Below are 72,089 nucleotides of genomic sequence, written 5' to 3'. Positions count from 1 at the left end.
AGATGCAGAAAGAGAAAGACAAATAGACTGTCCAGCACTGCAGGGTGCAGACAGAGACGGAGAGATCCAAGGAAGATGGACAGAACGAGAATACCAGGCGGGATATGCAGAAAAGCCCACGGGATAGATAGAAGGACGGCTACAGAGAGAGAGGGAGAAATCCCATTACGAACAAGGAAAAAAGGGCAGAGAGATAGCTGAGGGGAAATAAACCAGGGAGACAGACAGAGAATGACGGTGAGAGAGCCAGAACAAGAGAAATCCCAGGGATGCAAGAACAGACAGAGACATGCCATCGAAATCGGGTGGTAGAGAGACGGAGGTGGATGCTGATGTAATAAAGCTCAGGTAGAAACAGCACGATCCGACAGAAAAGAGACAGAAAGAATGATGTGGAGAGAAGTGAACGGGGCAGTACAGACATCGAGAAGTCTGATCGATGGAACAGTTCCACTGAAACCCTGGGAGGAGACACAGAGACAAGGGAGGGATCCGAGAGGTGGAGAGAGACGGAGAAGGGGAAGCGATGTGAAGGATTTCGGAATGTCGGGGAAAATCGTAAGCTTTGGGAGGCGGGACATCCGGGAGTAGTTAAGCAGAGAGAGATAGGGAGATTGTGAAATCTGTGGGATCATACTGCACAATAGGACTTTTTCTTCCCTTCGTGTACCCCATCCACTAAGCCAAGAGTATACCACTTTGTGGCATAAATCCCAGAGAACTCCTGATTCGCACAATTCTTTGTCGATCTGAGTTTGGAATTGTTTAATTAAACTTCAAGGAGACGGTATAGCTTATTATAATTATCGAGGTCTCTCTTTGTCTGTCTTTCATTTCAGCTCTTGCCATAGGATTCCTCACTATAGAACGATTTGTTCTTTCTGTCTCTGCGTCATTCTGAGATTCAGCTTGCCAAACAAACATCCTCGGTAGTGGTACTGGGACGACTGAGGAAGATTTAGAAATTGATTAAAGTAAAAATAGTACCAAAAGCACAACAAGATTCCCTTGCGCCTTACTGCCAAAATCTGACTCATTTCTCCCTCAGCCACTGGTGGGCTTGAAACTTCATAATCCGAAACCTTATTACCCCAACACAGCCAATGTTACTAAATCCAGAGACATTAGGTGCGGGAGGTGTCTTAAACTGTCTCAGGATTGGGACAGCGTTTCTGTTGCAGGAAAGCAGAACTACAGATACCTACTGTGGAGGCCGTGATTCAGTTCCTCCATCCCCACTTCCAACGGCTGTGTCTTTCCCTCCCCCTCAGAACCCTCTATCCCCACTTCCAGAATCTGGGTGTCTCCATGTGCGTCTGTCGAAGCTTCAGTCTCTGAGTTATCACCCGAGTGTGTGTGAGAGACAGTGCGACAGTAATTGATCAAATCATATTTAAGAAGTTTGTATTCAAAAACAAAAAAAACAAACACGATATCTTCACTGAATGATTTCCCAAGTCTCCCCACTTTTCAGCATTTTCCCTTGACTTGAACCTCTGAGAACAGGAACACGTTATTTCATCTGGAACTGGGCGCAAATGCTGCCCTTGATTTATTTTTGTTATGAGAGAGTGTACATCAACTTAGTGATGAGGCAGCCGCTTCTCAAAACCCGTGACTCTCCCTCCATCTCTCTATCTCACTCTGCCTCACTCATTTCGTCTTCAATTTACCATCTCCAACTGGTTCTCTGACACGCCAGGGGATAAACCAGAAAAAAAAGGACATCAATGCCCTTTCTCCGTCCGTCTCCATAAATCACCCACAAAACTCGTACCTGCTCCATTCGGGATTGGTACTAATTCGATATGGAATAGAGCTAAGGAAAAAGAAAACTAAAGCACATGAACAGGCCCTGCAAAACTCCTAGTCTGCGTAGATCCAATTCTTCAATCAAAGCATGTCACCTGTTCTCCAGTGATATGTATTCCTTTGTCGCCTGCCATTCATGTGCCTGTCGACACAAGTCATAAACGACGCTATTGTGCGCGTCTCTACCACCTTCACTGGCAAGTCTTTCGAGGCACACACCACCCTCTGTGAAAAGAACTTCGCACGCATATCTCCATGAAACAATTCCCCTCTCAGCTTGACCTCGTCAGCCCTAGTAATTGAGTCCACACACTTACAAAAGGCTTCGTGTATCTGCCCTGTTTATACCTCTCATGATTTTTAGGCCTCAATCAGGCTCCCTATCACGCCGCCCCCACCCCCGCCACACTCCATCCCCGAAACCTTCGTCATTCTAATGAAAATAATCCTTACCTCATCAACTTCTCTTCTTGGCTATCGCCCTCCATATCCGGCAGCATCCTGTTGAAACTCCTCTGCACCCTCTCCAAAGCTTCCACACCTTTTCCAAATGTGTTGACCAGAACTGAACACCATATTCCAAATGTAGTTCCACCAATGTTTAATGAAATTCTCCCATGTCCTTGTACTGAGTGCCCCTTCTGATGAAAGAACGCATGCCGTTTGCTTTCTTGACCACTCTATCAACCTACATTTCTACCTTCAGTGTGTAATGGACTTGTACTCCAGATTTCTCTGTACATCAATGTTGCCCAGTGCTTTTTCGTTTACCATTTAATTATCTCTAAAACTAGTTCTTCCAAAATGCACCATCTCACAGTTGTGTGGATTGAAATTCATCTGCCATTTCTATGCAAAATTTTCCAATCTCTCTGTGTTCTTATACATTCTCTGACACCACCCCCCCCCCCCCACCCCCACTGCATGCAACTCCACCAATCTTAGTGTCATCTGTAAACTTGCTAATCAGAACACATACACCTTCCTGCAGCTCATTTATGTATATCAAACGAAAGACAGTGGTCCCGGCACAGATTCTTGTGGAACACCACTGGTCGTAGTTCTTCATTTTAAGAAACACCGGTCTACTACTCCTTTCCATCTCCTATTGACTAGATAGCTCTCTATCCGTCTATTTTGTACACTCTGGGCGCCAGGCGACATCAATTTCTCCATTGGCGTCACATGGTGAGCCTGACCAAACGCCTAATTGAAATCATGAACATGACATCTACAGCCCTTTCCTCAATAATCAACTTTATCACTTCTGCAAAGAATTCTATTCAGTCATCAAGACTTGACCTTTCATCCAAAAAAACACCACTGACAAATCAATATTCTTCCATATGTAAATAGATCCTATCAATAAATATCTTCCCCAGCAACTTGCCTAAAACTGACGCGACGCTCACCAGTTTATAATTATGTGAGTTATCCTTCTACCCTTCTTAAACGAGAGGACAAACCTAGTAATTATCCGCTCCTCTAGAATGCTGCAGAGGAAGTCATGGAGAATGATACAATTGCAGCATTTGAAAGGAATCAGGGTGGGGATAAGAATAGAAAATCATTTCGAGATGCCAGTTTTGGACTGCGGTGAACAAAGCTAAAAATCACACAACAGCAGGTTATTGTCCAACAGGTCGAGAGGAATATGGAACGAGTGCTGGCAAACGGGAAGAGATCATGTTGAACATATGCTCGATATGGACAAATTGGCAAAAAAGGTCTGTGACTCAATAACACTATGACTCCACACTCTCACCCGTGTTAAAGGATTCTGCAATGTTGTCTGTTAAGGCATCAGCAATTTCCTCTATCACTCCCCTCAGTATCCCTGGATAGATCCGCTCGGACCTGTGAACTTGTGCACTTAATACCTTTTAGAATACCCAACATTTCCTCCCTTCCAAATGCCGACTTGACCTGGAATAATCAAAATCGATTCCTAACCTCGACGTCCGTCACGTCCCTCGCCTCTGTGAATACCGATGCAAAGTCCTCATTAAGAATCTCACCCATTATCTCAAAATCACCTCATAACTTTCGTCCGTTTTCTTTCAGTGGCCACACCTTTAAACCACCCTCCTCCTCCAACCAAAAAAAGGTTCTGTGCAGCAGATTGGTAAAGTATCCAGTGTCACTGCTGACTACAACTGCGGGAAGTGTACCCAACTCCAGCTCCTTCAAAACCGCGTTAAGGAACTGGAGCTGGAGCTGGATGAACGTCGGATTATTTCGGAGGCAGAGAGGATTATTGAGAGGAGTTACAGGGATGTAGTCACTCCTCAGATACAAGAAAAAGGCAAATGGGTTACAGTCAGGGAACGGAATGGGAACCGGCAGTCAGTGCAGGAATCCCCTTTGGCCATTCCCCTCAACAATAACTATACCGTTTTGGATATTGTTGTGGGGGATTTACTAGGGGAAAGCAATGGGGCACAGGGCTCTGGCACAGAGTCTGTCCCTGCTGCACAGAAGGGAAGGGGAAGAGGAGCAGAGCAGTAGTCATTGGGGACTCCATAGTTAGGGGGACAGATAGGCGGTTTTGTGGGGACGAGAGCGACTCACTGTTGGTGTGTTACCTCCCAGGTGCCAGGGTTCGTGATGCTCTGATCGTGTTTTTGGGATCCTTAACGGGGAAGGGAGCAGCCTCGATTCGTGGCCTACGTAGACACCAACGACATAGGGAGGAAGAGAGAGGGGGATTTAAGGCAGAAATTGAAGCTAGGATTGATGCTGAGAGCGAGGACGAACAGAGTTGTTGTCTCTAGTTTGTTGCCCGTGCCACGTGCGAGTGAGGTGAGGAATAGGGAGAGAGAGGAGTTGAATACGTGGCTACAGGGAAGGTGCAGGAGGGAGGGTTTTGGATTGTTGGATAATCGGGACTCTTTTGGGGGTAGGTGGGACCTCCACAAGCAGGAAGGTCTTCATCTGAACCAGAGGAGTACCAATATCCTGGAGGGGTGGAGGTAATTTCGCTAAGGCTATTGGGGTGGATTTAAACTAATCCAGTAGGAGATGGGAACCAAAATTGTAGATCGAGTAGAGAAAAGTTTGAGAGTCGGGAGGTCCGAATTCAAATTTCAGGGACGCACGATGGCAGCGGCAAGCAAGAGGTTTGTTTGAAGCGTGTCTACTTCAACGTCAAGAGCATCCGAAACAATGTGGGTGAACATGCAGCATGGGCTGGTACCTGGGACTTCGATGTTGTTGCCATTTAGGAGACATGGATAGAGCAGGGACAGGAATGGTTGTTGCAAGTTCCCGGATTTAGATGTTTCAGTAAGAACAGAGAAGATGGTAAAAGAGGGGGACGTATGGCATTGTTGGTCAAGGACATTATCACAGTTGCAGAAAGGATGTTTGGGGACTCGTCAACTGAGGTAGTATGGGATGAGGCTAGAAACAGGAAAGGAGAGGTCAGCCTATTGGGAGTTTTCGATAGGCTCGGAATAGTTCCAGAGATGTCGTGGAAAGGATAGCAAAGATGGTTCTCGATAGGAATGAGAGAGACAGGGCAGTTGTCATGGGGGAGATCAACTTTCCAAATATTGACGGAGAACAGTATAGTACAAGAACTATAGATGGGTTAGTGTTTGTCCAGTGTGTGCAGGAGGGCTTCCTGACACAGTATGTAGACAGCCCTACAAGGGACGAAGCCACATTAGATTTAGTACTGGGTAATGAGCACAGCCAGGTGTTAGATTTGGAAGGAGGTGAGCAATTTGGTGAAAGTGATCACAATTATGTTATGTTTACTTCGTGATAGAAAGGGATAGGGGTGTACCACTTGATAAGATTTGTACCTGGGGGAAAGGCAATTACGATGCGATTAGGCAAGATGTCGGAAGCACAGGATGGGGAAGGAAACTGCAAGGGATGGGCACATTAGAAATGTGGAGCTTATTCAAGGAAAAGCTCCTGTGTGTCCTGTATAAGTATGCAAATGTCAAGCAGCATGAAGCTGTAAAGCGTGGGAGCTGTGGTTTTTGAAGGAAGTGGAATCTTTGGTCAAGAGGAAGAAGAAGGCATATGCAAGCATGAAATATGAAGGCTGGGTTCGGCCGCTTGAGGGTTACAAGATGGTCAGGAAAGACCTAAACAGAGAGCTCAGAAGAGCCAGGAGGAGACATGAGAAGTTGTTGGCGGATAGGATCAGCATAACCCCTAATTGCTTTCTAAAGATATTTCAGGAATAAAAGAATGATGATAGTAAGATTAGGTCCAATCAAGGATAGTAGTGGAAGTTGTGTGTGGAGTCAGAGGAGATAGGAGAAGCTCTAAATGAATATTTTTCGACAGCATTCACTCTAGCAAACGACAATATTGTCGAGGAGAATATTGAGATAAAGTCTATTGGACTAAGTCGGATAGAGATTCACATGGAAGAGGTGTTAGAAATCTTGCGGGGTATGAAAATGAATAGGTCCCCTCGGCCGGATGGGTTTATCCTAGGATCGTCTGGGAAGCCAGCGAGGAGATTGCCGAGCCTTTGGCACCGATTATTCGTGCCAGAAGACTGGAAGATAGCAAATGTGGTTCCCCTGTTCAAGAAAGGGAGTAGAGACAACTCTGGTAATTATAGACCAATGAGCCTTACATAGAACACAGAACGTAGAACATTACAGCGCAGCGCAGGCCTTTTGGCCCTCGATTTTGTGCCGACCAGTCATACCAATCTGAAGCACTTCTAACTTACACTATTCCATGTTCGTCCATAGGATTGTCCAATGACGACTTAAATACACTTAAATTTGGCGAATCTACGACCGTTGCAGGCAAAGCATTCCATACCCTTACTATTCTCAGAGTAAAGAAACTACATCTGACATCTGTCCTCTATCAACCCTCAATTTAAAGCTATGCCCTCTCGATCTCGATGTCACCATACTTGGAAAATGACTCTTCCTGTCCACCCTATCTAACCCTCCTCAGCCTTACTTCAGTTGTTGGTAAAATGTTGGAAAAGGTTATAAGAGATAGGACTTATAATCATCTGGAAAATGATAATTTGTTTATGGATAGTCAGCACGATTTTCTGACGTGTAGGTCATGCCTCACAAAACGTATTGAGGTCTTTGAGAAGATGACCAAACAGGTAGATAAGAGTAAACCGGTTGATGTAGAGTATATGTATTTCAGCAAGGCATTCGATAAGGTTCCCCACAGTAGGCTATTGTACAAAATGCAGAGGGACGGGATTGGGGGAAATATAACAGTTTGGATCAGTAATTGGCTTGCTGAAAGAAGACAGAGCGTGGTGGCTGATGGGAAAAATTCATCATGGAGTCCAGTTACTGGTGGTTTACAGCAAGGGACGGTGTTTGGTCCACTGCTGTTCGTCATTTTTATAAACCACCTGGATGATGACGTAGAAGATTGGGTTAATACATTTGCAGACGACACTAAGGCCGGTGGAGTTGTAGATAGTGACGAAGGATGTTGTAGGTTACAGAGAGACACTGATAAGCTGCAGAGCTGGGCTGAGTGGTGGGAAATGGAGTTTAATGTGGACAAGTATGAGGTGATTCACTTTGTTCGGAGTAACCGGAATGCAAAGTACTGGGCTAATGGTAAGAATCTTCGTAGTGTAGATGAGAAGAGAGCTCGGTGTCCATGTACACTGATCCTTCAAAGTTGCCATCTGGCTTGTCAGGGTTGTAAAGAAGGCATGTAACGTTTTACTTTTTTTAATAGAGAGATCGAGTTCATGAACCATGAGGTTATGCTGCAACTGTACAAAACTCTGGTGCGGCCACACTTGGAGTCTTGTGTACAGTTCTGGTCACCACATTATAAGAAGGATGTGGAAGCTTTGGAAAGGGTGCAGAGGTGATTTACTAGGACCTGGTATGGAGGGAAGGTCTTACGAGGAAAGGCTGAGGGACATGAGGCTGTTTTCGTTAGAGAAAAGAAGGTGTAGAGGTGACTTAAAAGAGACATATATGAAAATCAGAGGGAGAGCATTTTTCCAAGTCTGGTGACGGCGAGCACGAGGGGGCATAGCTTTAAATTGACGATTGATAGATATAGGACAGATGTCAGAGGTAGTTTCTTTACTCAGAGAGGTGCACGTGTATTGAATTCTTTGCCTGCAACAATAGCATATTCGCCAACTTTAAGTGCATTTAAGGCGTCATTGGGCAAACATAGGGACGTACACGGAATACTGTATGTTAGATAGGCTTCAGATTGGTATGACAGGTCGGCGCAGTATCGAGGGCCGAAGGGCCTGTACTGCGCTGTAATGTTCTATGATCTATGTTCTAGATACCCTCTTGCTCTTCATTAACGAATGAAAGGCTTTTGGATTTGCCTTAACCTTGTTTGCAAAACATATCTAATGATAACGTTTAGCCCTCTCCATCGCTCATTCCAGATTGATTTACTTTCCCGATATTTTTCCAAAGCCTCATCCGTCACCAAGACATACGTATGCTTCCTTTTTTCTCTTTGCCAGATTCACAGCTCAACTGTTATCCATGGCTCTCTCATTTTGTCCTTTCCATCCCTCAATTTCGCACGGCACCTCTGTCCTGCACTCACATCAAGCTCTTCCACTTATCAAATGTGGATTTAAATACAAACAGCTACTTCCAGTCATATTCTCCAGTTTCTGTTGAATTTTGCTATTGTTGGTCAGCCCCAATAAAGCAGTCGTACTTTTGGACTACTCTCTTCACTGGCCATGAGTATTCTAAAAGAGGAAATTTTAATGCTCTATTTGTACTTCAACGAGCTGGTCATGATAATTCGCCAACACCAGGTCCAGTGCAACCCGCTCCTGAAACGGACAATTTTCAGCTTTCTCTATAAAACGCATCTCGAGTATAACTTCTGCTACATGCAAAACTCTAACAATGAGTAAATGACAGCCCATTAAAACCTCCCGTCACCACCACCCTGTTGTTCCTGCATGTTTCAATAATCTGTCAACATACTTGTACCTCCACCTCACGTTCGCTGTTGGGAGGCCTGCAGTACAGCACCAACATTGTTACAGCATCCCTCCTGTTTCTGAAATCAGCTCATATTGCTACATTGGTCGAGTATCCATCGTGTCCTCCTTCAGCATAGCTGTGATATATCTCTGGCCTCATACAACTCCTCTACTCCTTTCACCACCCTCTGTATTCCTCAATAGCCTCATTTTCTGCAACTGTGATGCATTCTCTAATTCCCTCCTATTCTACATCCCACTCTCTTCTTTTTAAAAGATTCAAAACCTGTAACATCCAGCAACCATTCCTGCCGCTGTGAAATACATACCTCCGCTCTGACCATAACATCGTATTTCCAAGTAATGATCTATGCTCGAAGTTCATCACTCTTATTTCTGATACTTCTTGCATTGAAACAGACACACTTTCAAACATCGCTTTTCTGACAAACTGTGTGTCTTTCGTGACAGATTCTCTGTATCCTATTTCTGCCCGTTCAACAATTATTCGCTCAGCTCGTTAGTAGGTCTAAAGTAATAGAGTCATGGAGTCAGAGAGACGTACAGCATGGAAAATAGCCCTTCGGTCCAACTCGTCCTGTCGACCAGCTATCCCAACGCAATCTAGTCCCACCTGCCAGCATGTACCCCATATCTCTCCTAACCCTTCCTATACATATACCCATCCAAACGCCTCTCAAATGTTGCAATTGTACCAGCCTGCACTACTTCCACTGGCAGTTCATTCCATACATGTACCACCCTCTGCGTGAAAAAGTTGCCGCTTAGATCTCTTTCATATCAGTTCCCAACTCCCTGCCAAACTAGGTTGAAGCCAGCCGAAGTGCTCCAGCAAATCTCCCGCCCAATATATTCGTGCCCCTCCAGTTCAAGAACATCCCATCCTTCAAGCACACATCCCACCTTTCCCTGAATCTAACCCAATGATCTACGTATCTGAAGCCCTCCCTCCAACACCAAACAGTTAATCACGCATACAGGTGCACTCGCTCCCTGTTCCCTGTCTCAATAGCACTTCGCATCGTAGTAGTCCTGAAATTACTACTGTGTTTGTGCAGGTGTGCTGACCAGGAGGTTACGGTGTAAATTGCGGAGGACTAAGCAGAAATGTTCGGTTCATGAATAAACATAGGTTCAGTTCTGAAAACTGGAGTTTGATTAATGTTGTACCACTATTTAGCAAAGGCTATAGAGAAATGCTTAGAAACTAGAAAACAGTGAGCGTAACCTCTGTGATAGGTGAGTTGTTTGAGGGGATATTGGGAGAAAACATTGACAGGCATTTCAAGAGGCAAGAACTCATTTTGCGATAGTCGGCATGGCTCAGTGAATAGGAAATTATGCTTTGCGAATTTCAGTCCATTTTGTTAAGCAGTGAACAAGAAAGTAGATTATGACAATGCGGTAGATATCGTCTACATGGAACTTATTAAAGTCTTTGACAAGGTATCATATGGTAATGTGATTCATAGAACATGGACCAATACAGCGCAGAACAGGCCCTTTGGCCCTCGATGTTGCGCCGACCTGTGGACTATTCTCAGCTCGCCCCCCTACACTATCCTAAAATAACCCATGATCTTATCCAAGGATTTTTAAAATCTCCGAATGTGGCTGAGTTGACTATGTTAGCAGGTCGGGCAATTCACGCCCTTACCACTCTCTGCCTAAAGAACTTGCCTCTGCCATCTGTCTTAAATCTATAGACCCTCAATTTGTAGTTATGCGCTCTCGTACAAGCTGACATCATCATCCTAGGAAGAAAACATTTCTCTTTATACCCTATCTAATCCTCTGATCATCTTGTATGTCTCGATGAAATCCCCCCTTAGCCTTCTTCTTTCCAATAAGAAACAAAATCAAGGTCCCTCTGCCTTTCCTCATACGACCTTCCCTCCAGACCAGGTAATATTCTGGTAAATCTCCTCTACACCTTTTCCAATGCTTCGACATCCTTTCTGTAATGGGACAATCAGAACTGTACACAATGTTCCAAGTGTGGCTGCACCAGTGTTTTGTATAGATGCAGCATGCTATTGCGGTTCTGGAGCTCAATCCCTCTACCAATGAAATTTAACACACCGTATGCCTTCTTAATAGCACTATCCATCTGGCTGGCAACTTTCAGAGATCTATGCACATGGACTCCAAGATCGCTCTGCACATGCACACTACAAAGAGTCTTTCCATTGAACAAGTACACTGCCATCCTGTTATTCTTCCCAAAGTGCATCGCATCACATTTAGCTGCATTGAATTCCATTTGCCACCTCTTAGTCCAATTCTACAGTTTATCCAAATCCCCCTGCAACCTGTAACATTCTTCAAAACTGTCCACTATCCCACCGACTTCAGTGTCGTCTGCAAATTCACTAATCCATCCACCTATCCTTGCGTCTAAGTCATTTATAAAAATGACAAACAGCAGTTGTTCCAAAACAGATCCTTGTGGCACACCACTCGTAACAAGACTCCATGCTGAATATTTTTCATCAACCACCACTCACTGCCTTCTTCCAGGAAGCCAAACTTCTATATCACCCTCAATGCCATGCCTCCGCATTTTCTCCATCAACCAACCATGTGGAACCTTACCAAAGGCTTTACTGAAGTCAAAGTATACCACGTCAACTGCCCTACCCTCATTTCCATGCTAGGTCACCTTCTCAAAAAAACTCAGTGAGGTTTGTGAGACACAACCTGCTCTTGAAAAAACCATGTTGACTATCTGAAGTCAAATTGTTGCTTGCTAGATGATTATAAATCTTATCTCTTATAATCCTTTTCAAAACCTTTCCTCCAACAGAAGTAAGGCTCACGGGAACCAAGGATGCAGGGAGAGCTAGCCAATTGGAAACACAATTAGTTAGACAATAGAAGACAGAATGTGGTAGTAGATAGTTTGTTTTCAGACTGGAAGCCTAACGCTAGCTGACTATGATAGCGTCCGTTGCTGTGTACACTGCTATTTATATAAATGATCTGGATGAAAATTTAGGAGTCATGAGGTTGGTTTTCCGATGGAAACAAAATTGATAGTATCGTCGACTGTAAGGAAACGTATCTGGGGATGCAGCAGAGTATTGCTAAACTGCGCCAGTGAGCTGAGGCATGACAGATAAAATTAATTTACATAAAAAGAAGCTTTTCATGTTGGTGCGTTGAAGTAAAATGGGATTACACAATCAATGGTAAGGGACTATGCGGTGTTAGAGAACAAAGTCATCAAAGGGTACATGTTCACAGCTCCTTCGAAGTGGAATAACGAGTCGGCATAGCGTTGAAGTAGGCTTTTAGCATAGTTGCTTTCATTGTTCAGAATATTGAAAATAGGTATTGTGACGTCTTGTTGCAGCTATACAAAACGTTGGTGAGGCGACATTTGGAGTGATATGTGCACATCTGATCCCCTGCTATGGAAAGAATATTATCAAACTGGAAAGAGCGCAGCTGAAAAGTGCTAGGATGCTACCAGGACTCGAAGGTTTGAGGTATATGGAAAAATCATATGGGCTGTCACATTTTGTTCCCGTGGAGCATAGGAGACTGAAAGATGACCTTACAGAGATACTATAAAATCATGAGAGACATAGATAAAGTAGACAGCCAATAGCTTTCCTTAATGGAATTGGAGTCGAATTCCAGAGAGCATATGGTTAATTTGAGAGGGAGAGATATGAAAAGTTTCATGTAAGCATTTTTGTTTCTTTTCTGGAGCTGCCTAAGAGAAGTAGTGAAATAGGTGAATACAACATCGTCATTTAAGACACATTTAGACAGTTTCGTGAATTGAACAGACATCACCCAAATGCAGGCAAAGAGGAGTAGCTTACATGTGAAAACTGGTCAGCATGTACACGTTGGGGCAAAGTGCCTGTTTTCATTATGTAGGTCGATAAGACTCGACGAATTTATGATTTGAATGTGAAAACGGGGGGACAGTAGGTAGGTTTTCAGATTACTCAAACATTGTTAATGTAATGGTCGGTGCAGAATGTTATCTCAATGGATGATTGTTCAGATGGACCGATGGAGTGAGCAATGGCTGGTTGAGTTTTTTAGATAAGAATGAAATGTTGAAGTTTGCCGAAACAAATCAGCAGGGCATATATAAAAAATAGTACTTTTTCGCGCAGTGTTGCCGTGGGAAGAGACCTTGGTGACAGGTTCATATTTACTTGAAGGTAAAGTCACAGATATACAAGATACTGAAGACGGCATTTGGTGTGCTTACCTTTATTGATCAGTGCATTGAGTACTGGAGGTGGAATGTCGTGTTGCGAAGATACAGCACATTGATCACGCCACATTTGGAATGCTGAGTTTCGTTTGGTCTCCCTGCAATAAGTAAGATGTTGTTAAACTTAAAGGGGAGCAGACAGGATTTACAAGGAAGTTGCTAGGGTTGGAAGATTTGAGATTTCGGGAGAAGCTGAATAGGCTGGGTATATTTTCCCTGGAGCATCGAAGGCAGAAAGCTGTCTTTAAAATCATGAATGGGTAGTGATAGATTGAATAACCAAGCTCTTTTATTTCCCAATGTAGGGGAGTCGACAACCATTGGCCATAGGTGGAGTATGTGAGTGACAAATTTTTAAAAGGACCGAGGCGGCTTCTTTCTCTCGCAGAGCGAAGAAGAAATGACATAGACTGGTACAATTACTATGTTTAAAATTAATCTGGAAGTCTATATGAATAGGAAGGGTTCAAGTGATTTGGGAACAATGAAAATGAGGCGAGGTTAATTTATGATATCTCGTCAGCATGGATGAGTTTATACGATCTCAGCCCACTTGCACATTGCCCCTTGTACACACCAAAATGCTACACAATATGCTTCGCATTCTGTCCTGTTTCTTTCAGATGAAACAAGAGCGCACTGGTGAGCACAGAGAGAGGCGTATCTTAGACCATAATCAATATAGAGCATCAGACCCGACAGTTTCTGCACCTTTCTAATTACGGAACCCCGTCCCTGCCCTGAATCTCCAGAGACAAGAACCAGGCCTTTGTGTCAATTTGAACTCATCACTCACGTTTCCCTCGCTGCAACTTGACTCTTCATTGATCTTTCCCTCGTTTACACGTTCCCACTCTCTGTTGCTCTTGCCTCTGTACCTCTGATCTGTTCCTTCTTTGCGTTCCTGTGCTTTCTCCGATTCTCTGTCTTTGTCTCTCACCCTCTCTCTGTCTCTACCTCTCGTTGTCTCCTTCAATCTCTTTGTTTGTTTTTCTCACATTGTCTGTCTTTTCACCTTTCTCTCTGTCTTTCTGTTTCACACAAACACAAACACACACACATATACACACACAAACGCATAAACAAACACTCGACCCCCTTCCCCCTCCCTTCTGAGTGTCGTCTTCGCTGAGGGAAACGTCTCTTTCCCCCTCTCTCTCTGACCTGAATGGGATTTTCAAAATAAATGTTGTGGACAGAAATCGTTGGGAGTGATGCCCATGCCGAAGAGGCAATTGGCCATTTTCTGAAAAATGGGACTTTGATATTTGTGTACCTCTTCCGCACCTTTTGTCAATGTTGTAATTCTTGCATATTTTCAAAATATTGTGTTTGGTGGTTAGAGTGGATAAGAGAAATTGTTTTGCATTTTAAGGGAGCAAAAACGGGAGGATGTAGATTTGAACAGATGATCATAAATGCAAATATGAAGCGATGATTTTTTCAAATAGCATTGAATTAGGGTATTGAATGCATTTCCTGCCATTGTAATTGATGAAGATTGAATTATAGCATTCGAGAGCACACTGGGCACAAACCACTAGACGTTTGTAAACTGAAAACAACCTATTTGCTTCAAACTTTGAAGTGATATGTCACAACTCCAACACGCCAAACATCTTAAGCCTGAGTGCCTGCGGCACTACATGAGCATTCCAAACCCACTTTGAAAGTGACCTTAATTCGGTTACGTTTAGTTTAGCGATGGAAATGGATAAGTACATCCCACAGAGCAAGAAATATCAATGTGCAAAGGGCAATTATAAAACGATTCGGCAAGACTGAGGATGCATAAAATGGGGCAGCAAAATAAAGGGGAAGGAGACAATCATGTGGATTTGATATAAGGAACAGATATTGCGTGTCTCTGATAGGTACGTCCCTGTAAGCAGGAAGTGATAAGGTAATGAAACCATAGTTTACTGCAGACATTGCAGCTATTGTGAAGCAGAAGAAGGAGGTTTACGTGACGATGAGACAAGATGGTGCAGATGAGGCAATAGAGAGTTACAGATTGGATAGGAACGATAAGAAGAACGAAGAGAGGACGTGAACTGTCTTTAGCAGATACAATAAAGGTGAATCCTAAAGCTTTCTCCACACATGTGAGCAATACAAGAATGGGTAGCGTAGGATAGTGCCAGTTAAAAAAAGCTGGGAAGTTGAGTGTTGACCCTGTGAAGATTGGAGAGGTGCTGAACGAATATTTCTTATCGGTATTCGCTTTGGCAAAAAAGATTATAGTAGATGCGACGAATGAGATACAAGATATTAGACTAGGAAGAATTGAGGTTATTAAAAAGAGGTTTTATCAATTGTAGAATGAGTGACGATACACAAGTCAACTGGCGGAATGGGATTTATCTGATGATTCTGTGGGAAGCTAGTGAGGTAGCGTTGGAGCATTTGGCTTTGATCTTTCAGTCGTCGTTGTGGGCATGTTTAGCACTACAGGACTGGAGGATGGCAAATGTTATGCCCTTGTTCAAGAAGGTGGTAGAGATTACCAAGGTAATTATAGAGCAAGTGAGCCTTATGTCTTTTGAAGTATAATGTTTCAAAATGATTATCAGACATGTAATTTATAATCATCTGTCAATGAACAATTTGATTGCAGATAGGCAACATAGTTTCATCAAGGGCAGGTCATGTCTCACAGACCTCACTGAGCTTTTTCAGAAGGTGAGCAAGCATGAGGTTGAGGGTAGGGCAGTTGACGTGGTTTACATGGACTTCAGTGAAGCATTTTATAAGGTTCCACATGGTAGGCTGCAGGAGAAAATGCTGAGCCATGGGATTTAGAAGTTTGGACCAGAATCTGCCTTCTGTAAGAATGTTCCGAGTGGCAGTTGATGGAACATATTCAGTCTTGGTCTCCGATTGCTCGTGGTGTGCCACAAGGATCTGTTTTGGGACCACTGCTGTTGACTTTTGTATAAATGACTTAGACATAAGAGAGGTGGACGGATTAGTACTGTTGTGGACTAATACAAGTGAACGTATGTGGAGTAGTGAACAGTGTGGAGGAATGTTGCAGGTTGCAGGGGGTCTCGGATAAACTGCAGAACTGGCTGGGAGGTGGCAAATGGAGGTCAATGCAGGAAAACGTGAGATTATTCACGTTGGGAAGAATAACAGAAAGGCAGAATTATGGGCCAATGGAAAGATTCTTACTAGTTTAGATGTGCAGAGGGATCTTGGTGTCCATATACATGGATCCCAGAAAGTTGCTACCCAGGTTTATCACGCTGTTAAGAAGGCATGCGGTTTATTAGATATTATTGGTAGAGGGATTGAGGTATGGAGCCACAATGTCATGCTACATCTTTACAAAATGCTCGTGCGGCCGCAGTTGGACTATTAACTTCAGTTATTGTACAAAAATTACACGAAGGATATGGAAGTATTAGAAATATGTAGACGATATTTTCCAGGATGTCGCATGATCTGGAGGTAAGGTGCTATTACGAATGACTGAGAGACTTGGCTCTGTTCTAATTGGAAAGAATGAGGCTGAGAGGGAATTTGATAGAAACATGCAAGATAATCAGGGGATTAGATAGAGTACACAGTGAAAGTCTTATTCTTCGGCTGATGACTTCAGCTTGTACGAGGGACCAAAGCTACAAATTGAGGCGTGATATACTTAAGGCAGATGTCACAGGCAGGTTATTTTCTCAAGAGTGGTAAGGGCGTGGAATGCCCTGTCTGGTAATGTAGTTAACTCAGCCACTTTAGGCAATTTTACCCAAACCTTAGATAAGTAAATGGATGATAATGGGCTTATATAGGAGGATGGCCTTAGCTTCATTCACAGATTGGCGCAACATTGATGGCCGAAGGACCTGTTCTTCACTGTATTTTTTCATGTTCTCTACTCTCGCGTATGTATATTACTTCAGACTTTCAGATCTGAAAGTTTTTTTCGTCTTTGGCTCTACTTCTTTTCACTTCTTCCTGTTGTATTTATTTTAAATGTTGGCTTTGCAACAAAGAATGTTACAGAGAATGGCGACGTTTGTAGCTTTTTACTGAAGTCATGTATCCCTGGGCTTGAGTGCACGTGACAATTTTCTTCTGTTCTGATCTTTCCTTTCATACGCCAGGACACTTCTATCTCGTACATTTTGCCCGAAGTTTCTTGTACTGTAAGGAGTTTCTGATCTTGCTGTCCTATTCCTGAAAAGGAAACTCTCTGACAGGCGGAAACAAAATTCATTGGATTGTGATTTGAATTCCAAAATTCAAAAAAAGTACCTCTCTCACCCACTACTTGAAATCAAGGGACGTCTCTGGTCGCAATACTCTTGCCACACTAGAATCCAGGGGGCAGATGGAAATATAACATATTGTTTCAGCGGTACCTTCCCAGAACTTACTTCCTCGGGTGTTCAGAACACAGGGAAAACTGGAGATGATTCAAAGCTTATCTCCAAGCGAAATAACCTGAATTGCTTCGAAAAGGACAAGGAAGCAATGTAAGAATGAAGAAGGTGTGGAAGTATTTTGTGACAGAGAGGGGAAGCGCTAGGAAAAGAGAGGGAGGGGGATAGATAGGTAGGTAGGTAGATAGATAGATAGATAGATAGATAGATAGATAGATAGTTAGATAGATAGATAGATAGATAGATAGACAGACAGACAGACAGACAGACAGACAGACAGACAGACAGACAGACAGACAGACAGACAGACAGACAGACGGAGGGAGGTCTGAAATACAAACTTCGAGGTTAGTGCAAGAGAAAAGGTGAAGAATAGATGAACTCAGAAGAAACCAAACAATAACTGAGGAAGGCGGAATGAGATAATCAGTTAGTGTCCTGAGAGTGAATGATCAGCCACTGAAGCATTCTTATTTCTTTGCCATGAACTGAACACAAATATCATGGAATACAATGCTGGTCAGGCAGCATGCGTGGAGACAGGTCAATCTAATGCCTCAGGTCGAGTGGAATGTTCCTTCCGAGCCATGATGGAAAGTGATCAAGTCTCGGAATGTTAGCTTGCTCTTTCTCCACGGATGCCTCATGATCTGCTCTGATTTCCAGCATTTTGGGTTTTCAGGACTTATTCAGGGCTGTAATTCGATCCTCTTAACCATTTCTTACACCTGTCTCCATCATACTTTTAGGTAGTGCAGTATGAGCCCTAATTGCTCACTGGGTACAGAGCTCGTTTTCTTCACATCTCTTTTGCTTATTTTTCAGGTAAATTTTAATTAATTCCCGTGCGTTCTTCTTCCTTTTACGAGCGGGAACAGCTTTTCACTATCTGCTCTGTCCAAACTGTTAGTGATTTTGGAAACTTCTATCAGATCTCCGCCTCAGCTTTCTTGTATTCACGGCAAACACTCCCAATTTCCTCAGTCGAAACTCAGAAGTATAATTTCTCATTCCAAAAACCGTTTTTTGTAAATCCCTTTTGCATTCTTTACAGTACAGTCACATCTTTCTGATAATGCAGCGCCGGCACATGCACACAATATTCGTGCTGAAATCGAACAAGTATTCTGACGAGAAGTTCCGCATCATTTCCTTGTTCTTGACGTCCATGTACCGATTAAAATCTCAACGGAAGCTGTATGCTTTATGAACTACTCTCTCCACTTATCCTCACGCTTTTGTCTAAACCTCTCAGTTTTTCTTGTCTCAGTTTGTTGAAATGTTCACATTATGAAGGGGTGTTCATATCAGCATTTTTTGTCCTTACTCTGTCTTTCTCTCTGACACTGTTCCGACATACCTCCGTCACTTCGTTGCTCTCACTTTCTCCCTAAGCTGCAAATCCTCAAGTGGAAGCTAAAAATGTGCTCGGATTTCTCGAATAGAAAATACCGCACTGCCAGTTTAATTTTCCTTCCTGAATATTCTTAGAAACTGGTCGTGATTTTGTCACTCTACTTCAGCTGATATCGTGTCAGGATCCAGTCCGAAAATTCCCGACAGTCATTTCATACCCTCATCGAGATTTAAATTTCCTCAAGTGTCTCTCACGTTCAAATAAAACTTGTATAGTAATGACGGAATAGGCAAATATAATCATAGAGTTATACCTTATGGAAACAGACTATTCAATCCAATTTAACCGCACCGTCACATATCGCAATATGACTTCCTGCCATTGGGCAGCAACTGACGCAAATCCCTCTAAACCTCTTATTAATGTACTGATCTAGATGATTGTGAAATAGTGTAATTGTATCTGGATCTGCTATTTCAACCTGTTAATTCATTCTGGACATGCGGCATTCTCTGCTTGAAAAAGTTATTCCTAATGTCCCTTTAAAATCTTCACACTCTGTTAAACCTATGCACTCTAGTCACGGTCTCACCTAAACTGGAAAGATCGTCAGAGCTATTCACAGAACCCATGCGTCTGGTGATTTTACGAATGTGTATAAGATCGATACTCAGCCTGCTTCGCTGCTGCGAAACAAGCTCTTGCTTCTCAAGAAGAAGACAAAACAAAAGCATATGTATAGGTCCTTCGGTCCTCCAAGCCTGTGCTGGCACATTTCGCCCTCCATACTAAAACTATCTTCATTTCCGGGATCTGTATCTCCCTGTTCGCTTACAATTAAGCATTCGTCCATTTGATCCTTGAGTGTTGTTGTTATTTCCACCACCACATCTGGCAGTGCGTTCCTAGCACTCTCTGAGCACTCTCCAACTTTAGTGAAAAACAATTGCCTAGTCCAGCTATTTTCAACATCCTTCCTATACTTTAAACCTGTGTCCCCTTCTAATTGACCGCTCTACCCTGGGAAACAATACGATTCTATCCGTACCACTCATAAAATTTATCAACTTCTGTCAGGTCTCGACTGAACTTCCTGAGTTCCAATGAAAACAAAACCGAACTAGTCAAGTTTCACACGGAATCATGGAGTCAATGATTCATGCAAAACGGAAGCAGACACGTCTGTCTTGCCATATCATGCTGGCCATAATCCTAAACTAAACTAGCACCATCTGCAGGCTTCTGGCCCATATCTCTCCAAAGCGTTCCTATTCCTATTCCTACCCAAGTGTATTTTAAACGAAATCCACCAATTCTTCGGGAGTTCATTCCGCAAGTGAACCACTATCTGTGTAACAAAGAATCTTCTGGTTTTTTTATCTCATAGAAGGGAAAGCTGATTTATATGCACTAATCTAAAAGTACACTCAGCAGTGTGCTGCACAGCCGCAGTAGGTCATCACAACTCCTATTCTTTATGGTCTGGCTTTTGTATGCAGCAGTGACAAACACTTTTTCCCCATGCACATCTCTATGCCTTCACCTACCCCATCAGTCTCCGCATCCAACGTGGCACCATTAAAACTTCCTTCAGATTCAATGAGATTTCACTTCCAAGTACATTTTCCCTCCACAACTCTATGCCTTCCAAAAGGGCTGTTCCCTTTTACCAACATTGTCTTGCACCAAATCATAACTGAACACACCATCAAACCCTCAGATAAGTTCCCAAGCAACCAGGAAAGATTAAAAACCGGCCGGCATATCAGCCTTCTCAAGTCCATTCAGAGTTCTAAACCGTCCTTCCAGGAGAGACAGACGTTCACCTGTTTCACTAAATTACTACATCAGTTCCTCCCTATGTTGTCTTCTCTACATCGGGAAACCGAATATAAACTGACGCAGTGATTCACAAAACATCATACCGGCGCCCGGAGTGGTCGAGCGGACCTTCCAGTAACTGCCAATTTCAATTCCCTCAATCTCTCCCTTGTCAACATGGCCATCATTGGACTCCTCCGTTGCCAAAACGAAACACAGCTTAAACTCGAGGAAGAAAACCTCATCTTGTACTTAGGTAATATACAGTCTGGAGGACTCAACATTATATTGGCTAATTTCAAATAACCTCCATTCCCATCTCACAAATCGTTCCCCAGCCCCTTCCCATCGCTTCCAATTCTCTCAGAAACAACTGCTTACATTTGTCCAAAGGACAAACCATGTTTTACCCTATACCAATCTCCCACTGTCCAGAATTCACCTCACTGCCCCTCCACCCCCTTTATCTGAAGCTAGTTCCACACCCATCTCCAGTCGTGAAGATGCATTACCCCCAAAAACTTCGGCACCGCTCCCTAATGCTGTCTGGATGTCACTTTCCCCACTGATACCACCCAACATCCCTTTGGTAACTTCCCTGTCACCAGAAAAGATGCAAAATTTGTCGGGACATCAGCCCGCTCACCTCCACTCAGCGGCCCAAAATGTCTTCCCAGTTGAGTAAGAGGTTCACCTGTTTCCCTTCGAAACTAACCTACTGCATTAGGTGCTCTCTGTGTTCTTTCCTCTACAGCAGGGAGACCTAATTTTAACTTAGGTAATGATTCACCAAGCATCATACGCGGGTCCACTGGGACGGGCTGGACCTTCCAGTCACTGCCCATTTCAACTTCCCGAAACGTTTCCTTTCCTACATGACCATACTTGGCCTCGTCCTATTGCCTATCTATACTAGAATGCGGAATCTGCAGTTTTATTATCTGTAACCAAATTGAAAGAGAAGGCATACTAATTGGAAAAGACCAGCGCGAACCGAGAAAATTGGAAAAATATCAAAGATCAAATGAAACCAATAAAAACTATAAGAAAAAGTAAGATAGAGTATAAGAACATATTAGTTCAGAATATAATGACCGTAAACAAAGCATACCATACTACAAAATGAAGAAGATTGGCTCTGGTAAAATATCGTCCCTTTGAAGATGAGGGTGGGGATTTAATATTCGGCTGTGAGGAAATATCCGAAACATTGTACAATTTTATTGACAGTCTTCACAGTGGAGGACACGAAAAACATGGCAGCAATTGACAAGGAAACTAAGGTTGGTGAGGACCTCGGAACAATCATACACACGAAAAATTTAGTAGCGGGGCAGATTAATGGAGCGAAAGCTAAACAAGTCTCCCAGTCCTCATTGAATGCATCTCACGGTATTAAAAGAGATAGTGGAAGAACTAGCAAATGCACTTTTGGTAGTTTTCCAAAATTCACTGGACTCGATGCAGTTCTAGCTGCTTGGAGAAAAGCAAATGTAATACGTTTGTTTCAAAAGTATGATTAAGACAGAAGTTGGGAAATTATAGGCAGGTTATCGTAACTTCTGTAGTGGGGAAATACTTGAATCTATGGTCACGGAAGAAATAGTAAAATAACTCGATATTAATTGTCTCATTTGACAGACGCAGCATGAGTTCATGAACGGGAGGTCATCCTAAACGAAATCCCTTGAATTCTATGAAGACATTGCGAGAATTGTGCAAACGGGTAGATGTGGTTTTTACAGATTTGCAAAAGGTATTGTACAACTTGCGACACAAAATATTGCTGGATAAGGTGAAGATGCCGGGTATTATAGGGAAGCTATAAGTATGAATAGCGTATTGGTGAACTTAAATCAAGCAAATAGAGAAGGAAAATGAGCATTTTGTTTCGTTGGTGATCAGTGATTGGGGGTGTGTCTCAGGAGACAGTATTGCGACTACAATTATCCATAATTTACATGGATGATTTGAAGTAGGGGACCACGTGTAGTGTGTCAAAATTTGAGGATGACATTATAATGCGTGGTAGAGAAACGTGTGCAGAGGACTGAGAAAGTTGGCAGAGCAAGATAGGTAGTTACGTGAGTGCGAAAATGTCTGGCAAAAGGAGTGCAATGTTAAGAACTGTGAAGTCACCCATTTTCTGGACGTAGGTTTGCTCGCTGAACTGGAAGGTTCATTTCCAGAAATTACTTCACCCGACTGGATAACATGTTCAGTGGGCCTCTGGCGACGCACTGCTGATAACTCCTGCTTTCTATTTCAATATTTGGGTTTCTTTGTGTTGGTGGTGTCATTTCGTGTGGTGACATCATTTCATGTGGTGACGACATTTCCTGTTCTTTTTCTCAGGAAGTGGTAGGTGGGGTCTAAATCGATGTGTTTGTTGATTGAGTCGCGGTTGAAATGCCATGCTTCTAGGAATTCTCGTGCCTGTCTCTGTTTGGCTTGTCCAAGTATGGATCTGCTGTCCCATTCAAAATGGTGCCCTCCGGCATCTGTCTGCAAGGAAACTAATGAGAGAGGGTCATATCCTTTTGTGGCTAGTAGATGTTCATTTATCCTGGTGGGTAATTTTCTGCCCGTTTGTTCAATGCAGTTCCAGTCCTCGTATGGTATTATGTAAATGAAATTACTTTTGCTTGTTGTCTGCATCTTCAACTTCATTAGCTGCTGTTTTAATGTGTTGGCGGGATTGTGGGCTGCTATGCTTTCACGGGGACTGAGTAGTCTGGCAGTCATTTCCGAGATGTCTTTGATGTAGGTAGGAGTGGCTAGTTTTTCTGAACGTGTTTTGTCTGTGGGGTCTGTTGCTGAGAAATCTGCGGACTGTATTCATTGGGTACCCGTTCAATTTGAACACACCATATCGGTGATTTTCCTCTGCTCTGCGTAGTTCCTCTGTGCTGCAGTGTGTGTTGGCTTTAATGCAGCTTCGTTTGTAGACGTTGGCGTGATTTCTTCTGTAGTTCATTATTTAGTCTGTACATGTTGCTTTCCTGTAAACGCTGCTTTCAAGGTCCCCATTGACTGTTTGCTATACTGCAACATCTTGACATGGCAGTTTGTTGTGGTTTTCCTCCTATTTAGTGCTTTTTTTCGCAAGTAAGTGTATTACTGATGGTGTCGATGGTTTCTTCTAATTTATTTCGTTTAGGTATGACAAAGGTGTCATTCACGGAGCGGACCCAAAGTTTGAGTTGGATGGTTGACAGATCTGTGAGTTCGAGTCTCTGCATTACTACCATGATTTCGGAGATCCCATGGAAGTTCCATTGATTTGTCTGTCGGTGTTGTTGTTGAAGGTGAAGTGTGTGGTAAGGCATAGGTCAACTGTCCTGACGATACTGACCTTGCTGATGAAATTAGTGGCATTTGTTGTATGTGTCTTTGATTCTTCTAATAGTGTAGTCAATGTTTTTTTTTGTCCAGGTAAATGTTGATTTATGTAAACAAGGCTGTTACATGAAAGGAGACCACTATTTCATCCTCTTCCATCTTCGTGTCTTTGATGGTCTCCAGGAAATCTTGAGTGGAGTGGATGGAGTGGCGTGAGCCTTCCACTAATTGTTCTAGTCTCTTGGACAATATTTAAATTGGTGTTACAAGTAACGAGACTATGAGTCTGAGGGTGGATCCTGGTCTGTGAATTTTGAGTAATCCATAGAAGCGTGGTGTGTTGGATCCGTTTGGGGTTTTTTTTGGAAATCGGTCTTATTTATTTCTCCAGATTTCTGACTTTTTTTTGAGAAGGGCTATGATTCGTTTCTCTTGTTGGGGTCGGGTCCATCGCTACTTGTTGCTAAGTGTTGGTATCTTAAGTAGTGTGTTCGCTTTTTCAGTTTCGTACCTTCGACAGAGCAGAGCAATCAGAGAGAATAAGCGAGTGGAAATACAAACAGGAAACGAGAGAACGACCGGCAGACAGTGGAAGTGAGTTCGAGAATGAGAGATTGACAGACAGAGGGTAAAAGCTACAGAGAACTTATAATGTAGAACAATACAGTGCAGAACAAGTCTTTCTACCTTAGATGTTGTGCCGATCTGTGAACTAAACTACACCCATTCCCTCTCGCTATCCCATCATCATCCACGTGCTTATCCAACGATTGTTTAAATCTCTCTAATGTGGCTGAGTTAACTACATTGAAAGACAGGGAGTTCATGCCCTTACCACTGTCTGAGTAAATAACCTCCTTCTGACATCAGTCTTAAATCGATCACTGCACAATTTGAAGCTATGGCCCCTCATCCAATAAAAATGCTTATCATCATCCATCCCATCAAATTCTCTGATCATCTTGCATGTCTCGATCAAATCCCATCATAGCCTTCTTCTTTCCTATGAGAACAGACCTAAGTCTCAAAGACTTTCTTCATAACACTTTCCCTATAGACCAGGCAACGTTCTGCTAATTCTCCTCTGCACCCTTTCCAATGCTTCCATATGCTTAATTGGTGGACCAGAACTGTACACAATATTCAAAATGCAGCCGCACTAACTTTTTTGTATAGTTGCAGCATGACATTGCAGCTCCAGAACTCAATCCCTCTCCCAATAAAACGTAACACACCGTATGCCTTCTTAATAGCACTATAAACCTGGGTGGCGCCTTTTGGATCTATGTACATGGACTTCAAGATCTCTCTGCACATTCACACTGACAAGAATCTTTGCATTGTCCCAGTATTCTGCATTCCTGTTGCTCTTCAAAAAGAGAATCACCACACATTTACCTGCCTAGAACTCCATTTGCCACCTCTCAGCCCAATTCTGCAGTTTATCCAAGTCCACTGGCAGTCTGCAACATTCTTTCACATTGTGCTCGACTCCACCAACTTTAGTGTCATCAGCATACTAACCTATTCACCTATGCCTGTATCTAAGTCATTTATAAAAATGAAAAACAGCATTGGTCCCAGTAGCACACCACGAGAAACCGGACTTCAGGCTGAATGTGTTCCATCAACCAACATTCGCTGCATTCTTACAGAAAGCCAGTTTCTAATCCAAACTGATTAATCACCCACAATTCCTTGCTTCTGCATTTACTCCAACAGATGACCATGTGAAATCTTATCAAAGGCTTTACTGAATTCCATGTACACCTGCTCTATACTCATCCACATGTTTGGTCCATTTAACAGAAAACTCAATGAGGTTTGTGAGACATTACCTCCCCTTGACGAAACAATGTTGACAATCTGCAATGATACTATTGCTTGCTCGATTATTATAAATCATATCTCTAATAATCCTTTCCAGAACTGTTCCTAGAACAGAGGCAAGGATCACTGCTCTATAACGAACTGGGTCATTTCTACGACCCTTATTGAACAACGGCACAGCTTTTGCAATCTTCCAGTCCTATGATACGAAACCTCTGGACAATGACGACTCAAGTTCGTCAACAAAGACTCCAACCTCTGCTCCCTAGCACCGCGGAGAATGCTCGGATAGATCCCATCCGATCCAGAGGACTTCCCTATTTTCACTCCTTTTGGTATTGATAACACGTCTTCGTAACTAATATCGCTCCTCTCTAGTTTAATGTCGCATATCCCATTCTTCCCCGCTACAATATTCTCCTTTTCCTGATTGAAAACCGAATGAGAAACATTCGTTTAGGATCTCTCCAATGTCCGCAGGGTCCACACACAACTTCCACCTTCTGTCGTTGACTGGCCGTATTCCGACCCTAGTCATCCTTTTATTCCACACATGCCTAGAAAAAGCTTTTAGGATCTCCTATATTCTACCTGCTAAAGATAGCTCATCCCTTCTCTTCGCTATACTTAACTCACTGAATATAAACTTTAATCTTTTAGTTTCCATCGCCTTATCTGAGCATTTGTTTCATCATCATATGATCGTCCTTCTTCCGTTTAAGAAGACATGATCTTTCTGTAGGAAACCACGGTTCCCTGGCCGTATCACTTCCTCCCTGCCTGACAGCGGCACATCTGTCAAGGACACGCGATATATTTTCCTTAAACAAGTTCCACGTTTCGATTGTCTTCATCCACTGCAGTAGATTAGATTAGATTCCCTACAGTATGGAAACAGGTGCTTCGGACCAACAAGTCCGCACCACCCTCGGAAGAGCAACACTCCCAGACCTATTCCCATACATCTACCCCTTATTATTGCGCCTATCACTATCAGCAATTTAGCATGGCCAATTCATTTATCTGCACATTTTTGGATTGTGGAAGGAAACCGGAGCACACTGTAGAAACCCAAGCAAACACGGCGAAAACATGTAAAATCACCACGACAGTCGCCCGAGGTGAGAAACGAATATGGCTCCCTGGGCTTGTGCTACAGCAGTGCTAATCACTGAACCGCCATGCCCATACTACCTCAGTGGACGAGTCCTTTATTCTTTCAGCCACCGTTGTACTGTCCTTAACTGACAAGACCACATCTCCTCGTCTTTTACAGCCTTCCCTGTACTTATTGGAAAATCCAAACCCTGGAAACTGCACAGCCGTTCCTGAACCTACTGTACCCATGTCGCTGAAACTGCCACAATATCGAAGTCCCAGATACCTATCCACCCTGCAAGCCCGCCTACCTTATTTCGGATACTTTTTGCGTTGAAGTAGACACGCTCCTAATCAGATTTCTGCCGGCCAGCACATTCCTGTGAGCATGAAAGCTTGCCCATGCTCTCCCTACTTTCATCCTCCTCTGCACTGGAACTGCACCTCCATATCCCATGCTCCCACTGACCTATTTTAATTACACCTGAATAAAACCAGCAAATTACCCACCCAGCATATTATTATCCCTCTGGTTGAAGTGACTACCGTCTTGTTTGTAGAGGTCCCACCTTTCTCAGAATGAGCCCCAATCACACCCTCCTGCAATATTCCTGCAGCCAACTGTACAGCTGATGTATTTCCCTATTCATTGCCTCGCTATCACGTGACACATACAAAACATCAGAGATAACAACTCTGTTTGTTCTAGCTCTCAGCTTCAACCCAGGCTGCCTGAAGTCCAGGCTTACAAACCTATCCCACTTTCTACCTATGTTCTTGCTACTTTTATGGACCAGGATTTGGGCCTGGTCACCCTGTCCCTTCAGGACTCGACAGAAACTTAAATCTAGAGTTATAGACTGAAAACTTAGAGGAAGAAACATAATATAAGACAGGTACAGGAGAAAGAGGGGATAAAGGAAGGGAACTCTCAGGACGAGGATGAAAGAAGGGGAGAGACTGCAAGAGAGAAATCTTAGGGAGAGACATAGGACACAGATGGAGAGAGATTTGCAAAAAAAAATGAGATGTAGAGCTGAGAGACTGGGTGCGCCACTGCAATGCGAACAAAATGATCAACAGAGAAGAGCACCACGATCCAGCAAAGCTGCGAGGAAGATGAAGAGACAGGTGAGAACAGATTCTTTTTTTCGTCAATATTGAAGTATCAAGCATTCCTGAATAAATGTTGAGGTGCCAAAGGGATAGACAGATGTAGGATTAGAATCTGCAGGAGAATGTGAACATGGTGAAGATTTGGAGGATTGGCACAAAAATGTGGGAGAGACAGTTAGGAATATGAAAATAGAACATGGAACATGGAAATCCTTTCCCCATGTCAATCTCCTCTGTTCTGATGACTCTGTTGGCGCCATCTCGTGCTCACATGAGAAGGTTGAACAGATCATCAACTTGAGCAAAACATTCCACCCCGACCTCAAGTTCACCTGGAATATCTCAGACGCCTCCCTCTTCTTCCTGGTCCTCACCATCTCCGTCAAAGGTGACAGATACAACACTGACATCTTATAAAAATCCATCGACTTCCACCTGGACTACACCTGATTACGACCCTGCTTACTGTAAAGATTATTCCCACTTTCTGGGCTTCCACTGCATCAGTTTCCAGGACAGGATCAGGTGTACCCTAGAACGCTGTAGGAAGGTAAGGAAGTGAGTGCTGTGCCTCTTGCTGACACATTTGCATCATCGTTGGTCCAAGGTGAGGTGCCAGAAGACTGGAGTTTGGCTAACATGGTGCCACTGTTTAAGAAGGGTGGTAAGGAGAAGCCAGGATACTACAGACCAGTGAGCATAACTTCGGTGGTGGGCAAGTTGTTGGAAGAAATTCTGAGGGACAGTATGAGAATGTATCTCAAAAGCAAGGACTGATTAGGGATAGTCAACATGGCTTTGTCCGTGGGAAATCGTGTCTCAAAAACTTTATGAGTTTTTGAAGTAATAAGAAAGAGGATTGACGAGGGCTCATCGGTAGATGTGATCTATGTGGAATTCAGTAAGGCGTTTGACAAGGATTAACATGGGAAACTGATTAGCAAGTTTTGATCTCACAAATTATAGGGAGAAATAGCCATTTGGATACAGAACTGGCTGATCCTTAGAAGGCAGAGGGTGGTGGTGGAGGGTTTGGTTTTCAGACTGGTGGACTGTGACCATTGGAGAGCTACAAGGTTACGTGCTGAGTCCTCTACTTTTCGTCATTTAAGTAAATGATTTGGATGTGAGCATAAGAGGAGGAGTTAGTAGGTTTGAAGATAAAAGCAAAATTGAAGGTGTAATGGACAGCAAAGATGGTTACATCAGATTACAACAGGATCTTTATCAGATAGGCCAGTGGGCTGAGATTTGGCAGTTGCAGTTTAATTCAGATAACTGCATTTTGGGAAAGCAAATCTTAGCAGAACTTCTCCACTTAAAGGTAAAGTCCTAGGGAGTGTTGCTGAACAAAGACACCATGAAGTGCAGGTTCATAGCTACTTGAAAATATAGGCGCGAGTCGATGGGATAGTGAAGAAGACGTTTGGTATGCTTTCTTTTATTGGTCAGGATAATGAATATAGATGTTGAGAGGTCATTTTGCGGCTGTACAGGACATTGGTTAGGCCACTGTTGGATTATTGCCTGCAATTCTGGTCATCTTCCTATCAGAAAGATGTTGCAAAACTTGAAAGAGTTCAGAAAAGATTGGCAAGGATGTTGCCAGGTTTGGAGTACTTGAGCTATCGGGAGAGGCTAAACCAGCTGAGATTATTTTCTCTCGAGCGTCGGACGTTGAGGGGTTACCTTATAGAGTTTTACAAAATTATGAGGTGCATGGGTAGGAAAAGTGACAATGTCTTTTCTCTGGTGTGGGGGAGTGCAGAACTAGAGGGCATAGGTTTACGGTGAGAGGGGAAAGATGTAAAAGAGACCTAAGAGGCAACTGTTTTACACAGACTGTGGTACGTGTATGGAATGACCTGCCAGAGGAAGTGGTGGAGGCTGATACAATTGCAATATTAAAAGGCATTTATAAAGGTATATGAATAGGACGGGTCGGGAGATATGGGCTGGATGCTGGCAGGTGGGACTAGATTGCGTTGGGGTATCTGGGTGGCATGGACGAATTGGGCAGAAATGTCTGCTTCCATGCTGTACATCTCTATAACTCTATGACGCTATGACTAGTTCCCCACAGATCACACCAAAGACAGCAACTTCCTCTCCCAAGTGGTTGATGATGCCCTCCAGTGCATCTCATCCCATCCCTGCACTATCACCCTCAAACTACACCGCTCCAACCCCAAAAAGAGCAGATCCTCCCTGGTCCACACCTTCCACCCCAATAACCTCGGTTTTCATACTACCAGTCCCCGACATTTCCGCCACTTAAAAACGGTCCCCAAATCCAGAGATATATTACTCTCTCCACTCTGGCCCGCTTTAAGAAAAGACCATTCTGTCTGCAACTCTCTCGTCAGGTCCACGCACCCACCAATCCACCCACCCCCCACCCCGGCAACTTCCTGTGAAACCACAGAAATTGCAAAACCTGCGCCCACAGTTCCCCCACCTCCGTCCAAAGCGGCAAAGCAGACTTCCACATCCATCAGACTTTTATCTCCATTTTCGTACATGTCGCTTATTGTATCCATTTCTCCCGATGCAGTCTCCTCTGCAGTTAGGAGACAGGATGCTGACTCGAAGAGGGCTTCAGAGATCATCTCCAGGAAACCTGCACCAACCATTCGCACCACTTCATGGCCAAACACTTCAACTACCACTCCGACTCCGCAGTTCCTGGGCCACCTCCATCACCACTCCCCTACCACCCGACGTTGGAGGAAGCACACCTCATTTTCCACCTCTTGGAAACTCCAGCCCCAAGGCATCAATGTGGATTTCACCAGATTCCCCATATCCCCTCCTCCCACCTAATCCCACTTCCAAACTTCCATCTCAGCACGGTGCTCATGACTTGTCCTACCTATACATCTTGCTTCCCAATTATCCGACCCACACTCCCCTCTGACCTATCATCATTAGCCCCATATCCATGCACCTATTGCACTCTCAGCTGCCCTCTCGCCAGCCCCACACACCTGCCATTTATGTCTCCACCCCCGAGGCTCTCACAATCAACACTGATGAAGAACATCTGCCGAAACGTCGATTTTACTCCTCCTTGGATGCTGCCTGAAATGTTGGGCTTGTCGATTTCCATACTCTCGACTAATCCCCAGCATCTGCCGTCCTTCCTTTCGTCTACATCATAGAAGATGTATTTTGAGTTTCATGTTGAATCTATTTCAACGTCTGCCCTTCAACAAACCTCAAGCATGAGACCTGACCTTGTTCTTGATTGCAGATGCTGCTTCTCATACACTGTTTTAATTCTGACATTTTCAATGCTTCACTGTTATTTCGATGCTGCACCTTCATTCTCGGGTTGATGACTGACTAATTGTCTGCTAGCAAGAGCTAGCTGCACTTACCCACACACCAAAGAATCACCACATTACTTTTGATGCCAACAAGAATTAACTGAGCAAGAAAGAGAAAAGAACACCTTTAGTAACTTAAGATCAGTTGAATTGAAGAATACCTACCTGTCTTTTGTCCATATGCAGTCGACTCCGTGCGAAAGTGTAGATAACTGCAAAATTGCCTCTTTCAGTGCTCTTCAATATTTGATGCTCTTCTATACCATTCCCGAAATTTAAATACATCTTTATTGATTATTTTATGAGAATGATTTCTCTCACATTTTCAAAGTTTTTCGCTAATTTGATGAGCAGAAACACGGATCCAATTTCTTCTATCCAAATATCTTCTCAAAAGAGGTAATTTCCATTTTGGGAGCATACTTGTATAATTGAGATAAGATGCTTATATTCTTGGGTAAAATCAATTTCTTCAAGTGAGTCGTAGTCATTCTTCACACTGAGACCTGCTTCTTCCTTCGCTCTTCTGAGGATTCCTACAGCAAGTCAGTTTCTTTATCTCTTTGAATTAATTTTTTCTTTCTTCTTATTTTATATTTTTCTCTGATTTTACTTGTCTTTCAGTCACATTTGTCTCTGTTCTTCATTTTCCTCAATTTCAAAATTTTGCTTCACTTCTGTTTTACCAAGTATTGTCGTTATATTCATTTTTACATATATGCTAACCGATTCCAAATGTGACATTCTGGTTCTAAGTTTCCTTATGTCCAACTCTAAATATGTACAATGACTTAAAATAGCTCGTCCTCACGAGATACTAGTATTTACCAGTTCAAATGAGACGTTAACCCTCTGCTTAGCTTTCATCAAAGATTTCAGGTATCAACTGCTGTATCTTCCACTTCCAGAAAATTCTTAGTAACGTCCAAAGCAGTTGTTATATTTTGTCCAATATATTTCGCCACTACAAGCCTGCTTCATTCCACAGAACCATTCTGCAGCTATGAGAGTCAGAGATTCATAGAGATAATCAGCCCAGAAACAGGCCCTTTGGTCCAACACATTCATGCCGACCAGATATCCCAACGCAAACGAGTCCCACCTTCCCGCATCCGACCCATATCCATCCAAACTCTTTCTATTCGTATACTCATGCAGATGCTTTTTAAATGTTGAAATTGTATCCGCCTCCACTACTTCTTCTGGCAGCACATTCTATGCATGTAACACCCACTGCATGAAACACTTGCCCCTTAGGTCCCTTTTGTGACTTTCCGCTCTTATTCTAAACCTTTTCCCACTGGTTCTGGAGCCGCCACGGCAAGGAAACGACTTTGCCTATTTACCCTACCTCTGCTCTCCATAATTTGGCAAACCTCTATAAGGTCACCCCACAGCCTGCCACACTACAGGGAAAAAAATCCCAGCCTGTTCAACCTCTCCCTATAGTTCAAATCCGCCAACCCTGGAAACATCCTTGTCAATCTTTCCTGAACCCTTTCAGTTTTCACATCTTTCCGATAGGAAGGAAACCAGAATTGCAACAGTGGCCTCACCAATATCCTGTAAAGCCGCAACATGCTCTCCCAACTCCTATACCCAATACTCTGACAAATAAAGTCAAGCATACTAAACACCTTCTTCACTTAACTATCTACCTGCATCTCCACACTCAAGGAGCTATGAACCTGCACTTCAAAGTCTCTTTGTTCAGGAACACTCCCTAGGACCTTATCAGTACGTGCATAAGTCCTGGTAAGTTTTGGTTTCCCAAAATGCAGCACCTCGCATTTATTTGAATTAAACTCCATCTTCAACTTCTCAGCCCATTGGCCCATCTAATTAATGTATTATGGTAATCTAAGGTAACATTCTTTGCTGTCCACTATACCTCCAATTTTGGTGTCATCTCCCAACTTACTAACTATATCACTTATGCTCACATCAAAAATATTTATATAAATGATCAAAAGTGTTGGACCCAGCACATAATCTTGTGGCACTCCACTGGTCACAGGCCTCCAGTCTGAAAAACAACCCTCCACCACCAGCTTCTGTCTATTACCTTTGAGCCAGTTCTGTATCAATATGGCTCGTTCTTCCTGTATGCTGTGAGATCGAAATTTGCTAATCAGTTTCCAATGGCAAACCTTTTCGAATGCCTTACTGAAGTCCACATAGATCACATCTATCGCTAAGCAATCATCAATCCTCTTTGTTAAATCTTAGAAAACCTCTATCATGTTTATGAGACACGAATTCCCATGCACAAAGCCATGTTGACTATGCGTAATCAGGCCTTCACTTTCAAATTATATGTACATCCTGTCCCTCAGGATTCCCTCCAACAACTTGCCCACCACCGACATCAGGCCCACTAGTCTACAGCTCCCTGAACTTCTGTTACCACCCTTTTTAAACAGTGGCACCACGCTAGCCTACATCCCATCTCCCGGCTCCTCACCTGTGATGATCGATGATACAAATACTTCAGCAAAGGACATCCGTAATAAATCAACTGGTCTCAAAAATCGCATCAATGGATCGCAGTGGTCATCCACCTGTTTTGATCCCCGCTAGAGAGAACCCTGACATTAAAATCGAAGAGTAAATAATATTCTCTATCGTCAGGTGTACTTAAGGGCATAAGTTTACAATCTAGCTGACAAAATGCAATTTTCAGTACAGATCTCATTTCCAAATTACAGAATTAAAAGGAAAAGAGGGGGAAAAAATTGACATGACTTACAAAATAAAAATCGAAAGAGCTGCAGATGCTGCAAAACAGAACTAAAAACAGAAATTGCTGGATATACTCAGCAGGTCTGGTATCATCTGTGGAGAGGGATCACAGTTAACGTTTTCAGTCCAGTGATCCTTCTCCAGAACTGTTGTGATTTCTTTTTAATTTGTTCCAGAATATAAGATTGATTTTAGGGTGGAAAAGTGTAAAGTTTGCAAAAGGCGTGAAGTTTTCTTCTCAAAGTCTTCTTTTAAATATTTCTGAGGAGGGGTCACCAGACCCGAAAGTTTAACTCTGATTTCTCTTCACGGATGCTGCACGATCTGCCGAGATATGCAACAACCTCTGTTTTTGTTTCATTGCGTACAGTTGTCTGCATTAGTTTAAAGAAAAGAAGTGAAGCTAAAAAGAAAATCATTAGACTCGTCGTTTCATAGATCAGCTACAGTAGATCAGCTCAGCAGGGTTTCTCACATGATCTGCCCGGGCTCGTTAACTGCCCAGTACCCATTCCAATAAGTGGCCCAGCTCCACACAGGTTCCAACGCTCTGTGTGCTTCCGTTCCACACTGGCCTCCAGTCCGTGGGAGTACCCATTGTGCAGAGGCTTCCAGCCCACTGGTCGGCCCTGCTCCACTCAGACGTCCAGACCGGAGTCTGTCCGCTCTCTACACTGGCCTCCAGCCCCCTCTGTCTCCGCGCTCTACACCCGTCACCAGCAATCTGTCTGCCCCCGCTCTGCACAGGAATCGAGCCCAATGGCCAATTTCGCTCAAGGTGTGCTGGCGATGTCCTAATTGTCCAGTCTTCCAACACACTCTGGACCATATCCAGCCCTGTCCACCTCAGAACGAAATGAAGAAAAGAGAAGGAAACAGGAAATAAATGGAAGAAGTGGAAGAGTTTTAGTTGGAGTGTGCTACTCTGCCATCATCTTGACTTCTTCTGTTTTAATTTGTTTTGTTATTACAATATGGTCTCTCACTGAAACAGGAGCATACAGTGCAGCAAATTTTGCGATAACAAAATAGCTGTTTAATAGAAAAAGTCATGATTATCAAACTAGAATGAAACAAACCATTTACTTGTAATACAAATTCAAAACATTATTCTGCCTTTCATCTGAGACATCTCGGAAAGGACTGCCAGACGACTCAGACGCCTTGGCATCATTTTAGCCCACAAACACACCAACACACTAAAACAGCAGCAAATGAACTTGAAAGACGCTAAACAGACAACAAGCAAAGCTAATGTCATTTACAAAATACCGTGCACGAACTGTAACAAACTCTACATTGGACAAGCAGGCAGAAAACTCGCCACCAGGATACATGAAAATCAACGAGCCACAAAACGACGTGACTCTCTCTCACGAGTACGCTTACAAAGAGATAAGGAAGGACACCATTTCAACTGGGATAAACCATCCAGTTAAGGACATGCCAAAGAGAGACACGCGCGAGAATTCCTAGAAGCATGGCATTCCAACCAGAACTCTATCAACAAACACATCGAATAAGACACCATCGACCACTACCTGTTTAAAGAAATGACATCAGCATAGGAAATGATGTCACCACAGCAAACGACATCACGAAACAAACGAAACCAATACATTTAAATACAAAGCAGGAGTTATCAAGTGTGCTTCGCCGGATACCCACTGAAGATGTGACTAAATGTCTGGAAATGAGCCTCACAGCTCAGCGTGCAAACCTACATCCAAAATCACGACCTGAGCTACAAATCTTCTCAGAACTCGCTGAAAGCATAATTATCAAAATTCCAGGAAATACTTAATCCCACACAAAACAAAATCTCCGTTGTAAATTGGAAAGGAGGAGAACAGTTTCGCACAATGTCCCACATATCACTCATTGAAACGCAGAAGCTAGGTAGGCCATTCAGTCGTTGAGCTTGCTCTGCTATTCAGAATCATCATAACTGATCCTGATTTTTGCAACGCATACGCCACAGTCCTGGTATCTACACCTTGGATGAAAACACTTAACACTTTTAAATAGGAACTGCTGAGCTTCACCAATGATCTATTGAGATCAAGGGTATTTGAGAGCATCTGTCAACTCCAATGTACCCATCGCGAATGAGATGATCTGTCTCTTATTGAAGTGCTCAAGAGAAGGTGGTGAAGATGGAACTACAATGCTTTCTGATCATGTTTGAGAGGTTTCTGTTTTTTTTTTAACCTGACCTTAAATATATTGGTTTGAAATGACTGCTTCAGTGTTTAATAACAACATTTCAGATGGGAGTGGGAGCAGCGGCCGAGTAAAAGCGAACTCGGGAGACTACAGCTAAGGTAAGACAGGTTGTTTTAAAATTACTTACCTGTAGCGGGCAACGGTGTAATTTTTTCTCTCTCTTCACAGAAACAGCGGGAGCAGCAGAGGAAGTGACGTCAAGCAGAGGGGCAGCCGGGAAGGAGAACAGTGAGTATTAATACTCACCCTTTAACACCAACGGTCATTTGAGTGGGAGCAGCGGCCGAGTAAAAGCGAACCCGGGATACTTTTCACCGCAGAGAGCGGCGCGAGCTGGGCGGAAGTGAGGTTGGAGCGCAGAGCTGGTCGGGAAGGTAAGTGATTAGTATTTGAATGGGTGTGTTCATCATCTCTGGGTTGTTGCCGGTGCCACGTGACAGTGAGGCAAGGAATAGGGAGAAATGCAGTTGAACACATGGCTGCAAGGATGGTGTAGGAGGGAGAGCTTCAGGTATTTGAACAATTGGACTGCATTCTGGGGAAGGTGGGACCTGTACAAACAGGACGGGTTTCACCTGAACCAGAAGGGCACCAATATCCTGGGGGGTAGGTTTGCTAGCACTCTTCGGGCGGGTTTAAACTAATTTGGCAGGGGGATGGGATCCGGACTTGTAGTCCAGCAAGTAAGCAAGCTGTGTGTCAGGATGTCCAAGACTGTAGGGAGGCTGTGGAGAAGGTAGCACTGACAGGGAATACTTGCGGACACAGAGATGGGCTCAAGTGCGTATACTTCAACGCAAGGAGTATCAGAAATAAGGTGGGTGAACTTAAGGCGTTGATCGGTACCTGGGACTACGATGTTGTGGCCATCACGGAAACGTGGATAGATGAGGGACAGGAATGGCTGTTGGAGGTTCCAGGTTACAGATGTTTCAGTAAGATTAGGGAGGGTGGTAAAAAAGGAAGGGGGTGGCATTGATGATTAGAAATGCTATAACGGCTGCAGAAAGGAAGTTTGAGGGGGATCTGCCTTTGGAGGTAGTATGGACTGAAGTCAGAAATAGGAAAGGTGCAGTCACCTTGTTGGGTGTTTACTATAGGCCCCCCAATAGCAGCAGAGATGTGGAGAAACAGATTGGGAAACAAATTTTGGAAAGGTGCAGAAGCCACAGGGTCGTAGTCATGGGCGACTTCAACTTCCCAAATATTGATTGGAAGCTCTTTAGATCAAGTAGATTGGATGGGGCGGTGTTTGTGCAGTGTGTCCAGGAAGCTTTTCCAACTCAGTATGTAGAATGTCCAACCAGAGGGGAGGCTATATTGGATTTGGTACTCGGTAATGAGCCGGGAGAAGTGATGGGCTTGTTAGTGGGTGAACATTTTGGTGATGGTGACCACAATTCTGTGACTTTCACCTTGGTTATGGAGGGAGATAGGTGCGCACAACAAGGTAGATTTCACAATTGGGGGAAGGGAAATTACGATGCTGTAAGACAGGATTTGAGGAGCATAAGTTGGGAGCATAGGCTGTGAGGGAAGGATGTGGTGGAAATGTGGAACTTTTTCATGGAGCAGATACGACGTGTCCTTGATATGTATGTACCTATCAGGCAGGAAAGAAATGGTCGTGTGAGGGAGCCTTGGTTGACGAGGGAGGTTGAATGTCTAGTAAAGAGGAAGAAGGAGGCTTCCATAAAGTTCAGGAAACAGGGTTCAGACAGAGCAGTGGAGGGATACAGGATAGCCAGAAGGGATCTGAAGAAAGGGATTAGGAGAGCTAAGAGAGGGCATGAAAAATCCTTGGCGGATAGGATCAAGGATAACCCCAAGGCATTTTATGCGTATGTGAGAAACCTGAGAATGACGAGAACGAGGGTAGGCCCGATCAAGGACAGTAGTGGGAGATTGTGTATTGAGTCGGAAGAGATAGGAGAGGTCTTGAACAAGTACTTCTCTTCAGTATTTACGAACGAGAGGGACCGTATTGTTGAAGAGGAGAGTGTGAAACGGACTGGTAAGCTAGAAGAGATACTTGTTAGGAAGGAAGATGTGTTGGACATTTTGAACAACTTGAGGATAGTCAAGTCCCTCCAGCCTGACGGGATATATTTTAGGATTATGTGGGACGCAAGACAGGAAATTGCAGTACCGTTGGCAATGATCTTCCCGTCTTCACTGTCAACGGGGGTGGTACCAGGGCACTGGAGAGTAGCGACTGTTGTGCCCCTGTTCAAAAAAGGGAATAGGGATAACCCAGGGAATTACAGGCCAGTTAGTCTTACTTCGGTGGTAGGCAAAGTAATGGAAAGGGTACTGAGGGATAGGATTTATGAGTATCTGGAAAGACATTGCTTGATTAGGGACAGCCAGCACGGATATGTGAAGGGTAGGTCTTGCCTTACAAGTCTTATTGAATTCTTCGAGGAGGAAACCAAGCATGTGATGAGGGTAGAGCAGTGGATGTAGTGTACATGGATTTTAGTAAGGCATTTGATAAGGTTCCCCATGGTAGACTTATGCGGAAAGTCAGGAGGCATGGGATAGAGGGAAATTTGGCCAATTGGATAGAAAACTGGCTAACCGGTCGAAGGCAGAGGGTGGTGGTAGATGGTAAATATTCAGCCTGGAGCCCAGTTACAAGTGGAGTTCCACAGGGATCAGTTCTGGGTCCGCTGCTGTTTGTAATGTTTATTAATGACTTGGATGAGGGAGTCGAAGGGTGGGTCAGTAAATTTGCAGATGATACGAAGATAGGTGGAGTTGTAGACAGTGAGGAGGGCATTTTTCGTTTGCAAAGGGACTTAGATATGATGCAGAGCTGGGCTGGGGAGTGGCAGATGGAGTTCAACCCTGCCAAGTGTGAGGTTGTCCATTTTGGAAGAACAAATAAGAATGCGTAATACAGGGTTAACTGTAGGGTTCTTAGTCAGGTGGAGGAACAGAGGGATCTTGGGGTCTATGTACATAGATCTTTGAAAGTTGCCATCAGGTGGATAGAGTTTGGAAGAAGGCCTATGGTGTATTATCGTTCATTCGCAGAGGGATTGAATTCAAGAGTCGTGAAGTGATGTTGCAGCTGTACTGGACTTTGGTTAGGCCACATGTGGAGTACGGTGTGCAGTTCTGATCGCCTCACCTTAGGAAAGATGTGGAAGCTTTGGAGAGGGTGCAGAGAAGATTTACCAGGATGTCGCCTGGAATGGAGAATAGGTCGTACGAGGATAGGTTGAGAGTTCTCGGCCTTTTCTCGTTGGAACGGCGAAGGATGAGGGGTGACTTGACAGAGGTTTATAAGATGATCAGAGGAATAGATAAAGTAGACAGTTAGAAACTTTTTCCCCGGGTACAACAGAATGTTACAAGGGGACATAAATTTAAGGTGAAGGGTGGAAGGGAGAGGGGAGATGTCAGGGGTGGGTTCTTTACCCAGAGAGTGGTGGGGGCATGGAATGCGCTGCCCGTGGGAGTGGTAGAGTCAGAATCGTTGGCGACCATTAAGCGGCATTTGGATAGATACATGGATGGGTGCTTAATCTAGGATAGAAGTTCGGCACAACATCGTGGGCCGAAGGGCCTGTTCTGTGCTGTATTGTTCTATTGTTCTATTGTTCTAACTGTCCATTCTCAGGTTACTGAGTTCACAGTATCCTCTTCCCTCTTTGGACCACTGTACTGAACAGCCATCCTACTCCAACATCGACATAGAACAGCTCAAAATTCAAAGTTAACCTGAAACTTATCGTTTCCAACTCACAACTGTGGGCATTTCACCAAGTGTTAAAAAACGTTCTGTACGTCTGAACTGCACCTTGAGGCTCCATGACTTTCCTTATTGAGTTCACAAAACAACCTAAATGAAGGAAAATCCATTAGTTCTGCAAAGAAACATGTTCAGTTCATCTCCAGGTCTCAGAAAACTTGTAAAACATATCACTGCGTCTGCAGTAGTACAAATTTCGAGCAGATGGTTTGGAAGGAGCTGTTTTTGTAAGGTGTGTTCAGGAGGGTTTCCTAACTCAGGATGCTGACAGACTGACGAGGGAAGAGGCCATTTTGGATTTGCTGCTCGGCAATGAGCCCGGGCAGGTGTCAAATCTTGCGGTGGGAGAGCATTTTCGTAATAGTAACCACAACTGCCTCAAATTCTACATAGCTATGAAGAAGGAGAGAAGCAGGCACAATGGGAGCATCTTTAATTGGGGAAAAGGAATCTATGATGCTATCAGACGTGAGTTGGAAAGCATGGACTGTGCGCAATTGTTCCATGGTAAAGGCATTATAGACATGTGGAGACTTTTTAAAACACAGTTGTTGCGAGTGATGCAGAAGTGTGTTCTTCAGAGACAGGAAAGAAGGGGTAAGGTAAAGGAACCTTGGATGACGAGAGCGGAGAAGCTTCTTGTCAAAAGAAAGAGCGCAGCTTACATATGGTGGAGGAAGCAAGGGTCTTGCTCTGCTCTAGAGGATTACAGGCAGGCAAGGAAGGAGCTCAAAAATGATCTGAGGAGAGCCAGGAGGGGCACGAAAAAGGCTTGGCAGGATGGATTAGGGAGAACACAAAGGTGTTTTAGACGTATGGGCGGAATAGGAGAATGATCAAAGAAATAGTAGGGGGGATCGGTGATTGCATAGGGAACTTGTGTATAGAGTCTGAGGAGGTCGGCGAAGCCCGAAATGAGTTCTTTGCTTCTGTCTTTACTAAAGAAAAGCAACTTTTAGTGAATGAAACCGTTGAGGAGCAGGTAAACATGCTGGAACGGATAGAGATTGAGGAAGCTTATGTGCTGAAACTTTTGACAAACATTAAGATTGACAATCACCAGGGCCAGACCAGATTTGTCCTCGGCTGCTTTGGGAAGCGACAAATGTGATTGCTTCGTCGCTTGCGAAGATCTTTGCATCCTCGCTCTCCACCGGAGTCGCACCTGAGGACTGGAGGGAGGCAAATGTAATTCCTCTATTCAACAAAGAAAATCGGAAAATCCCGTGCAATTACAGACCAGTCAGTCTCACGTCTGTCGTCTGCACGGTGTTAGAAAGTTCTGAGGGATAGGAGTTATGACCATCTGGACGAGCATGGCTTGATTAAATGCAGTCAGCACGGCTTTCTGAGGGGCAAGCCATACCTCACCAATCTGATTGATTTCTATTAGGATGTTATTAGGCACGTTGATGAGGGTCGAGCGATGGATTGTATATGGAATTCAGCAAGGCATTTGATAAGGTTCTCCATGGTAGGCTCGTTCAGAAGGTCAGGACGAATGGGATACAGGGAAATGTAATTGCCTGGATACAGAATTGGCTGGTCGACAGAAGACAGCGAGTGGTAGTGGACAAAAAGTATTCTGCCTGGAAGTCAGTGGTGAGTGGTTTTCCACAGGGCTCTGTTCTTGGGCCTCTACTCTTTGTAATTTTTATGAATGACTTGCCTGAGGAGATTGAAGAATGGGTTAGCAAGTTTACAGATGACACAAAGGTTGAAGATGTACTTGACAGTATAGATGACTGTTGTAGTCTGCCGCTTGACATTGACAGGATACAGTGATGGGCAGAGAGGTGGCAGATGGAGTTCAACCTGGATAAATGCGAAGTGATGTATTTTGGAAGGTCGAAATGGAACGTTGAGTACAGGATTAAAGACAGATTATTGGTAGTGTGGAGAAACAACGGGATCTTGGTGTGCAGGTACATAGATCCCTTGTAATTACTACCGATGTGGACGGGTTTGTTAAGAAAGCATATGGTATTTTGGCTTTTATTGACAAGGGATTGAGTTTAAGAGCCGTGAGATCTTGTTGCAGATCTATAAAACTTTGGTTAGACCGCACTTGAAATACTGTGTCCAGTTCTGATCGGCCTATTATAGGAAAGATGTGGATGCTTTGGAGAGGGTTCAGAGGAGGTGTACCAGGATGCTGCCTGGAATGGAGGGCTTATCTTACGAAGAGAGGTTGACTGAGCTCGGACATTTTTCATTGGAAAAAAAAGGATGAGAGGCAACTAAATGGAGGTGTACATGATAATGAGAGACGTAGATAGAGTTGATAGCCAGACACTTTTTACCAGGGCAGAAATTGTTAACACGAGGGCTCATAGTTTTAAGTTGTTTGGCGGAAAGTATAAAGGGGATGTCAGAGGCGGGTTCTTTACGCAGAGAGTTGAGAGCATGGAATGCGTTGCCAGCAGCAGTTGTGGAAACGAGGTCATTGGAGATATTTAAGAGACTGCTGGACATGCATATGATCACAGAAATTTGAAGGTTCATACATTAGGTTTACCTTACATGAGGATCAATGGTCGGCACAACATCAAGGGCTGAAATGCCTTTTCTGTGGTGAATTTTTCTATGTTCTAAGTTTCATTGAGAATTTCAGATGCACAGAAAACACATTAGCTATTAACTCGAAAACTAACCCTAAATATTAGAAAATGGAATTTGAGACAATCTGTCTGTTCCAATTTCTGCACTGAGATGGTCATGGTTTTCCAGGTATTGAACTGCAGCAGCAAAGGTGGTAAAGACGGAGCTGCAATGCTTTGTGATGAATATTGAAAGGGATTTCACACAGAAACAATCTCAGATCAGCATTTGTTTTGTGCAAATCGGACTGTGAATCGAAGGGGATTTGAGTATAACGTTGTCATTGCCCTGCTGTTCTTGGCTTTCCAGAAGCGGCAATTTCTGTCAAACATCACGTTGATGTGCAATACAGAAACACGTCTTTGCTACCTTGTCGACGTTTCTTGTCTAGGCCCAAGCCTAATGGCGGATTCTATTTCCTGATGAATACAGTTGATACAATTGATTTTTTGCAATACTCAGGCAACCTTTATAGTTTCCATTTCGCATGCTGACCCATAAAACATCACATTCATTCAGCTCATTTTCACGTTTTGTCTTTGCATTTTTTGTGGTTTCTCTACTTTTATTTCAATTCATTTCACGCGATATTAAATTGAAAAGACTGGGAAATGAAACACACACCATCACATCAGGATCTTACAATGATACTCCTTTCCCCAGAATCTGAACATTAATAGCCAGTGATAATAAAAACAGAAAGCACCATTCGCAGTGGGAGGAAACTGTACACATGTTCGCTGTGTGGACACGGATACAGTCCGTCATCTGGATTTTGAAGACTGAAGCAGAATCGCACCCACAAGAAACCACGTAAATGTGAAGGCAATGGGAACGTATTCAATTGGTCCTATGAGCTCCAAATTCGTTGACACAGTCACAGAGGTGGAGAGACTATTCTGCTACATTGGATGGGAAAAATACTTTGTTCACTCATCCAACCTGCTGACACACGCCAGGTTCAATCTGGGGTGAGGCAACTTACCTGTTCCGTGTAATGGAAGGCATGCACTTTAACTTTATCTGCGATTGCTATAACTTGTATATGGATTTTAGCAAGGCGTTCGATAAGGTACCCCATGGCAGGCTAATGCAAAAGCTACGGAGGTATGGCATTGAGGGTGCATTACAGGTTTGGATTAGGAATTGGCTGGCTGGAAGGAGACAGAAGGTAGGAGTTGATGGTATAGGTTCATCTCGGAGCGCAGTAACTAGGATCTGTTTTGGGACCATTGCTGTTTGTCATTTCTATAAATGACCTGGAGGAGGGGCTTGAAGGCTGGGTGAGCAGGTTTGCGGATGACACGAAAGTCGGTGGAGTTGTGGACAGTGAAGAAGGATGTGGCAAGTTACAGCACGATATAGATAAGTTGCAGAGATGGGCAGTAAGGTGGCAAATGGAATTCAATGTAGCTAAGTGTGAAGTCATTCGCTTTGGTAGGAGTAACAAGAAGATGGATTACTGGGCTAATGGTAGACTACTTGGTAGTGTGGATGAGCAGAGGGATCTTGGTGTCCATGTACACAGATCTTTGAAAGTTGCCACCCAGGTAAATAGTGCTGTGAAGAAGGCATATGGTGTACTGGGATTTATTTTTAGAGGAATTGAGTTCCGGAGTCCTGAGGTCATGTTGCAGTTGTATAAGACTCTGGTGCGGCCGCATCTGGAGTATTGTGTGCAGTTTTGGTCGCCATACTACAGGAAGGATGTGGAGGCATTGGAACGAGTGCAGAGGAGGTTTACCAGGATGTTGCCTGGTATGGTAGGAAGATCGTATGAGGAAAGGCTGAGGCACTTGGGACTTTTCTCATTGGAGAAAAGAAGGTTTAAGGAAGATTTGATAGAGGTGTACAAGATGACTAGGGGTTTAGATAGGGTTGACAGTGAGAACCTTTTTCCGCATATGGAGTCAGCTGTTACTAGGGGACACGGCTTAAATTAAGGGGTGGTAGGTATAGGACAGATGTTATGGGTAGATTTTTTACTCAGCGGGTTGTGAGTTCATGGAATGCCCTGCCAGTAGCAGTGGTGGACTCTCCCTCTTTATGGTCATTTAAGCGGGCATTGGACAAGCATGTGGAGGTTATTGGGCTAGTGTAGGTTAGGTAGGCTTCGGTCGGTGCAACATCGAGGGCTGAAGGGCCTGTACTGCACTGTATTTTTCTATGTTCTATGTAACTGAGATTAGAGTTTTAATTGTCTCCATGGACTGAGGGAACACCAGTTAATTCCCATTGGTTAGTCCTGGGCAGAGCTGGGCAGTAGGGTGGCAAATGGAATTCAATGTAGCTAAGTGTGAAGTCATTCGCTTTGGTAGGAGTAACAAGAAGATTTCGCAGCAGAGAGCGGCGAGAGCTTGGCGGAAGTTCAGGCGGAGTGCAAAGCCAGTCGGGAAGGTAAGTGATTGCTATTAGAGTGGGTGTGTTCTAAACCCCAGGCCCTACAAAGTAGGGTCCACAGACTTGGCACAAAAATAGGGTCTAAGGAAGATTGGATCGCAGAGTGAGGCTTCAGCTCAGGAGTCTTTGACAAGGAGGTTGAGTGAAGTGGTTACGCCACAGTTGAAGAGGGTGAAGACATGACTGCCCAGCTGGTTCAGTGCGCTACGTGCTTGATGTGGGAGGTCAACGACTCTGGTGTGTCTGACTCGTACATGTGTGGAAAGTGTGAGCACATTTAGCTATTGACCGAGCATATTGCAGCACTGATGAAAGAACTGGAGGACCTTAGGCTCATCCGAGAGAACGAGATCTTATTGGACAAGACCTTCAACGCGGTTATTACACCAATCATGCCAGAAGAGAGCAGAAGAGGGCAGACGATGAGGAAGGCAGAGAGGAGACAGGTGCAAGAGACACCGGGCGAAGTACCTGTCAGGAACTAGTTGAAGCTTTTGGAAACAGAAGAGACTGATGACACTGTCAGTTCGCAAGGCGGCCAGGTCTGTTAATCAAAAGTTGGCGCAGAGGCAGAGCGGAAGAGTCGGATATCGCACAGAGCCGTGGTAATAGGGGACTCCATCGTGAGAGGAACTGACTGGGGTTTTGTGGCAGCAGACCGGATTTAGGATGGTGTGTTGCCTTCCTGGTGCCAGGGTGAAAGACATCGCGGACAGGCTGCAGGAAATCCTCAAGGACGAGGGTGAAGAGCCAGAAGTACATGTCAGCAAAAATTATGTCGGGAAGAAGAGGAGGACCCTACTTCAGCGGGACTTCGGAGAACTAGGAAGAATGCTGAAAAGCAGGACGTTAAAGGTGGTTATCTCCGGTTTGCTTTCAGTTCCTCGGCCTGGTGTGGCCAGAAACATGGAGATAATGGACTTGAACGTGTGGTTGGGGAACTGGTGCACGAAGCAAGGATTTAAGTTCTTGGATCACTGGGGTATATGTTGTGGTCAGCATAAATTCTACAAGAGAGACGGTTTGCACCTTAATAGGTTAGGGACCAGCATTCTAGCAGGCAGATTTTCTACTGCAACACCACTACATTTAAACTAAGTAGCGGGGGGAGGGGACGAACTGGATGTTTAAACAAAGGAAATTGAAGGGAAAGTTAGAACAAGTATAGTCAAGAAAGACAACTGTATCAAATGTGGCAGAAATCTCGAAGGGATCATGCTGTAAGTTTGAGTGAAAAAGGGGTTGTTGGGGAGGGTGAGAGGAGTAACAAGGTAAAAATACTATACATGAACGCACGAAGCATTAGGCATAAGATGGATGAGCTTGAGGGTCTTTTGGAAATTGGCAGATACGATAATGTGGGGATAACTGAGACAGTTCAAGTGGCCAGGGCCTCGGAAATGTATATTCAAGGCCACACGTGCTATCGTAAGGACAGACTGACGAGCAGAGGGGGTGGGGTGGCCTTATTGGTAAGGGAGGAATTCAGTCCCTTGCGCGGGGGGACCTAGAGTCAGGGGATGTAGAGTCAGTGTGCATAGAGCTGCGAAATACTAAGGGTAAAAAGACCCTCTTGGGAGTCATCTACAGGCCCCCAAACAGTAGTCTGGATGTCGCATGTAAGTTGAATCAGGAGCTGAAATTGGCCTGTCGCATACATGTTACTACAGTTGTTATGGGGATTTTAACATGCAGGTAGACTGGGAGAATCAGGATGATATTGGACTTCAAGAAAGAGACTTTGTAGAGTGCCTCAGAGATGGATTCTTAGAGCAGCTGGTGCTGGAGCCGACCAGGGAGAAGGCAATTCTGGGTCTGGTATTGTGTAACGAACCAGAATTGGTCAGAGACCTCGAAGTGAAGGAGTCATTGGGAAGTAGTGACCATAATACATTAAGCTTCAATCTGCAATTTGAGAGGGAGAGGGTACAGTCGGATGTGACAGTACTTCTGTTGAATGAAGGGAACTATACAGCTATGAGGGAGGAGCTGGCCAAAGTTCAGTGGTGCAATACCTTAGCAGGGATGACTGTGGAGGAACAATGGCGGATATTTCTGTGCATAATTCAGACGTTGCTGGATCAGTTCATTCCTAAAAGGAAGAAAGATCCCAGGAGGAGGCATGGGCGGCCGTGGCTGACGTGGGAAGTTAAGAAACATATAAAGTTGAAAGTGAAAAAATAAAATATAGCAAAGATAAGTGGGAAATCTGAGGACTGGGAAGCTTTTAAAGAGCAACAGAGGATTACTAAGAAGTAGATACGCAGAGGGAAAATGAGGTACGAAGGTAAACTGGAAATAATATAAAGGAGGATAGTAAAAGCTTTTTTAGGTATGTGCAAGGCAAAAAATGGTTAGGACTAAAATTGGGCCCTTGAAGACAGAAACAGGGGAATATATTACGGGGAACAAAGAAATGGTAGAAGAATTAAATGTGTACTTCAGATCTGTGTTCACTGGGGAAGACACAAGAAATCTCCCTGAGGTAACAGTCGCTGAAGGACCTGAACTTAAGGAAATTTACATTTGCCAGGATTTGGTGTTGGAGAGACTGTTAGGTCTGAAGGTTGATAAGTCTCCGGGGCCTGATGGTCGACATCCCACGGTACGGAAGGAGGTGACTCGGGAAATCGTGGATACGTTGGTGACTATTTTCCAGAGTTCGATAGATTCGGAGTCAGTTCCTGAGTATTTGAGGGTGGCTAATGTCATACCACTTTTTACCAAAGGTGGGAGAGAGAAAGCAGGAAATTATAGACCAGTTAGTCTGACCTCAGTGGTGGGAAAGATGCTGGACTCTATTATAAAGGATGAAATTACGGCACATCTGGATAGTAGTAACAGGATAGGACAGAGTCAGCATGGATTTATGAAGGGAAAGTCATGCTTGACTAATTTTCTTGAGTTTATTGAGCATGTAACTCTGAAGGTGGACGAGGGAGATCCAGTAGATGTTGTATACCTGGACTTTCGGAAAGCTTTTGATAAAGTCCCACACAGGAGAATAGTGAGTAAAATTAGGGCGCATGGAATTGAGGACAAAGTACTTGATTGGATTGAAGATTGGTTGGCTGATAGGAAACAAAGGGTCATGATAAACGGCTCCATTTCGGAATGGCAGGCAGTGACCAATGCGGTAACGCAGGGATAAGTACTGGGGCTGCAGCTTTTTACGATATATGTGAATTATAAAGAAGATGTTATCAGCAATAACATTAGCAAGTTTGCTGATGATACAAAGCTGGGTGGCAGGGTGAAATGTGATGAGGAGGTTAGGAGATTACAGGGTGACCTGGACAAGTTAGGTGAGTGGGCAGATGCATGGCAGATGCAGTTTAATGTGGATAAATGTATGTTTATCCACTTTGGTGGCAAGAACAGGAAGGCAGATTACTACCTAAATGGAATGAGATTGGATGAGACAGGGGAGAAGGAAGATTCTTCACAAGGAAGTAACATTAATGAGACATATTGTAGTCTGCATCCTTGTACACAAATTACAGAAAGGTAATGCGATGGTCACACCAAATATTAGAACAACTGAGGCCATTTTTAATCGGGGTATGGGGTGAGGGAAATGAGGATGTCTCCCTCTGATTTTACAGGAGACGTGATCACCACAATCAACTCAAAAAGAAGAGCAGATGTATGTGGAAACTAAAAGGTATTCTATGAGAAGAAAGAGAAACAGGCAGACACACAGACAAACTAGAAGAAAGTGAGGACTGCAGATGCTGGAGATCAGAGCTGAAAAATGTGTTGCTGGAAAAGTGCAGCAGGCCAGGCAGCATCCAAGGAGCAGGGAAATCGGCGTTTCGGGCATAAGCCCTTCTTCAGGAATGAGGAAGGTGTGCCAAGCAGGCGAAGATAAAAGGTAGGGAGGAGGGACTGGGAGAAGGGCGGTGGAAATGCGATTGGTGGAAGGAGGTTAAGGTGAGTGTGATAGGGCGGAGAAGGGGTGGAGGCGGAGAGGTCGGGAAGAAGATTGCAGGTCAAGAAGTCGGTGCTGAGTCCGAGGGTTGGGACTGAGATCAATGAGCTCAGAGGAACAGAAGAATGCTTGAACTTCAAACTGGAATCAGTTCAGCTCGGTCTTCATTTCAAAACTTACTTTGTTTTGTAGAAAATAGTTTGGAAGATAAATCCTGAAGTGGATCTGAGTGGTATTCAAATAAAATGATAGAGATGTTCAGTAAGTTGGTAAATATTGCCTGATGCGGTATAAATTGGACAGTGTGATGTTTGTCAGGAATAATCAACAAATGGCATCTAACTTTAAGGGAGAGATATTGAAGGAGTCTGATGTACAGAAAGATCTGGGGGTCCTGGGATATGCATGATACAGAGTTTGGCTGCAAGGACAGCAAGTAATGAGGAAGGCAAAGGGATATTTTGGTTTTGATTTGTTCACAGGAAGACAACATCACTAGCTTTGACAGCATTTACCCGACATTCCCGTCAGCCATCAAGAAGGTGGTCGTTTTATGCCTTTCTGAACTACTGTATTGCAAAATTTTTGTTTATGGAGAAACAGAACGTAATGGAAAGTAAACTGCAGCTTTTTCCTTTGCTGCTCCCATTTGAACATGAAATAATTCAGTTTCTAGTCAGTTAGACATTTCAATCGCATTGATGATCTCAACCAGTTTACATAGAGCATAACACAATGGGGAATGTGTTACCATCAGAAATGTGCTGCAGAGATTTGAATAATTTATGCTCAGTAACAGCTAGCAGGGAGTGAATTACAACATAGAATCTACTCTAACATGTACTTAGAAAATGTACAGAGTAACAGATACTCAGAACTGCATACCAGACTAGAGTTCAGATCAGGGGTTTTGGAGTAGTTCACATGTAAAACAGCAGATAATGCCATGTGAGTTACAGACCAGTATCTGTGAGTCTCAGGGATGTTTAAGACGTGCAATGTAGATATGCAGGAGCGAGTTACTGACTGGAATGTAATCGAAGGGTTCAGGGTAACTTGCGTATAGAATAGAAGGTGCCTTGCAGTGTAATATAAAGTTTAATCGAATCGAGCAATTCAGATGGTTCTTGCAAAACGTCACAAATCTGTGGGACTGATTTAGAGAATGGAATTTTATTGAGTTGTTTAAGAGGGTAATAATATAGAATAATAAACTGGAGCGTGTCAGAGATTGAACCTAATTGAAGGATTGGGGTGTTAAAAATTGACGACAAACTTCAGACGTGTGAGACTTGGGTTTTGTGATTGAAATGGGCAAACAATCGTGCGATGGAAACTGTGGCTGCAGATAACGTGGAATTAGTGTACATTGTGAATGGCCGCGTATATGAAGCAGAACTATTATTTGGGAGATGGCCATCGTGGAGGGCGATGTGGTTGCAATTTCTGAGGGAAGTGTTAAGGTCAACGATTGAGGAGGCACAATATTTGGAGGACAGCAATCAGGGAAACGTAGTGTCTCCAAAGTGCTTGGAGTATTGTTAATTATGATTCACAAAGTTGGACGACTCTGCATAATTGATGAACATGCAACATTTGGGAATGTGCAAAACTTGGTAGCGCATACAATAGGCGTGAAGTTGAAGAGGTTTAACAATAGGGGAGTTCAATACATTAGTAGTCAATATTTAGGATGCAAGATTTTTCTAGGGACCAACTTTTATGGGTGAGCAAAATTGGAAGTAGGGTAAAAATATTTTATGGGGCTCCTCAAAATTCTGGGTGTTGGATCGTTGGGGGTGGGTGACCAAATGATGGGGTGCAGAATGTTTTATTGCATAATTCAGGGTGAATTTTGAGGCCTGGACTTGGGAACAGCGTAAGGGCAGGAAAATTGGTTGGATAAGCAGAAGATTGTGGACACCAAATTGGGAACGTAATTAGGTGTGTGAAAAACTGTGTCTGCCACACTATTTGCTGGGACGCAACGAACGTGGTGGGAGAACAATTTGTGGGGCATATATCATTATGGGGCTTGTGCAATATCAGGGATGGGGCGGTCCAGTTTTGGCGGGCACAATAGCGTCTCCAGTTTTGCAGGGAAGTTAAAACGTGCAGCTGAGAGAACAGCAATATTTTCAGGTTGTAAAATTGAAGGGGGATGCACTCTAACCGGCGCGGAGGTGAATGGGGGAACCAGTGTTACGGGAACACAGATGATTGGGTGAATAATATTTTTGGACTATCAGATGTGGGTGAGGACTGCTTAATTTCTGAAGGGGCTTCAAAACGAGGCTGGGGAACTGCAGCAAGGCAGGGGAATGTGTCATGGGGGATCGCAGTGAGAACACAATGGAGGGGAAAAGTAAGGGTGTGAATAAAGAAGAGGTCAGTAATACTCGATGTCATGTAAAATGCGAAACCCAATTTCTGACCGACTATATCTGGAATTTTCCATACATGTCGTGTAAAAGTTGACCATAGTTCTTCACAGAGAACAGGTCAACATTTGTTTACTGCGAGTCATCCACCTGGTCATCCAATCCATCGGCCATCGCATTCCAATCCCTGCATCGAGTCTGTGCTCCATGCCTCCAGAACTACAGGACTGAGTTGCGTTTTTGTGCATGTCAGCCCTCAAACGTAGTATGCCTGTAATAGTCGAACTCATAAACTTAACTTTGAAACGCAATTTCGTTTTTACTATAACACGCGTCAATTTGGTAGAAAAGAAAGAGACTGAAATGTAGAGAGAGAGAGAGACAGAGCGAGATAGAGAAATTGGGTAGCCACAACGACTGAAACAGGCTAAAGAAAGAAATGCAGAAAAAAGTAAATGGGGGAGAAACCAAAGTAAGGAAGTGGAGGTAAGCGTCTCAAATACAGAATTATGAAAATTAGCGAAAGAGAATGTAAACAAGAGTGGCTAATACAGACAGAGAGAGAGAAAGAGACGGAAAATTGAAAGATCAATCGGAGGTAAACAGACCTTCGCTTAGGAAAGACATGAAGACTGCGGAGGGGATACCCACGCTTCTGTGGGTCCCATCTTTCGATATGATTTCTCACACTCACTGTCTATGATGAACGATAGACACTGATCCAAGGGGATGCTTAATAGATGGTTCAAGATGGTAGAGCTGAAATTCAATAAGTAATTACATTCTCTCTCACAGTGAGAAACAGACATGAATCCTCTGATATTGACCTCCTACGCAGTTCACTTGGTGAAGGTAGACCATAAGACAGAGGATCAGAATTTGAACATTCAGCCCATTGACTCTGCTCAGCCATTGGTCATGCCTGAGAAGCTTTTAAAATACACTCTCCCATTTTCATATCCTAGGCAGTGATCCCCTTGACACCAATTATCTATCGATCTCTGTCTCAAATATATTCAATGACCTGACACTCGCAGCCTTCTATTACAATGAATTAGACAGATTCGCCACTTTCTGACTGAAGATGTTTCTTCTTATATCAAAAGCTCTTGCGTCCACTTTAAGGTGCTGCCTCCTCTCCTGGTGTCTCCTGCGAATTTGCTTCATCTGCCACTTCTTTGTCCACTCTGTTAAGCTGTCAAGATCCTTCTGCAGCCCCTCTCCTTACTCAATGCTGCCTGTTCCGCTACCGACCTTTGTATCATCTGTAAACTTAGGCAGAATGCCCTCAGTTCCTTCATCAGGATCGTTAATTTGTCAAGTGAAAATTTGTGGTCATAATACTGAGACTTGCGGAACACCATTTGTCACTGGCTCCGATCTTGCAAAAGATTTTATTATCAAAAGTCTCTGCTTTCTGCTGGACAGCCAAGTTTATATCCATCCCAGAAACTTGTCTCTAAAACTATGAACCCTTATCTTACTCAGTAGCCTCCTATGCGACACATTGACAAAGGCCTTCTTGATTTTCAGGTCGGTTACATACGTTGACTCTATTTGTTTTAACATGTTCATTACTTCCTCAAAACATTTAGCAGATTTGTCAGGCCTCAAGGCATGCTGACTTTACCTTATTTTACCCTACTCTCAGTATGCCAGTAGTCCAATGAAGGAAGGGGCCATATTGGAGCCGGAACTGGGGAATGAACCAGGAGAGGTGGCAGAAGTTGTGGTGGGGGATTTCTTTAGGAACAGTGACCACAATTCTGTAAGTTTTAGAATACTCGACGATAAAGAATAGGGTGGTCCTAAGGGTAGAGTATTCAGCTGGGACAAGGCCAATTATGTCAAAATTAGACATTAGCTCGGAAATGTGGATTGGACACAGCTATTTGAAGGGAAGTCCACATTTGAAATGTGGGAGTCTTTCAAATACGTTGAAGATGGTGCAAGATAGGCATGTTCCATTGAAGGCTAAAGATGGGAAGGGCAAGATTCGTGAACCATGGATGACAGGAGAAATTGTAAGATGAGCGAAGAGGAAAAGGCAAGCATATATAATGTCTCAGCTTGAAGAACAGAACGGGCCTGGAGGAATATTGGAAGAGTAGGACAAGACTTAAATGAGGAATGAAGCGGGCTAAAGGGGGTCATGAATTAGCGTTAGCGAGCACAATTGAGGAGGATCCCAAAGCATTTTTTTCTTATATAAGATGCAGGCGGGTAACTACAGAAAGGGTTGGTCCACTCAAGGATAGTGAAGGAAAGCTGTGTGTCGAATCTGAGAGAATGGTTGAGATTCTAAATGAGTAGTTTGCATCAGTGTTCACTGAGGAGAGGATCATGATGAATCTTGAGATTAGAGATAGAAGTGTGGATCACGTTGGCATAAGTAGGGAAGATCTGACGAGTCAGCTAGAGGTTATTAAGGCGGACAAATGCCCAGGACTTGAAGGGATCTATCCCAGGTTGCTGATGAGGCAGGAGAGGAAATAGCTGGGGCTCTGGTAGATATCTTTGTGACATCCTTAATACAGGTCAGATGCCGGAGGAATGGAAGTTTGCTCATGTTGTCGCATTGTACAAGAAGGTTAGAAGGGATATTCCCGATAACTACAGACCAGTGAGCGTGAGTTGGTGGTGGTGATTTTGCAGCAGAGCATACTGAGTGACCGGATCTATTTCTGTGACAGAAAAAAAGGGCTTATTGGCAACGTGGTTTTGTGCAGGGGAGATTGTGCCTCACCAACTTAATAGAGCTCTGCTAAAGTGACCAAGTTGATAGATGAAATGGGGTGGTGTTCCACAGGGGTCAGTGTTGGGGCCACTGTTGCTTGTAATGTACATAAATGATCTGAAAGAGGGCACTGTTGGTATGATCAGCAAGTTTTCAGATGACATGAAGACTGGTGGAGTAGAAGAAATCATAAGAGACTGTCAGAGAATAAAGGAGTGTACAGCTAGCCTGAAGAGTTGGGTGGAAAATTGGCAGATGGCTTTCAACCGGACAAATGCGAGGTGGTGCATTTAGGAAAGACTAATTTTGGAGTGAAATATACAATGAACGGAAAACGCTTGGGAAAGGTTGATGGGCAGCGAGTTGTGGGAGCGCAGGACCATTGTACCTGATGGTTGCTGCATAGGTGGATAGAGTCTTGAAGAAGGCATACAGTATGCTTGCATGCAGTGGACGGAATATTGGATATAAGAGCTGGCAAGTCATGTTAAAATTGTTGAAGACATTGATTCGGTCGCATTTAGAATACTGTGTGCAGTTCTGGTTGCCACATTACCAAAAGGTTTTTGGACGGTTTCGAAAGGTTTCAGAGACGGTTTACGAGGATGTTGCCTGGTATTGAAGGTGCTAACTATGCAGAGAGATTGAGTAGGTTAAGTTTATTTTCATGAGGAAAACGTAGTTTGAGGGGGGACCTTATTGAGGTTTCCCAAATCATGAAAGATAACGACAGGGTGGATAGAGACAAGCTTTTTCCTTTGGTGAAGGATTCAGTAACGAAAGATCATGCTTTCAAGGTGAGAGGTTGAAAGTATAAGGGGGATACACGCAGCAACTACTTCACACAGAGGGTGGTGGGCGTTTGGTATGTGTTGCCAGCAGAGAGGTTAGATGCAGACATGGTAAATCGATTTAATATGCAACTGGATAGATGCATGGGTAGGTGGGGAGCAGAGGGATACAAATGATCTTCTCGTCTTCACTGGCAACGGGGGTGGTACCAGGGGACTGGAGAGTAGCGAATGTTGTGCCCCTGTTCAAAAAAGGGAATAGGGATAACCCCGGGAATTACAGGCCAGTTAGTCTTACTTCTGTGGTAGGCAAAGTAATGGAAAGGGTACTGAGGGATAGGATTTACGAGTATCTGGAACGGCACTGCTTGATTAGGGACAGCCAGCACGGATTTGTGAAGGGTAGGTCTTGCCTTACAAGTCTTATTGAATTCTTCGAGGAGGTGACCAAGCATGTGGATGAGGGTAGAGCAGTGGATGTAGTGTACATGGATTTTAGTAAGGCATTTGATAAGGTTCCCCATGGTAGGCTTATGCGGAAAGTCAGGAGGCATGGGATAGAGGGAAATTTGGCCAATTGGATAGAAAACTGGCTAACCGGTCGAAGTCAGAGAGTGGTGGTAGATGGTAAATATTCAGCATGGAGTCCAGTTACAAGTGGAGTTCCGCAGGGATCAGTTCTGGGTCCTCTGCTGTTTGTAATTTTTATTAATGACTTAGATGAGGGAGTCGAAGGGTGGGTCAGTAAATTTGCAGATGATACAAAGATAGGTGGAGTTGTGGACAGTGAGGAGGGCTGTTGTCGGCTGCAGAGGGACTTAGATATGATGCAGAGCTGGGCTGAGGAGTGGCAGATGGAGTTCAACCCTGCCAAGTGTGAAGTTGTCCATTTTGGAAGAACAAATAAGAATGCGGAATACAGGGTTAATGGTAGGGTTCTTGGTCAGGTGGAGGAACAGAGGGATCTTGGGGTCTATGTACATAGATCTTTGAAGGTTGCCACTCAGGTGGATAGAGTTTGTAAGAAGGCCTATGGAGTATTATCGTTCATTAGCAGAGGGATTGAATTCAAGAGTCGTGAGGTGATGTTGCAGCTGTACAGGACTTTGGTTAGGCCACATTTGGAGTACTGTGTGCAGTTCTGGTCGCCTCACTTTAGGAAAGATGTGGAAGCTTTGGAGAGGGTGCAGAGAAGATTTACCAGGATGTTGCCTGGAATGGAGAGTAGGTCATACGAGGATAGGTTGAGAGTTCTCGGCCTTTTCTCGTTGGAACGGCGAAGGATGAGGGGTGACTTGATAGAGGTTTATAAGATGATCAGAGGAATAGATAGAGTAGACAGTCAGAAACTTTTTCCCCGGGTACAACAGAGTGTTACAAGGGGACATAAATTTAAGGTGAAGGGTGGAAGGTATAGGGGAGATGTCAGGGGTGGGTTCTTCACCCAGAGAGTGGTGGGGGCATGGAATGCGCTGCCCGTGGGAGTGGTAGAGTCAGATTCATTGGCGACCTTTAAGCGGCATTTGGATAGGTACATGGATGGGTGCTTAATCTAGGATAGAAGTTCGGCACAACATCGTGGGCCGAAGGGCCTGTTCTGTGCTGTATTGTTCTATGTTCTATGTTCTATGTTTAGGAATTGACCGACAGGTTTAGACAGTACATTTGGATGGATTCAAACTTGGAGGGTCGAAGGGCCTGATCCTGGACTGTAAATTTTCTTTGTTCTTTGTGTTTTCACTTCCAAGTATTTTGAAAGCTCGTCGTTCTCAATGGATTCCAGGATCTTATCCACAACTGATACTAAGGTAATCGGCCTATAATTTTCCATCTTTTACTCACATTTTAAACAGGTGTGTCACTGTCCAACTTACTCGTCCTTTGGGACCCTACCTGAATTTTGCGATTACTTAAAAGGCAACACTATCGACTGCACTATCTCTTCAGATATTTCCCTGAGAACTCTGGGTTGCAGACCATTCGGTCCAGCTGATTCATCATCCTTCTACCATTCAGTTTATCTAGAAACCCTTCCTCAGTGGTAGCCACCACCCTCAGCTCTTTCTCTCATTCAGTTGAATGTTTGAGATATTACTCACGTCTTCCACCGTGACTGCCTCATCCTTCTTGTATCATGGTTCTTTACCCTCGGAATGAAACTCTGCTGTGTCTCCTGAATTACTCCCAGAAACTCCTGCAATTTCTGGTATACTGTCTTTCCTGCTATGCTCCTCTCCCAGTCAATTCAATCCAGCTGCTTCCTTTTGATTCTGCAGTTCGTGCGTGGTATAGGCCTTGGTTTCTCATTCATCCATCGAATGTGACTGTTTCTGACTTGTTAGCATTTGTTACCAATCCCTAATTCCCCAGAGCGCAGATAAGAGGCAACAGTTGCTGTGTGTCTGAAGTCACATGTAGGCTAGACCAGCAAAGGTTGGCAGTTTCCTTCTCTGAAATGTATCAGTGAACCTGGTAAGATTTTCCAAAATTCGGACACAGTTAAACAGCCATCATTAGACATTCAATTTAGAAACTGAATTCAAAATCGACCTCCTACCAGGCCGGGGTTTGAACCTGGGTCTGCAGGACATCTCGATTTCTGGATTTATCATTTGGCAATAATGCTACTAGGCCTTCACCTCTCCAAATAGTCAACAGCAAAGGAAAAGGCCATTTCATTTGGCTGCTCATATTTTTGATAGGCAGGTTCTGTTACGCATTGGTCGTGTGCTTACTTGTGGGCTAGTTTATGGTGAGATCTTGACACACAGAGGAGGTGTCATCGAGAGGAAGCTTCAAACTTCAGTTGCCGTATCTTGAGATGGGGAAACAGATCTTCTCTTAGAGGGTTGGGGGAATTTGGAATTATCCTACTGAAAACGCAGTGGCTTTTTTTCTTTCATTTCTTTTTGGACAGATGTAAATAGATTCTCAATGACCAAGGGGGTGGAAGATGCAGGAATGTCGAGATGAGGTTCAAATCAGATCAGCTACAATCTTATCGAATGACAGAACAGATTTGAGCGGACATGTGGCCTACACTTGTTAATGTTCATGCAGTTTTGAGCTCCAGATTTGAGAAAATTCAGCAATGACGTGGGGTTGTCACTGGATGGGTCATCTGGAAGCCCTGGCTAATGGTCTGTGGACACCAGCGAATATCTCACCATTTTATCTATACATCTTAGTTCGAAAGGGATGAAAGGCATGGAGAGAAAGGGGAAACAGAGATCTGAATGCATGATCAGGTCTGATAATATTGAATAAGGAAAAGGCTAGAAGGGATAAATGCCCTACACCTGATCCTATTTCCATGTTTTCATGACAGCTGGATGGATTTCATTTCAAATAAATCCAATTTGCATTACGAAACATTGATAGTGGCCATGATACTATCGCTAGATTGATGTAAAAACCAGCTAGATCTCAAATCATGCTCACAACTTGCCTCTATCACTATGGGCCTTCAGCTTATTCAGCAGTCGCATGTGTGGCGGCTTGCTTAAGGCTTTCTTCCTGTCGTGGTAGATTTCCTTGGTCCAACCTGCTCTCTACTTCCTCAGAGAATTCTGGCAGATTTGTCTGATGTGACCTCCCCTCAAAGAAACAATGATCCTTTGTCCAGTTGTCCCATACACATTCATTATTCAACGATCTCATCCTCCCGATTGGACTCCAATAATCTTACACATGACTGAGTTTATGGCAATCAGTTTGTAATTTGCTGCCTTTTCACTTTATGCCTTTTTAAACAGGAGTTTCACATTAACGTTGTTCCAGAAGATAGGGACCCTCCCTGCCTCCACCAATTCTGAGTGATCGCCACTAACGTCTCTATCATCTCGTCAGCTATCTCCCGAAGACCTCTGGGGTACAATCCATTTGGTCCAGGTATTCTATCCAAATTCAGGCCATTCAGTCTTTCTAGCATCTTCTCCTTGGTGATGGCCACCATACTCATCTCTGTCCCCTCACTCCCGTGAATTGTTTGGATATTGCTCGAGTCTTCCGACATGAAGACTGACAGAAATTAATTATTCAGTTCCAGACATTTCCTTAGTCCACACGACTATCTATCCAGTGTCATTTTCAATTGGCTCAATTCCACTTTGCTCCGTCTTTTGCCCTTTATGTATCTAAAGAATCTCTTACATTCTTCCGTTGAATTACTTGCTACTTTACCCTTTTATCTAATCGTTTCCCAACTTATTACTTTCTCGTGTTGTCCTCTGTTAGTCCTTGTATGGTTCACAATCCTATGGTTTCCCCCCTTCCATTCGCCACATTGTATGCTTTCTCATTTACTTTGGAAGTACGGATGCCAGGACTTCCTTTAAGAACCATCAGATCTAACACCGGCCCATCCCAAGTCCCAAATTAGACAGCCAGCTCCCGGCTCTCTCTACCTGGTGCACATCAACAGGCAACCTCGTGAGATCGGGCGGAGAAAAAAGTTGTCAGAGGAATCAACAGCTCAATTATGTATTGAGACTGCCTCTGTCAGTTCCTCACCTCTACCACCTCTTCATCTCACACATACTCTCCCCAGACGTAAAATCCACAGAGACAAATTTGCATATACATGTTATTAGCAGCTGGAACGCAGGTTAATTTCGTCAATGGAACACAGGCGTCTGCACCCAATGGTTCCAAACTTATTCGACAAGGAAACACCGAATGTTCACACTGGTTAACAAAAAGGTGTGAGTGGGATAGAAATGAACAAGTCAGCTGGTACAGTTTTAATGCGTTTCTGATAATTTTACACATGAGGCAATTCATTTTAGAAACAGGGATTACACAAAGACATTGTTTGAATTAGCACAGGTTTATTTTACAAATTGTACTTGAGTTTATGAAAAATATCAACTGTAGTTATGTGTGTGTGTCTGTGTGTATGTGTGTGTGTCTGTGTCTCTCTGTGTGTGTCTGCGTCTGTGTGTTTGTGTGTGTGTGTGTGTGTGTGTCTGTGTGTGTCTGTGTGTGTCCACGTGCACATGTGATTGCAGCTCTGCCTGCAATTGGACAAACGATGAATAAAATGTCAGAATCCCTCTGTCACTCTCAGTCCCTCTGGTGATGATAGTGACCCTCTGCTGCCGTTTCCATATCACATCATAAACACCAAATATTTCTGTTCCATGACATGTGATTCCTCGTTCTGCAGAAGGCTGGTTTAATCTTACATCACATTAATCACTCGATCTGCCAGGGTTCTGGAACAATAAAAGTTTTAAAAATTTAACAACAGCAACAGTCACTGTTGAACACGCCGAAGTCTTAACACGTGGGGAGGACTGAGTAAATCATTTCCCACAGGACAAGCAGGTTATCAGTTGTCAGCAGTGTGCAGTCGCTAGTGACTCAGAGGCTGTTGTAACGGACAAATCGTTTCACACACTCAGTACAAGGGAACGACATCTTCCCCAAAGTTAATGCATTGATATCTTTGCACTTGTCTGCTTTTCAAGCTCTTCTCACATTGCGAACTTTTGAAAGGCCTCTCATCAGTGTGAACTATTTGTTCTTCATGGAGGCTTGATAATCAAGAGAATGCATAGCCACACTCAGAACAGGGGAATGATTTCTCCCCAGAGTGATTTGCTGGTGCTTGCACAGGGTGAGCGAATCCCTGAATCGCTTCCTAAACTTGGGACAGCTGAATTGGCTTTCCCTAGTTTGAGTGTGCCAATGAGTTTCCAACTGGGATGGGTATTTGAATCCCTTCCCACATACCACACATTTCCATACTTTCTCCTAGGTGCAAGTCATAGAGTCATAAAGATGTACAGCATGGAAACAGACCCTTCGGTCCCACCCGTCCACGCCAAGCAGATATCCCAACCCAATCTAGTCCCACCTTCCAGCACCCGACCCATATCCTTCCAAACCCTTCCTATTCATATGCCCATCCAAATGGCTCTTAAATGATGCAAATGTACCAGCCTCCAACATATTCTCTGGTAGCTCATTCCAGACAAGTACCACCCTCTGCGTGAAAAAGTTGCTCCTGAGGTCTCTTTTATATCTTTCCCCTCTCACCGTAAACCTATGCCCTCTAGTTCTGGACTCCCTGACCCCAGGGAAAAGACTTTGCCTATTTATCCTATCCATGCCCCTCATAATTTTGTAAACCTATATAAGGTCACCCCCTCAGCCTCCGACACTCCAGGCAAAACAGCCCCAGCCTGTTCAGCCTCTCCCTGTAGCTCAGATCGTCCAACCCTGGCAACATCCTTGTAAATCATTTCTGAACCCGTTCAAGTTTCACAACATCATTCCGATAGGAAGGAGAACAGAATTGCACGCAATATTCCAACAGTCGCCTAACCAATGTCCTGTACAGCCGCAACATGACCTCCCAACTCCAGTACTCAATTCTCTGACCAATAAAGGAAAGCATACCAATCGCCTTCTGTCTCTCTATATTGGAGGATCAGGTGACTTCTCGCGTAGACGCAGGGCAGGGATACACTTTCTCCTCACTGAGAATGGAGAATTTTTATTTATGTTATGGAACTGGCAAATGGTCTCTCCATCGTCAGTTCACTTGTACAGACACTTGTGTGGATACCTCTTGGTAGATTACCAGTCATTCTAACGTTTGAAACAATTTCTGACAGACAGAACAAACAAATGTTCAGTATCCAATACTTTTCAAGACCGGAGGAATTGACTCAGTCTCATTTTTTGATGGGTTGTTTATTTGGAACTCTTGGTGTTAAATGCACATCTTTGATTCTCTGCGAGGCATGTTCCAATAAGGAAATGGTGAGAATTGCTACACGCCGATCAGACTTGAGAGCCAAATATTCAAGGGTATATACGTCTTATTACAATTATAGATTGGGAGAAAGGGGGTGGGGCTTCCTTCGGAGTAAAAAATAAAATAAAATTAACAGTAAATCACAAATTTGGGGCAGATGGTATCGAATTTGTTTTGGTGGAATTGAGGAAATACAAGGGTAACAAAAGCACTGTTGGAGTTATGTACCAACTGTCAATCAACGGTCAGGAGATCGGGCTCAAAATACACCAAGAGATACAAAAGATGTGCCGGAACGCCAAAGTTATAGTGATAACTGGTGATTTTAACATGCAAAAGGCTAGGTAAAATCGAGTCCACAGTGGATTGCAAGGGAAGGAAATCGTGGATTGCCTGGCTTTTTGGAGCAGGTTTTCTTGAAGACCTCTGGAAATCGGTAAAACTGAATTTGGTCGTTTGCAATGTGGCAGGTTTGATAAGTGAGCTTACGGTAAAGGAAAACTTAAGAGGCAATATTGTTATTGGCTCTTACTTTGCAATTTGAGAGAGAGAGAAATGTGAATCAGAAGTAATGGTATTACAACTGAATCAAGGCCAACAACATGGACATGGGAGAGGAGCTAGGTCGAATTCACTGAGAGAAAAGCTGAGCAGGAGCAACAGTGAACAGCAATGGCAGGTGATTCTGGAAGTGATTCAAGAAACACAGCAGTGAGTCATTCCGAGGATAAGAATCTGATAGACCAGGTGAGTTTTGCAGCTGCACAATTATCTGGTGAGGCCGCACTTGGAGTATTGCAGACAGGTCTGGTCACCTCATTATAGGAAAGTTGTGGAAGCTTTTGAAAGAGCTCAGAGGTGATTTCTTGTAATGTTGCCTGGTATGGAGGGAACGTCTTCCGAGGAAAGGCTGACTGACTTGAATCTGTCCTCTTTAGAGTGAAGAAGGTTGGGAAGTGATCTAATTGAGACAGATAAGACAATCAGAGGATTAGATCAGGTGGGCAGTGGGAACATTTTAACTTGGATGTCGATGGCGACCATGAGGGGACATTGCTTTAACAGACATCAGAGATAGTTTCAATACCCAGAGAATAGAAAGAGCATGGAATGCCCTGCTTGCAACAGTAGTAGACTCGCCAACTTCAAGGGCCATTTTATTGGTCATTGGATAAATATATGGACGGAAACGGTACAGTATAAGTGAGATAGGCTTTATTTTGATACCAAAGATCAGCGCAACATCTTGAGCCTGAGGGTCTTCACTCCACTGTAATGTTCTATATTCAATGGGGTTTAGAAGAATTAGGGGTGATCTAACTGAAGCTGACAAAATACTGGATGAGTCGGAGTGTGCCATGCAGGAAAAACACAGCAGATCATGCAACATCCGAGGAGCAGGAGAATCGATAATTGGCGTAACAGCCCTTCATCAGCAATCCTGAACGTGGAATACTGAAAGACCTCTACAGAGTGGATGTTGGGAAGATGTTTTCTTTGATAAGAGAAACTACTACGCGTGGCACAAGCCTGAGAATAAAGGGAAGACCTTTTCCACTGAGATAAGATGAAACTTCTTCAGCCGGAGAGTGGTTGTGGTATGGAATGCATTGGCATAAAAAGGTTGTGGAGACTAGTTTATTAAGTGTATTTAAGAAGAAGCTAGCTGTGTTCTTTATTGTCAAGGGCATCAGGGGTTAGAGGAAAAGGCATTACAATGAGGATGGGAAAACTACCATGAATGATTGAATGTTGAATTGAGAGAAAATGAACTGCAGATGCTGGAATCCAAAGTGGATAGGCATGAGGCTGAATGAGCATAGCAAGGCAGGCAAGATCAAGCAGCGCAGGAGTCGACGTTTCTGGTGTTAACCTTTCTCAGTCCTGAAGAATCGTTTGTCCGAAACGTCGAATTCTACACCTCCTGATGCTGCGTGGCTTGCAGTGTTATTCCAGCCACGTGCCCATACACAAGATTGAATGTTGGATCAGACTCGATGTGCGAAGTTGCCTAATTGCTGCAATAACTTATGGTTTTAGAACTGTTTGTAACGCTGAAGTAAGTTATGAAATGGGGTTCGTTGAACCCGTTAATTTACATAAACTACATTCAAAACTATTGACCATGACAAGTTACTGGATTGTCATAAATGCTCAACTGTTTCACGATTGTCCTGTGGGGAAGGGTCCTGAGCCACTACTAGATATAGCCCTGATGGTGAGAAGAGACAGTGAGTGCGGTGAGATACTTCATGACACGGTTTTCACTATCGTTATCACACGAGTAACTGTGACACATCCTCTCTTTAAGAAGGTCAAGACAAGTGGTGCTGGGTCAACATCACATATAAACTCTCCGCCTAGATACACACTGCTCTCTTGTGGATATATGCCGCTGTTTCATAACAACTGCTGCCTGACAATCCTGAAACTCCTCAATGAAAAGCGTTGTGGGAGAACTGGTACAACAGCACAGCAGTGAACATTGGCCTCTTTAACCTTGCGCCCGACCCAGTCATAACATGATGTATAAATTAGATTCAGAGTATTGCTCAGAAATACTTTATCCTAAAATTAATGCCTGATCTTGGAACAAGTCCTTCCGGGTTAATAATTAAACCCTGGGATTAGTTATGGTCACAGCTTCCCATCAGAGCTAATTAATCTCAACAATGTTGGGTTTCTTGTTGGCATCCACTGCAAATGGAAATGAAACATCAAATACAAATGCACGCAGAAGGCCAAGGACCAATGTCCGCATTCAATCACACACCCTGATATGGATCAACAATTTAAATGATACCACTGTACTTCAATACCTACAAAAGACAAGAATGTGCTGCAGCGCGAATACGGCAAAGTGAAAATGGATTTTTGGGCAGAAGCTACTCATCAGGGTTTCTGATGAAGGAATTATGCCCGAAATGTCGATCCTCTTCATCCACGGACGCTGCCTTCCCTGCTGTGTTTTTCCAGCACCACACTCTCGACTCTCATTTCCAGCATCTGCAGGCCTCAGTTCCTCAATGAATGTAATAATACTGCAAATCTCCAGTAGCTCAGGCAGTATCCCTGGGAAGAGCGAGGGAAGGGGAGAGAGAAAAAGAGAGAGAGAGATGGAGAGCGATAGAAAACATTAAAACTCACTGACATTCGCTGTTCAATTTATAGCCGCGCAATGTATTCCTCAGCCCTGGAACGCTTGCTGCATGTCGGCCAGTGCTGATAACACTAACATGGACTCTATTAGTCGCTGAGACTCGGTGTTACTGACGTCCACGTTCAGTTTCCGCGGCCGTACAGAGCACGCTGGGCAAGGAGAGAAAACAACAAATGCTGAAGTTTAGGCAGCAACTACAGAGAGACAGCAAGGTAACTGTTCGAGTCCAGCTGATTCATAATCAGAGCTGAGTGTAGTGTGGAGAGGGCAAAATTTGTGCAATGGGTGGGGTTGGAGTGCTGAGGGAGAAAAGGTGGTGACAGAACAGATTAAGTGATTGAAATGTGAGAATGGCAGAATAATTTGTGTGTCTAACTGCCAGGCTGGGAAGAACACTGTAATAGTGGGGGTGAGATGGAGAGAAAAATCTTGGTGAATTGCAACCAGTTAAGCGGAAAAAATGGGAAAAAATTGGAAAGAAGAGATAATGTTACGGATGGAGTGACATTTCCTGAAAACTTCAGCTCCCCACAGTTGTTGCCAGACCTGACGAGCGTTTCCAGCAATTTCTATTTGATTATTGATTCCTAGCATCCGCAGGTATTTCGGTTTGTGTTGGGTGGGAATGGGACTGGTTTCACATTCTGATGGTGCAGAACTCAGTATTATGGCCAGATGATTGCAACCTCCCTAGTTTGAAGTTGAAATATAAATCCTTTACTTCGTGTTGCGATTCTCTGGAGTAGTGCAGCATGCCGATGTCAGGCAACTACAGACTGGGTGATTACATAACAGAACAACTGCAGTCCCGACACAAGAGTGACCTCGGCCTTCCCACCAACAGTTATTTTATCAAATCGTCCTGTTCACATATACATGGTTCAATCCTTGGCATGGTGCAATGCTCTAGCTAATCACAGCGCAAACTTCAGCAATAACCTCTCATCTATAGATTACATACTTTATAACCATCTGGATATTATTTTGTGTGTTACACTCACAGATTGAAAACACGTTGCTTTACTTCTTGCATTCACTGTCGCTCTGTCCTATCTTGAATCCGAACATATCTAGTGGGACTCTGTGTCCTTGCCAGTCTGGCAACTAAACACAACATCATTTTTTTCCATTATTATATTCCGAATCACTTAATCCGAGCTATCAAAACACCTTAACCCCCCGCCACCTCATTCCACTCTGAGCCACTCATCGTTCAGAAATGTTACATCCTCCATATTTCATGCAATCTCAAATGAAGAGTCGTCTAGATTCCAAGCGTTACCTCACTCTTTTTCCACATATGGTGCCTGACCCGCTGTGATCTACACCACTTGTTGATTTCAGAACAGATATTCAAGAGTGAAAAAAATGGAAGCAGATCGAAGGGGCGTGGTGATTTATGACGACGTCACAAATATCTAGGAATAACTTACAGACCAGGATAACGTTTGGGTGCAGAACTGGCTGGAAGGCAAAAGATAGAGGGCGGTGGTGGATTGCTGCTTTTCAGACTGGAGAAGTTTGACCAGTGAAGTGCCACACAGATCTATGATGAGTCCACTACCTTTCATCAATTACTTAAATAATTTGGATGTGAACATAGGAGGTATGTTTATTAAGTTTGCAGATGACGCCAGTGTTGGAGGTGTCGTCCATAGGAAGGAAGGTTACCTCAGAGAACGACGGGATTTTGATCAGATGGGTTAATGTTGTGAGGAGTGGCAGATGGAGTTTAATTTAGATAAAATGTCAGGTACTTCATTGTGGGAAAGCAAATTTAGCAGTACTTATCTACATTATTTTAAGCTTCAGGGAGTGTTGCTGAACAAAGATATCTTGGAATGAATGTTCATAACTCAATGAAAGTGGAGTCGCGGGCAGGTGCTTTAATAAATAAAGCGTTTGGTATGCTGTACTTTCTTTTGGGAGTTCAGCTTAAGTTGGATCTGACAATAGTTTTCATTGTTGGAATATTGTGTTCAAATTTTGTCTCCTTCTTATCAGAAGGATGTTTTGAGACTTGACAGGGTTCAGAAAATATTTACAGGGATGTTGCCGGGGTCAGAGGATTTGAGTAATAAGGAGATGCAGAATAGGCCTGTTCTGATTTCCCTGGAGCATCTGAAGCTGAAGGCTAGCCTTGCACGTTTATAAAATCATGCCAGGCATGGATAGGATAACCAGACAAAGTATTTTCCCTGAGGTGGTGGAGTATTGAACTTATTGTGAGAGGGGAAGATATAAAGTGGACATCAGGAGTAACTTCTTCACTCATTACATTAGGTGTATGTGATGAGCTTCCAGACGAAGTGGTGGAGGCTAGTACAATTGCAGGATTTAAACGAAATCAAGATGGGTATTTGAATGGGAAGTGTTTCGATGGATATGGGCTCAGTGCTGACGAATGGGAATAGATTCGGTTAGGAGATCTGGTCGGCATGGACGAGTGGGCTGGAAGGCTCTGTTTCTGTGTTGTAAATTTTTTGTGATTCTATGGCTGAAAACTCACATTGTTATGTTGGGTTCCACTGTTGTCAGGCAAGACCGATCAAACAATTGGCACTTATGGCTGACAATTGCTGTAAATGCTGCCGTCTTGTCTCTTAAATGGATGGGTTTGGTCGCTCCATCCGTAAAGGTGATGATTTTTCTGATGCTTCCTCTCGAGAGTTGCTTAGTTGTCTTTCACCATTATTGCGTGGGTGTGGCAGAACGTCACAACTGAAATTTACTCAATTGATTATGGGAATGCCTAGCTTGATCTCGCGCTGCTTATGATGTGTGTATTGCTTAATAGTTTCACCAAGTTGGCCCCTCAGTTTAGTTATGCCTTGTGCTGATCCTGGCATGACCTGTTATACAATACATTGAAGCCCCTTGATACCCTGGATTGATAGTAATAGTTGATTATGAGATATGCCAGCCCATGAGATTTCAGATTGTGCTTGAATACCGTTCTGCTGCTGTTCATTGCCCACAATACTTCCGAGGTGTCTCGTTTTGAGATCCCAGACTTGTATGAAATTTGAATCCATTGAACATATTGTTCGCGCCACAGAATATGATGGAGGGTACTCTCAATTTTAGGCAAGGCTTTGTCTCCAAATGAATTGGGAGGAGGTCACGTTAATGATGCTTTCACAGACAGATGCATCTGCAGCTAGCAAATTCATAACAGCGAGAAAAAGAATAGAACCTAGGTCCCTGGTTCCGTGAAGTGGAAATTCTAACCACTGAGCCAACTTTTTTTTAATTAATTTCAAATTCCAAGATCGGCTGAGGTGGAATTCTATTCCAGATTGTTGACGTAAATTTTAATTTTGTGGACAAAACTTCAATACATCAAGTTCGTTCAATTATTTGTAAATATCAGTAACAAAGTTTTGCTTATTTTCAAAACACTGCCCATCGTCCTGTCACGTTCACCCTCTCCTACAACGAGCGTGAAGAGCACAGACATCTTTTCTGTCATTGAGCTCGAGAGAATCTGATCAGCTGCCACGGCTGCTTCCTTTCCATCTACGAGTCCTCCAAGACAATTTGCCTCCAATGTGGCTTTGCGTTTCAGTCCAAAACTTTGTTCTTTCTCCAGTCTTTTATCCTAATCTGGGACAACTGCACACATTCCAACTTGCCCACGTTCTCTCTCCTCCTTGTCACTCCCTCCAAATGACAGATATCGCTCTTAGTTCTGTGTCGCTCTCTTTTCTTTTATGTGCGTTTCATCCATTCTGCGAAAAATTAATATTTGACCTCATCATGGCTTGAAAATCCTGCTCAATCTCTACGCTCCCTTTCCTTTCTGAATTCCTTCTGTTTGGTGTCTCTCAAGGATCTATCCTTTCTTCCTCCTGTATCTCAACTACATTCTGTAAGAAGGTGACTTCATCCAAATCATGGTAGCTTCACATGTACACTGACAATTACCAACTCTACTCAGAAACATCCCTCTCGATAGGTCCACTGTTGATTATTTATCAAATGATGGAGTTGTCGATGTTGGACTGTGGTGGACAAAGATTTTTTAAAAATCACACAACAACAGGTTACAGTCCCCCAGGTTTATTTGGAAAAAAACGATTTCAGAGCAGTGCTTCGAACGCTGGTGCTTCCAAATGAACTTCTTGGACTATCCCCGTGCTGTGTGACCTTTACCTCAGTTACTAAACTGCTTATCACGCTTCCACCAATCGATCTGCTGCAATTTCTTCCAGTGAAACATTGAAGTATTTAAACCCATTGCTTTAAGTATTTATTTTTCAAATTACTTTCCCTTCCCATTGAGTCAACCCCTCTCACTGGGAACAGCCTGAGGCAGAACTACACTCTTAACTCTACTCCTTCTCATGTCTGATGCCAAGATATCCTTCTGACCACATATTTCCACAATAAATAACCCTGGAAATTTAACTCTCTGAAATGTTGCTTCTCTCCTCCTCACTCCAGCTCAGTGATGCTCGACTCTCCCATGATGGGAATCATCCTCTCAGAGTTACCCGGCCAAACCCCTTAAGAATCCTATTTGTTTCAATAAAATCATCTCTCATTCTTACAAAATCAAGCGAGGTGACTCCCAACCTGTTCATCATTTGCTTATACGGTATTCCCTGCAAACCAGGGATCATCCCAATGATAATGGTCCAAAATGCCTCCAACGAACTGAACTCTTTCCTTATATAAGTGGAACAAAGCTGCTCAGATTATTGCAGATGTGCTCTTGTGGATATTGGCATCCATGAGGTAGGACAAAATGTCTTGTGCAAATTCCACAAAAGAACCTCTGCATTACTAAATTAAATTTGCTCTGGACCAGTCAGAAACAGGAAACCGCAGCCTGATGTACTTCAGATAAAAAAATAAACAGAAATAACGATGGAGGTAGGGAAAAATGATTCCCGATATGACAATCCTTCAGTTAGTCCTTAAAGGCATATAAAAAATTAACCATATTTGCAAGCTGCGAAATGAGTATCTAATAATCAATCGGTTCCACGATCGGTCAGTTATCACACCTGTGAACGTCTCTTTGTCCAACAAGCAAACAATCATTTATTGTATGTTTCGGCGCTGGGTTGGCAGACTTTGATTTACCCAGAATATGAAAGCTCCTAGTTAGAACCAATGAATAATTATGATTTCTTCATGTGTAGCAATTTGAAACAATTATATTGATTAAGTTGTAATGGCTTATGTCACCTTGTCACAGCTTGCAAAATATAGTTTAGTAGTTATTCTACATAGATTCGAGGTTTGCAGGTGTGGTTCGCAGAAGCTATTTTGACCTACTTCCCAGAGGCCCAGATCATGCCAGTTTGTTCTCCCTCCCAGAGGGCCTGTATCCTCATTCCCCCTTGATCGTTGTGCGATCACCAAAGGAGAAGGCTAATGCAAACGAATGCACTTCAAGGCATTCCAACCATCAACATCCTCTTCACTGCTCACCTGGGCATATTTATCATCGTCATTAACAGACGTGGGTGAGCCTTCAGATTGCAAAAGGAGCATGTTGTGGGGTGAAGCTATATCACGAAGGGAGCTCATAAATTTTGCAATTAAACACTTAACAATAGCAATACCTGCAAACAGAGAGAGGCGAATGATTATAATACACAGTCAAATTGATAACCCAATTGTACCATGAGCCCAAGCCCCATATCTCCAACTGGCCCCTTCAGTCATCTCATTAAGGAACACCTAGATCTCGTTTTGTAACTTGGTAATTTTGTCATGTCGGTCAGGAAAGTCCATAATGCATTTGTATGGAACACCGATTCTGCATGGAATGAAGACGCTGATCTGATAATCCCACATAAATCTGTTCCAGAGTCTGTTTGGTCTTATTTCCTAGAATGGTCAGGCCGCAGATGAGGTAATTGCGGACATTTGACTCACCACCCCTGCCGATCCTCCCAAACTCAAGGTAGTCAGGATTCCCCAGCCTATTGAGTGTCCTGAATTGTCCCCTAGTATCTTGAGATCCTCCCACTTGGTGAAAACGATGGCTGAGAACGACCGCTGCACCTCCTCAGAGGAAGGTTCCACTGACTTCTCCACTGCCCAGGACAAGGTACTGTTGAGAGAGGAAGGGCACGAATAGCGACGTTATGGGGAACATCTTTGCCATCAAGATCAATGAAATTAGTAGCTTTGTCTTAGCTGAAGAATTAATAGTCTGGTGTAGTGTATATCAGGGAAGGTTTGCTGAAATTTATTACTGATATGTTACAGCAGGGGTTCCAGTCAGGATTACAGGATTAAAAGGCCGACATTTTGCAAGAGGCGTCGTTTGAATACCACAAGAAATGTGTACAGCGACTGTTGAGTGTTCGCACTATATGGTAAATAATTTAGGATGTAGGTTTGCTCGCTGAGCTGTACGTTTGATATCCAGACGTTTCATTACCTGGGTAGGTAACATCATCAGTGGTGACCTCCAAGTGAAGCGAAGCTGTTGTACCCTGCGTTCTATTTATATCTTTCTCCTGGATGGGGTTCCTGGGGTTTGTGGTGATGTCATTTCCTGTTCGTTTTTTGAGGGGTTGATAGATGGCATCTAGATCTCTGTGCTTGTTTATGGCGTTGTGGTTGGAGTGCCAGGCCTCTAGGAATTCTCTGGCATGGCATTGATTAGCCTGTCCCAAGATAGATCTGGTATCCCAGTCGAAATGGTGGGTTTTTTTCCTCCGTGTGTAGTGCTGAGGGAGAGGGGGTCGTGTCTTTTTGTGGAGAGCTGGTTTTCATGTATCCTGGTGGCTAACTTTCGTCCTGTTTGTCCTACGTAGTGTTTGTGGCAGTCCTTGTATGGAATTTTGTACATGACATTGGTTTTGTCCATGGGTTGTACTGGGTCTTTTAAGTTTGTTCGTTTTTGTTTGAGAGTGTTGGTGGGTTTGTGCGCTACGAGGATTCCGAGGCGTCTCAGTAGTCTGGCTGTCATTTCTGAAACTTCTTTGATATATGGTAAGGTGGTTAGGGTTTCTGGCTATGTTTTGTCTGCTTGTCGGAGTTTGTTCTTGAGGAATCTGCGCATTGTGTTTTTTGACTATCTGTTCTTGAATACGTCATATGGGTGATTCTCCTCTGTTTTTCGAAGTTCGTCTGTGCTGCAGTGTGTGGTGGCTCGTTGGAATAGTGTTCTGATACAGCTACAACCACCAATCACATTTCCAACGAAAACCTCATGAAGCTAGTGGACCTGTGCTTCACCACCCACTTCACCTACAACAATATAGTCTACAGATATACCAACGGCACACCCATGGGATCTCCGCTATCAGGATTAATAGCGGAAGCGGTAATG

Source organism: Chiloscyllium punctatum, chromosome 35, assembly GCF_047496795.1.
Source record: "Chiloscyllium punctatum isolate Juve2018m chromosome 35, sChiPun1.3, whole genome shotgun sequence".
Lineage (NCBI taxonomy): Eukaryota > Metazoa > Chordata > Chondrichthyes > Orectolobiformes > Hemiscylliidae > Chiloscyllium > Chiloscyllium punctatum.
This window is presented reverse-complemented; position numbering follows the sequence as displayed.